Raw genomic sequence first — 63,370 nt, 5'->3', positions numbered from 1 at the left:
GCTCTGAGTCTTCATTGCTGCTCATGGGCTTTCTCTAGTTGCAGCAAGAGGGGGCTACTCTCTAGTTGCAGCAAGCATGGGCTTTCCATTGCAGTGGCTTCTCTTGTTGTGGAGCTCAAACTTTGGGACATGCAGGCTTAGTTGCTCCTCGGTATGTGGAATCTTCCCAAACGAGGGATCGAACCCGTGTCCCCTGCATTGGCAGGCAGACTCCTAACCACTGGACCACCAGGAAAGTCCTCTGTATCTTCTTTTCTGTCTCTTTAAAAGGACACATTGCATTCAGGGCCCATTTAAATCCAGGATGATCTCATCTTGAGATCCTCAATTTATTTAATTACTTCTGCAAGACCCTGATGCCAAATAAGGTTATAGTCGCAGATTCAGGCACACAGGCATGTCTTCTAAGGGTCCACTATGCAACCTGTAGTGGGCAAAGTATGGTACTTCCCATCACCAGAGAGCTTGGAGAGAGGACGCATACGTGGCAGGTCCTGGGCATACCATCCAAGGTACAGGAACTTGTCAGGGCTCAGAGACAGGCCATTGGAGCAGCAGCCCCATGGATAAAGCTCCAAGGAAGACCAGGGGCATGCATAAAGCAGTTCTGAGCTGAAGAACATGAGGCCCTGGAGGCCTGGTGTGGGTGGAGCAGAGACAGCAGAAGAGAGTAACGTGGGGTGTGCCCAGGAATGAGACAGGCCCAGAGTCAGGGCCCTGCTGAGACAGGCCCACATGCCTGAGGCAGAAGAGAAGCCAGTTGAAAGAGTTTGAGTCAGGAGGGACATGACATGATCTGCTTTTACCCAGAAATTTGAGTTGAGGTCTGGGTGGTTTGTCTCAATGCGGGCCCAACTTTCCTTGGGAAAATAATGCTGGACATCAGTGTGGCTGGGCCTGACTCCAGATGAAATATTTCACTGAAGTATTTCAAGGGCACATGGCCTCTTGGTGTGGGGGTCATCAGCAGCGAAAGAATGGGAGCAGACTTGGGTGCTCACAGGTGCCCCCTGGCTGCCAGTGGGGGGAATAGATTGGGGCGGGGGGCGGGGGGCAGGGCGGCGGTAATCCAGGGTGGAGCTGGGAGATCAGGGAGAAATTGGTTGGGGCTGGACCAGGTGGGGGTCAAGGAAGAGATGGGTAGTGACTGAATATGTATTTTGAAAGGAGACCTGCTCATTGTCCCTCCAGAAAGTAGCCCTACTGTTTTAGGAGTTGTCGTTTATTTCTAAAATATTTATTTATTTATAAACCCATTGGAAGTTTGCCTTTGGGGATGGGAGGGGAGTAGAAGTATTCGTTTCAGGTATTTATTTTTAAAATTTCAAAGCTAGGGCTTCCCAGTGGTCTAGTGGTTAAGAATCTGCCTTGCAACGCAAGGGATGACACAGTTTGATCCCTGATCCAGGAAGATCCCAAATGCTGACGGGAAACTAAGCTCGTGGACCATAACTACTAAGCCTGCACTCTAGAGCCCTCGAGCCACAACTACTGAAGCCCACGTGCCCTACAGCCGATGCTCCGCAACAAGAGAGGCCACTGCAATGAGAAGCCTGTGCTGTGCTTATTCACTCAGTCGTGTCTGACTCTTTGCAACCCCATGGACTGAAGCCTGAGTATCACAAATAGAGTAGCCCCCACTTGCCACAACTAGAGAAAGCCCGTGCACAGCAACAAGACCCAGTGCAGCCAAAAATAAATATATATATATATATATATTTTTTTTTTTTTTTTAATTTCAAAGCTTAGAAAACTTACAGGAATAGTAAAGTGATACCCATATTCCACTCTCCTGGATTCAGCAGCAATTGTTATTATTTTGTTACATTTGTTTTCTCTATCTCCCTATATGTTCATAGGGATGTATACAATATTATAATATGGTATATAAAATGTTTTATACGTGTATAATTTTTTCTGAACCACGTGACAGTTGCGGGCATCGTGACTTTAACACTTAGTAATTCAGTGTTTGGACTTCCCAGGTGGTGCTAGCAGTACAAAATCTGCCTGCCGATGAAGGAGATGTAAGAGTCCCAGTTTCAATCCCTGGGTTGGGAAGATCCCCTGGAGGAGGGCACGGAAATTCACTCTACTATTCTTGCCTGGAGAATCCCATGGACAGAGCAGCCTGGCGGGCCACAGTTCATGGGGTTGCAAAGAGTTGGACACGACTGAAGCGACTTAGCACACAAGCAAATCAGTGTGTATGTCCTGAGTAAGAATATTCTCTTGTGTAACCCAGAGAAGGCAATGGGACCCCACTCCAGTACTCTTGCCTGGAAAATCCCATGGATGGAGGAGCCTGGTGGGCTGCAGTCCATGTGGTCACTAAGAGTCGGACATGACTGAGCAACTTCACTTTCACTTTTCACTTTCATGCATTGGAGAAGGAAATGGCAACCCACTCCAGTGTTCTTGCCTGGAGAATCCCAAGGATGGCGGAGCCTGGTGGGCTGCCGTCTATGGGGTCGCACAGAGTCGGACACAACTGACGCGACTTAGCAGCAGCAGCAGCTTGTGCAACCACAACACAACACTCACACTTAGGAAATTTAACGTGGATATGGTATTATTGTCTAATATTCAGGCAACATTCAAATATCCTGGATTATCCCAAGAATATCCATCATAACTCTTTTACCATTCTTTGAAATTCTTATCAAGGATCCAATCAAGAATCAAAGACTGATTTTTGTTGTCTTCTATCTTTTATCTCCTTCAATCTAGAACCATTTACCAGTCATTTATTCATTTAATTAATGGATTGATTTTGCCTTTCATGACATGAATCTGTTTGAAGAGTCCAGACCATTTTGTTTTTGTTTTTTAAAGAATGTCCCTCCATCAGGTTGTGTCTGTTGTTGTTGTTTTTTTCCCTAGTAATTAATTTGAGCAAACTCCGGGAGAAGGTGAAGGACAGGGAAGCCTGGCATGCTGCAATCCAGGGAGTTGCAAAGAGTCGGACACAACTGAGTGACTGAACAACAACAATCAGATTCAGGTTAAACACTTTGGGCAGGACCAAGTTCTTCGAAGGTGATGTGTCTTTCTGAGTAATACATCACAGCAGTAATAGTGAGACAGCCTATTCTATCAGAGGTCATATCTTTTTATCACTTGGTTACAGTGGTGACTGCCAGCTTTCTCCACTGCACCTTTTCCAAGGTAACTTTTTCACCACTGAAATTAACAAGTGATATGCGGGCTGGTTCTTTGACAGTGAATATCTACTGCCCCATTTAACAAAGAACTGTCTGAATCAATCATTCCTCTGGTAGATGAAAAATGGTGTTTTTCTAACCTGATCTTTCCTTCTGCATCTATTAGTTGGCATTCCAGAACTCCACCCCCAACTCCCCACACACAAGGGTAGAGGTAGCATTCAAATCTGAGCTCCTGACAAGGGCGTGGGGGACGAATTGAGAGAGAAACACGGAAACATTTACAGTATCATGTGTAAAACAGATGGCCAGTGGGAAGCAGCTATATAGTACAGGGAGCTCAGCTCAGTGCTCTGTGATGACCTCGATGGGTGGGATGGGGGTGGGTGGGAGGGAGGCTCAGAGGGGGATAATATATGTATACTTACAGCTGATTGTTGGACAGCAGAAACCAACACAACATTGTAAAGCAATTATCTTCCAATTTAAAAATAAATATTAAAAAAAAAAATCTGAGCTCCTCGCCAGCTGGGCCTCCCAACCTCTTGAGCTATAAAATCAAGAAGGAAGGAGATACCCAGTATTGCTCTGTGCCCTTGGGCAACCTGCTCACCCCTCCCTGGGCACTTCCTCATCAGTCAACAGGTGGCTTCAGGTGGATTCTGCTCAGGACTCTGTTATCCCCATGTCTCACATACCGTCTCTCCAGATGTGTAGAAGGAAGCAGCTCAGATGTCAGGCACAAGCAGCACAATGGAGACAGTCCCACAGAGGGCACTGGCCTAGCCAGAGGCAATTGATAGCTCAGTGGGGGTGGCAGAGGTCAGCAGAACAGGAAGAGAAGGACAATAGCTGTGCCCGCTGCCACAGCAGTTTCAGTATTTGCCAGCTGGGTGGGGCTGGCCAGGCAGCCCTCAGCAACAGCCCAGGGCCCACTCTCCCCTTCACTTTACCACTCTGCAGGCCCTAGCCCAGCTGGAATGTGCAGCAGCTCACCCAGGGAACTGCAAAGACTCATTCCATGAGGCTTGAACAGTTGAAGTCTCCAAGAACTACAACTCCCAGAACACACAGTGAATCCTTGATCTGGCCCCAGCTGTCCGAGTGGCTGTTGTTCCTAGAACAAGGAAATGTCATCTGTCCTGGGAACTGACAGTCCTGGCCTATTGTTGTTCAGTCACTAAATAGTAGCTGACTCCTTGCAACCCCATGAACTGCAGCACGCCAGGCTTCCCTGTCCTTCACTCTCTCCCAATAGTGAGATAATCAAAATCATGATTTGCTCAAAATCATGTCCACTGAGTTGGTGATGCCATCTAACCATCTCATGTTCTGTCGCTCCCTTCTCCTCATGCCCTCAGTCTTCCCCAGTGTCAGGGTCTTTTCCAGTGAATCGGCTGTTTGCATCAGGTGGCCAAAGGTGGAGCTTCAGTATCAGTCCTTGCAATGAGTACTCAGGGTTGATTTCCTTTAGAATTGACTGGTTCAATCTCCTTGCTGTCCAATGGACTTTCAAGAGTCTTCTCCAGGACCACAGTTCGAAAGCATCACTTATTCGGTGCTCAGCCTTCTTTATGGCCCAACTTTCACATCTCTACATGACAACTGGAAAAATCACAGCTTTGACTATACAGACCTTTGTTGGCAAAGTGATGTCCTTGCTTTTTTTAAATATGCTGTCTAGGTTTGTCCTGGCCTGGGAAGGGTGCATTTGTGTCTTTGTTTCTTGTACCTGCTTCTGCCTAAGAAATTCCAGTTACAAGCCAAACCTGGAGATGGTGAGATTACCTAGTTCTTTCATCCACGTATGTATACGGAAATCCCGCTCTGTGCCATTCTCAGGACTGGAGGGTGGGGGACGGAGGGCCAACAGAGATGAAGGAGACAGACTCGTGAATGTCAGCTCCCTGAGGGCTGAGACTTGGGTTGGCTGGCTATCCTTTGCAATCTAGCACAAAATATGTGCTCAATAAATATTCGCTGGTCAACCAGCAAGCGAACAGACCGTTTTGCCCTTGTCTTTCGTACCACTGCAACCTAAAGATGCTTTGGTAGCTGCTTTGCAAGCTCCTTCGCTATTGCCCTCTTCTAAAGTGTGCTGTATCTCTCTGTCCGCCCTCCAAGCCTTTGCATGCCCTGTTTCCTTTACCAAGAGCACATTCATTCAGCTTACTCGTAGACGTATCTGTTGAGATAGGACAGAGCCTGGCACGGAGCAGGAGCGCCTTAAATAGTTGATGAGTAAATGAATGAATGAATGAATGTCCTTGTCCATTGTCCATCCAGGACGCCGGACACGCGGGACCCTCCCTATTCATCTCAGTCCCCCGCCCTCCCGCCCAGAATGAATACATCTTTTTATCCGCCCTGAGGATGGCCGAGCTGGGGCATGGGCAGGCCGAGTGGAGGACTGGATTAGGGACAGCCCTTGGCTTCCTCCGGGTATCCGAAAGGGTTCCATTTTCTGGACTTTGGAAGTTTGTATCCTTACCCCCCCCCCCCCCCCCCGCCCACCCCCAAACTCAGTATCGGTCACCTGACTTCCACGACTGGTCCCCCGCCTCTTAGCACCCACAGCACCCTACACGGACACTTAGCCAAGAACACGTGGTCCGGGGCCCCCAGCTTCCCATTGGCCGCTGGCCTCCTTCCTCCCAGAGATTGGCTCGGGCTCGGCCTCAGCTCCCCCTTCCGCAGCCTCGCGGTGGTACAGCCCGCCGCGGCTTAGGAGGGGCGGGAAGGTCCAACGCTTCGCGGCGCGGGGGAGGTGTCATGAAGAATCGAGTGAAGCGCAGGGATCCCTCTGGAATGTTTCCTTCGGGTTCCACCCGAAGGGGGGCGGCGTGGAGTGGATTGGCCGCGAGCGCCGGGCGGCCGCTTCTGATTGGCCAGATGTGGGCGCCAGCCCCGCCCGCTGGCGGTGGCTGCGGGAGAGGCCCGGGCCAGAGTTTGCGGAGAGAAGAGCTGGGCGAGCTGGGCGGCGGCTAAGGAAGCTCAGGTGAGTATACCCTGCAAGGCGGCGGGGAGGAGAGTCCATCGCGGCCGCTCGCGGGGACCCCGGAGCAGACCCGCGAGATCGCGGACCCGCGGGGATTCGGCCTATCCTGCGGGGTGGGGCCGGCCCCATGGACGCAGCTGGAGGTCTAGGCTGAGTGGGGTGGAGGGGCGGGACGCGGGGAAACGTCCGAGTCCCATTCCGGGAGGGCCGCCTGCCTTCCCTCTAGGGTCAGGGGTGAACGCCTCCCGGCGCCGGGATGGCGTCTCCAGCCGCACCCCAGCCCCCTGCACCTCTGGAGAGTACCCGTCCCGGTGGGGACAGGCGCAGAGTCGGTATTTCGGGCAAGTCCCCGAAGCTGGCCTTGTCCCAGAAGCTGGCCTTGTCCCAGTCGTCCAGGGCCTGGGGAGGGGGTGGGGTGCGCCTTGGGAGGATCGAGGTCCCGATTGTAATAATGAAAAAAATCACCCGGGCTAGCATTCATTGAACACTTCCGTGTCAGGTATTTACCATGCGGATCATTGAATCACCCCTCATGGAAGTTGCTGTTACTTCTTTCAGAGGTGAAGCAGCAGACCCAGAGAGGTGGAGTGTCTTGCCTAAGGTCACACAGCGAGTAAGTGGCAGATCTGGGACTCAAACCCATGCCTCGGAGTCCAGAACTGGAATCTCCGCCACTAGACTAGGTATCCAGTGGCTTCAGGGCTCAGGTGTTTCTGACCAGCTCCTCCCACTCCATTCCCTCCAACCAGACAGCCATCTGGGGCACACCTGCTGGTCTTTGCTTTCACCAGCTGCTCAGACAGGAAGCTGCCCCCATGTCCCTTTTCCCCAAAGCTGGAAAAGCAAGACCAGAATACTGGGTCCTGAGAAGAGAGTGACATCTGTGGGAGAGATAGGTGGGTGGTGGGGACCCCTGGGGTCCTGTGGCTGCTGGGCCCCTGGGGAGGCCTGGGCCCCAGACAGTAGGCGTTCTCCCTGGAAACACCCATGAGCCGGTTTTTCAAGACTGATTCAGAGGCCTCCCGCCCTCCTCTTCCAAGCAATACACTGCCGAAAAGGGGAGCATGGGCGTGGTGTCCCCTTCCCTATCTTGCGTGAGCTCTCAGGAACCCCCTTCCCCATTTCCTGCTCCTCCCATTGCAACTCTGTGTGGCTGTAGGCTTGTTAAGTTCCAGGCCCTTCCCAGTGAAGAGAGGGTAGGGATGTGGGATTCCAGCCAACCTGCTCAGTGCCACTAGCTGACTTGAAGCTCATTTCCTCCATACCTATGTTCAAGTTTAAGAGGAGACTGGGAGTGTGGTAGGGAGGTGGCAGTTTGAAACTGTACAGTAGGCATGTTCTGAGGATAGGGGGGCTCGGAGAGTAGTCAGAATGAGGGCATAAGACACATTATTCATTCGTTCTGTACATATTTATTAAGTATCTACTATGTGCCAGGTGGGCTTCCCTGGTGGTTCAGTGGTAAAGAATCCTCCCGCCAGTTCAGGAGACACAGGTTTGATCCCTGGGTCGAGAAGATCCCCTGGAGAAGGAAATGGCAACCCACTCCAGTATTCTTGCCTGGAAATCCCATGGACAGAGGAGCCTGGTGGCCGTCGCAAGAGTTGGACACAACTTAGCAACTAAACCACCACCACCACCACCACAGGCCAGGTACTGTTCCTGGCATAGAGGGTACAGTAGTGACCACAAGAGAAATCCCTGCTCTTGGGCAGCTGCCATTCTATTGGGGGGTGAACAGGCAACAAACAAGTTGTTCAGTTCAGTTCAGTTCAGTCGCTCAGTCGTGTCCGACTCTTTCTGACCCCATGAATCGCAGCCCACCAGGCCTCCCTGTCCATCACAAACTCCTGGAGTTCACTCAGACTCAAGTCCATCGAGTCAGTGATGCCATCCAGCCATCTCATCCTCTGTCGTCCTCTTCTCCTCCTGCCCCCAATCCCTCCTAGCATCAGAGTCTTTTCCAATGAGTATGAGGTGGCCAAAGTACTGGAGTTTCAGCTTCAGCATCATTCCCTCCAAAGAAATCCCAGGGCTGATCTCCTTCAGAATGGACTGGTTGGATCTCCTTGCAGTCCAAGGGACTCTCAAGAGTCTTCTCCAGCACTGCAGTTCAAAAGCATCAATTCTTTGGCGCTCAGCCTTCTTCACAGTCCAACTCTCACATCCATACATGACCACAGGAAAAACCATAGCCTTGACTAGACGGACCTTTGTTGGCAAAGTAATGTCTCTGCTTTTGAATATGCTATCTAGGTTGGTCATAACTTTCCTTCCAAGGAGTAAGCGTCTTTTAATTTCATGGCTGCAGTCACCAACTGCAGTGATTTTGGAGCCCCAAAAAATAAAGTCTGACACTGTTTCCCCATCTATTTCCCATGAAGTGATGGGACCAGATGTCATGATCTTCGTTTTCTGAGTATTGAGCTTTAAGCCAACTTTTTCACTCTGCACTTTCACTTTCATCAAGAGGCTTTTTAGTTCCTCTTCACTTTCTGTCATAAGGGTGGTGTCATCTGCATATCTGAGGTTATTGATATTTCTCCCGGCAATCTTGATTCCAGCTTGTGTTTCTTCCAGTCCAGCATTTCTCATGATGTACTCTGCATAGAAGTTAAATAAGCAGGGTGACAATATACAGCCTTGACGTACTCCTTTTCCTATTTGGAGCTAGTCTGTTGCTCCATGTCCAGTTCTAACTGTTGCTTCCTGACCTGCATACAAATTTCTCAAGAGGCAGGTCAGGTGTTCTGGTATTCCCATCTCTTTCAGAATTTTCCACAGTTTATTGTGATCTACACAGTCAAAGGCTTTGGCATAGTCAATAAAGCAGAAATACATGTTTTTTTGGAACTCGCTTGCTTTTTCCAGGATCCAGCAGATGTTGGCAATTTGATCTCTGGTTCCTCTGCCTTTTCTAAAACCAGCTTGAACATCAGGAAGTTCACGGTTCACATATTGCTGAAGCCTGGCTTGAAGAATTTTGAGCATTACTTTACTAGCATGTGAGATGAGTGCAATTGTGCGGTAGTTTGAGCATTCTTTGGCATTGTTAATAACAAGTAAATAAAGAAAACACTTACAGAGGTTGATAAATGCTATGAATAAAATATGAGGGAGTGGCATGGTAGAATCTGTAAGAAGGGGGATCTCGGAAGAGGTAACTTTGGAGCCAAGATCTAAATGACAAAAAGAAGCCAGCTTTCTAAGGATCAGGTAGGGGGCACAGCCAAGGCAAAGGCTCTGAGGCTGGGCCAAGCTTGGCATGGTATGTCTGGGGCAGGAGAGAACCCAGAATGTGATTCTGTGGGGATCTGTGGGTCACATTAAGGAGTTTAGAGCTTTTCTTCTATCATGTGGGAAACCGATGTAAGACTTGAGGCTGGGGAGCAACACAATCTGGTTTATGTTTTAAAATAGAGACATGAATTTAAATAACAGCCTAAGACTGGAAGACAAGAATTCTGCCAGAACAGCATGTAATTAAGTCCATGGTCCTGAGTTGTCTGGACCACAGGGGTGGTTGTAACAGGCAGGGACAAGCGGAGGAGGCTGCTTGGAGGAGGTGGCCAGGAGTAAGCCTTGACAGGCAGAGAGGACTGGGATGTTCCTGGGCAGGGCAAGGGAAGAGGCAGTAATAACAGTGAGAGTAATAATTTTCTTAAATCAAATTTCAGGCAAAGTGCTAATTGAGTTACTTGCATAAACTCTTTGGATTCCCATAAGCACTCTGAGAGACAGTAATTCTGCCCATTTTTCAGATGAGGAAACTGAAGCCCCATCAAGTGAAGTGACTTGCCCACAGCCACTCAGCTGGTAAGTGACGGGTGGGATTTGAACCCAGGCCACTCTGCCTCTTCTGGCCTGGAAAACAAATTCATAAACCACCCACTTACCACCATTATTTCCCTGTCCTGGGTAAGACATGAAGCCAGCCTGAACCAGGGCATCAAGTGTAGGCAGAGTAAGGAAGTTGGGAGTTGGTGAGCAGGATGTAGGGGCCCTAGAAAAAGAGGGAGTTTGAATCTTGGCAGCTGACTAAAGATGATACAGACAGAAATAGTAGTAATTGTCACCAGCATTTGTGGAACTCTTACTGAGTCCCAGGAACTGTTCCAAACACATGTATGATTTCTTTGGAACTCAGAAAGGTTAAGACATTTGCTCAAGGTTGCACAACTAATAAGTGGCGAATCCAGGTTTAATATTTATGTTCTTTGCATTCTGCTAAGATGTACAGGGAGTGGTAGGAGGGGAGCCAGGGGAGGTGATGATGTGGGGGGTTTTGTTGTTTTTGGTAGCATCATTAAGGGAGTCAAGTGAAATAACTTGACAGAGCAGTACCAGTTTATTCATTCAGAATGTATTTTATTTCTAGTATCTAGAATATATAAAGAGTTCCCACAAATCAATAAGGAAAAAGACTAGGCATTGCAATTAAAAACAGACTATGCAGTTTTAGAGAATTCCCTGGTGGTTCAGTGATTAGGACTCTGCTCATTGACTGTTGAGGGCCAGGATTCAATCTCTGGTCAGGGAACTAAGATCCCATGAGCCACATGGCATAGCAAGAAAAAAAATTGTGGTTTTTAAAAATGGGCAAAGACTTAAGTAGTTTACAAAAGGGCAAATCCAAATGGTTTCAAATGTTTTAAAGGTTGTTTAGTATCACTGATTAGAAGGGGAGTAAAAAACAAAATCTCACTGTCTTCATGGTTAGATGAAGCACCTACTTTGTGTCCAGAATTATGCTGGGAAGCAAGGAATAAGGGACCCCAGAGGTAGGACTTATACTGTTGCTGGGGAGACAAGATCCTACTGAGGGCAGATGCTACGGCCTGTGCTTTTTTGTCTCCCCAGAACTGGGCATAGAGACCGGTGGGCTGGTGACTATTAGATTCATTAATCCATCCACTGATTAATTCCCCAAGTATTTAGTAAGCAGCTGCCCTGTGCCAGGCCCTGTGTTCTCTGAGCTAATAGAGGAATGAGTAAGACAGGCAAAGTTCCCTGCCCTTTTTGGAAAACAGACAATGAACAAGCTAAATGAATGAAGTATGGCTTCCACCTGAAAGAGGTAAGAGAGTGAGTTGGGTGGCTACCAGAGGGCACAGCCAGTGCAAAGGCCCTGAGGTTGAACTTCATCCAGTGTGTTGAAAGACCAGGGAGGAGGCCCTTGTGTCTGCAGGGAATGAGCAAGGGGGGACAGAGGCAGGGAGTGAGGGCATATGGCTGATGTGGGCTGGTCATTTGGGGCCCATAGGCCAAGGGGAGGACATTGACTTTTATTCCAAGTGAGGTAGAAGCCCTGGGAGGGGTTGGAGCGAGGACAAATGTGACCTGACTTATGTTTTACAGGATCACTCTGGCTGCTGTCTTGAGAGACCATTGAGGGCAAGGGCAGAAGCTGGGAGACTCAGAGAAGGCAGCTGCAGTGGTCTAGGTGAGTTGTTTTTGCTTTTAAGATTTATTTATTTATGGTTGCTCTGGGTCTTCGTTGCTGCACTGGGGCCTTCTCTAGTTGTAGTGTACAGGCTTCTCATCGCAATGTTTTCTGTTGTGGAGCATGGGCTCTAGGACATTTGGGCTTCGGTAGTTGTGACGCATGGGCTGAGTTGCTCCATGGCATGTGGGATCTTCTGAGCCCAGGGATCAAACCCATGTATCCTGCATTGGCAGGGGACTTCTTTACCACTGAGCCACCTGAGAAGCTCTAGGTGAGTGTTGATAGGACTGGACCAGGTGATGTTAGAGGAGGTGTTGGAGAACAGATGGATGAATGAAAATGGGTACAGCTCAGGGGCTCTACTGAATCCAGGAAAGCCCTAGGGAAGAGGTGATCTGAAAGGAGGGAGCAAGAAGTCCCCCTTACATAGAAAAATATAATTTGGCATAATCTGATCCTTACCACAACCTGGCCAGGTGGATGGAATGTCCCCATTTACAGGTGAGGCATCTGAGGCCCAGGGAGACTGAATCATCTAGGGGACAGCATCACTGTGATGAACTTGGGCTTGGGAGTCAGACCTGAGGGTTGGGGCCAGTTTCTGTGACTTTGGACTTAAACATGAACTCTTTGCTTGTCTATAAAGGCCTATACAGTTGACCTCCATTGCTTCTTCTTTTTTTTTTTTTCTTTTTTAATATTTATTCATTTGGCTGCACCAGGTCTTAGTTGGGCATGCAAACTCTTAGTTGCAGCCTGTGGGATCTATTTGCCTGACTGGGGATCGAACCTGGGCCCCCTGCATTGGGAGCGTGAAGTCTTAGCCACTGGACCACCAGGGAAGTCCCTCTTCATCACCTCTTTTACCTGCCCTCTTCGTGTTCTTCCATTGCTCACTCCACTCTAGCCACACTGGTCGCTCGCTTAATTGTGAATCTGCTCAGAATCTCCCATGACTGCCATTTCACTCAGATAAAAAGCCCAAGTTCAGCCTCTGGCCAACAGGGTCCTGCACAGTCTGCCTGTTACCTCTCTCAGTTCAGTTCAGTTCAGTCGCTCAGTTGTATCTGACTCTTTGCAACCCCATGGACTGCAGCATGCCAGGCTTCCCTGTCCATCACCAGCTCCCAGAGCTTACTGAAACGCATGTCCATCGAGTCAGTGATGCCATCTAACCATCTCATCCTCTGTCGTCCCCTTCTTCCCCTGCCTTCAGTCTTTCCCAGCAACAGGGTCTTTTCCAGTGAGTCATTTCTTTGCATCAGGTGGCCAAAGTATTGGAGTTTCAGCTTAAGCATCAGTCCTTCCAGTGAATATTCAGGACTGATTCCCTTTAGGATTGACCGGTTTGATCTCCTTGCAGTCCAACGGACTCTCAAGAGTCTTCACCAACACCACAGTTCAAAAGCATCAGTTTTTTGGTGCTCAGCTTTCTTTATGATCCAACTCTCACATCCGTACATGACTACTGGAAAAACCATAGCTTTGACTAGACGGACCTTTGTCAGCAAAGTAATGTCTTTTCTTTTTACATCTCTGCCCTCACCTTTTCCCACTGTCCCTCTTACTTGGGGATCCAACCACACAGGCCTCCTTGCTGATCCTCAAACATGTCAAGGAAATCCCCACCTCAGGGCCTTTGCGCTAGCTGTTCTCACTGCCTGATGTTCTTGCCTCATATCCTCCTATGGATATTTCCTGCTGTCTTTCAAGTCTCAGCTTCGCCTGCCCAGAGAGGCAGGTCCTCTGTGACCTTGTCTGTAAAACTTGTTTTATTGTCTTTATAGCACTCTTAGAAATTATATTGAATATTTACACATTTGCTTGCTCACTGTACAGCTTCTCTGAACTGTATGCTTCTGGACAGCATGGACGGAGCCCCAGCTAGCTCACCTCTGCAGCAACTAGGAGTGAATTCGAAAAATGCAACCCCGGGTCTGGTGCTTTGGCACAGTGAACAACCTGTGTAACTGCTCATGATGGCCCTAGTCAGGGACCTTACTGCTTGTCTTTTTTTTTTTTTTAAAGAATTGAAGTTATTTTAATATTTGCAGCATACATTTTGCTCAGTGGTTCAGTAATGTGCTTGAGTCATTCACAGAGATTTTCTCTTACCTTCACAGGTATACTGTTTAGCAAACTTTTATGAAATTATTAATTACAGCTTTGAATTATTAAATAAAGCATTTTTTTTTTGACTGCACCACATGCTTGTGGGATCTTAGTTACCCAACCAGGGATTGAACCCATGCTGGGTCTTAACCACTGGACTGCCAGGGAATTCCCTAACTAAAGCTTTTAAAAACATACACACACACACACACACACACATGCATGTATCCACTTAAACACATACACCCATGGTGTATACACACACACACACACATACATATGTGTGTGTATTTGTAAACTCTTAGAATTTACCCATATAAGATTGTTTTCTTCATCCATTAACCCTTCATCACAGGCTCCTTATTTACTCTGGGTCAGGAAATGTGGGACCTTGCTTATCTTATTGAAGGCAATATCTACAGTGGTGCATGGAATATAGTTAGTGCCCAAAACATATTTGTTTGAAGGGAGGGAGGGAGGAAGAGAGAGATAGAAAAATAGAGTGGAGGGAGAGGAAAGAAAAAACGTGTATCAGTCAGGATAAGTTTTGCTGCAGTAACAAGCATCCCCCAGAATCTTAGCAGTCATAATCTACAATGGTTTATTTTTTGTTCCTGCTACATGTCCAGTGCAGCTTAGCAGGGGGGTTTCATTCATTGTAGTCACTCAGAGCCTGGCCTGGTGGGGCTGCCACCACATCAAATGTGGCTGGTCACCCTACCGGGAAAATTAGATCTGTGGAGGTTCTTGCTCCAGTAATTAAATGCTTCAGCCCAGAAATGTCACGTGTCACTTCCTCTCACAACTCATTGTCCAGAACTGGTCGTATGCTTACCCAGTCATAAAGAGGCCAGGAATGCCATCTGCTTACATGCTTGGAAAGGGAAGAGTCAGAAATTTTTTTGTGCACAGCACTAATGATTGCAACCAATAGAAAAATAGAGAAACGTAGGCCGTGAGCCTCCATTTTCTCATCTATTAAATGGGCATAATCACATATTATGGTACATCATGTAATCACATCAGGACAATAATATGGTCCCCATGATTGATGTAGGGATAAAGTAAGATCACAGAGCAGTTAGCAGTTATGGTAGATATTAGCTGATATTATTTCTGTGCAGTTGTGTAAGTGCTAGGACCAGGTTTTTTGTGTTTTTTTTTTTAAGTGAAACAAAGTGTTTATTAGGAGGGAAAAGAGTGTGAATAGGCACACATGAGGGACTTAGAGTGTCATGCCCTCGTGGTAGTTTGAATCACTTATATGAGGCATTTTTCCCAGGTTCCCTTTGGCCAGTCATCTGGCTGGGTGATTGCCTGGCTCTGAGCTGGCACCCAATTTTGAACTGAGGCCAGCCTGTTCTCTGATTAATTTCATTGGGCCTGTAGGGGCAAGGCGGCGTGAGGCTTCAACGCAGGCCCTGAACACCTTTTCCTGTCCTGCAGATTTCCTGGGCGCGCCCCCTCCTCTCACTGCTCATGCCACTAGGACTGGGGCGGCGGAAAAAGGCGCCACCTCTGGTGGAAAATGAGGAGGCTGAGCCAGGCCGTGGTGGGCTGGGCGTGGGGGAGCCGGGGCCCCTGGGCGGAGGTGGGGCGGGGGGCCCCCAAATGGGCTTGCCCCCCCCTCCCCCCGCCCTGCGGCCCCGCCTCGTTTTCCACACCCAGCTGGCCCATGGCAGTCCCACTGGCCGCATCGAGGGATTCACCAACGTCAAGGAGTTGTATGGCAAGATTGCTGAAGCCTTCCGGCTGCCAGCTGCTGAGGTACCTACTGGGGAGCTGGGCACTGGGGTTCCCTGATGGTGAGCTAGAGAGAGGCCGGAATGTGCATCCTGTTTGTGAGCTGTGGCTTAGGTGCTGAAGCTGCAAATACTGAGGCTTTACCCCAGTGAATTATGGGGAACTGGAGGCAGGGCTGGATGCTGAGGTTCATCAGGCATTGGGAGGCCTGTGCCCCAGTGGATTATGGGGGCTGGTAGCCACAGCTGGATACTGAGTTCCAGTCAGGCATGCATTAGGAGACCTGCAGCCCAATGTATTGTGGGTAACTGGAGACCAGAACTGGGTGCTGAGTTCCCGTCAGCACTGGGAGGCCTCAGCCCCAGTGGATTGTGGGAATGGACAGCCAGGGGTGGATGCTACATTCCCATCTTACATTGAGGGGTTTGTAGCTCAGCGGATTGTGGGAGCTGGAGGTCAGATGCAAGATCACCCTGCTGTGATTCTTTGGGAGGTCCGACCCTAAGGATTTCAGGGGCCAAAGGAATGGAGGAAGCAAGGAAGGTGACAGTGAGATCTTGCAGGAAGTAGATGCAGGGGTCTCAGTAGGCAGGATGGGTATCTGTGCCCCTTCATTCATTCCAAAAGCATTTTCTGATCACCCACTGCATGCCAGGCTCTATGCCCTGGAACCAGTAGGGAGTTTTTTCTAGGACAGAAACCCAGCCCTAGCAGAGCTGACATCCTAGTGGGGACCTTGACTGAGCTCGGGGTGGTCAGGCACTGGGGGGATACCTCCAAGCCCTTCTCAGCACCCCTTCCTTCCCCCTCAGATAGCAGTTGGCAAAGGGCATGGGAGAAAGGTGAGGGTTTAACGTTTCCCACTCCTGCAGGTGATGTTCTGCACCCTCAACACCCACAAAGTGGACATGGACAAGCTCCTGGGGGGGCAGATCGGGCTGGAGGACTTCATCTTTGCCCACGTCAAGGGGCAGCGCAAGGAAGTGGAGGTGTTCAAGTCGGAGGAGGCCTTGGGGCTCACCATCACAGACAATGGGGCTGGCTATGCCTTCATCAAGGTACCTGGGGGTGGGGCACCCAGAGTCTGGAGGGTAAGGCCTAGCCTATGATGGTAGGACCCAAGGGTGGCGCCACAGGGGCTGACAGCTCCCTTCCCCACAGCGCATTAAGGAGGGCAGCGTGATCGACCACATCCAGCTCATCAGTGTGGGTGACATGATCGAGGCCATCAACGGACAGAGCCTGCTGGGCTGCCGGCACTACGAGGTGGCCCGGCTGCTCAAGGAGCTACCCCGAGGCCGCACCTTCACATTGAAGCTCACAGAGCCTCGAAAAGCCTTTGGTGAGGGGCTGCTGCCTACCCCCTTGCCAGCCGCCACCCCCAACCCCACGCCTGCTCCCGCATGCAGTACCAAAGGCCACCAGCAGGTGGTGCCCAAAGCCCAGCTAGGTGGTAACCGTGAGAAAGGGGGTGGGGCAGCCCCACCCTTTCTGCGGGGAGACAGGGAGAGGGTGTTGGCTTTCTGCCCAGCTCAGGAGGAGGATGGAGGCAAGGAGGAAGTTGCCCCCACACCCAGCTTCCAGGAGCCATTAGCCTAGCCAAGCGCCCCCAACCTGGCCAACCCCTTAGCCCCAAGAAGCCAGGCTTGGCTGCCCTATGCCTGCCCCTCTACTTTTCTGTCCAGCTTCATTAACTCTCAGGAATGGGCTCAAGGTCCCTGGCGTGGGGGTGGGGGACTCTAAAACACTTCCCCAGGCAGATGGGGTTGGTCTGCTGCCCAGCAGCTAAACCCCCTTGGCCTTGGGGAAAGTAGCTAGAGACGCAGGACCCATTCCCTTCCCGTCCCTCCGGCCCCGGGGACAGGAGTGGTCCCCTCCAGCCTCCCAGCCCTTTTCCATTCCTAGCTCCTAGCTGTGCCTCCTACACCCCGGCCAAGCCAGAGTCAGGAGACCTGCCTCCTGGGGTCACCTCAGTCCCCAGTGCCCCCAAAGCCTACAGAAGCTTGGAGAAGGTGGAGGGCGGTCTGAGGCCGGGATGTCTGGGTTTCTGCCCAGAACATGCTGGAACTGGGCTCCTCCAGTCCTCACCCCTTCCCCCTATCTCCCACAGACATGATCAGCGTGCGTTCAGGGGGTGGCCGCCCTGGCTCCGGTCCCCAGCTGGGCACCGGCCGAGGGACCCTCCGGCTCCGATCCCGGGGTCCAGCCACAGTAGAGGATCTGGTGAGTGTTCGAGCTGAGCCTGAGTCCCTCCCCACTCCCCCCCGCAACCACCACTTTCCTGTGAAATAGGTGGCAGCATCACTCTTAGCTGAGGGCCTCTGGGCACTGGATGTCCGTCCACCTCTGCCACCTCCCAGCTCTGGGACCTTTCTTGAGCAAGTGGACCTCAGTTTCCTAATCTGTGAAATGGGGCTAATTATACTGCCACTTTTGGGTTTGTCATGAGGAAGAACCATGGGTTTCTATACCAAAAGTGGTATTAAAAAAAAAAACTGCGCCCAGCGCTCAGTATAATTACAGGTATATTCACATTATCATAATGTCATCGTCCCTCTTCCCACCCCCAGCCTTCAGCCTTTGAGGAGAAGGCCATTGAGAAGGTGGATGACCTGTTGGAGAGTTACATGGGCATCAGGGACACAGAGTTGGGTAAGTGAGGAGGGGGTCATCAGGGTCTGGGGATGGGTGGGAGTGTGGGAGAAAGGGGCTTGTAGGTCCTGTGGGGCCGAGTCTGCCCTGAGCCCCTCTGTCATCTGTGCCTCCATTCTGCTCCCCCGTCCTTCCCCCTCCAGCGGCCACCATGGTGGAGCTTGGAAAGGACAAAAGGAACCCGGATGAGCTGGCTGAGGCCCTGGATGAACGGCTGGGTGACTTCGCCTTCCCGGATGAGTTTGTCTTTGACGTCTGGGGGGCCATCGGGGACGCCAAGGTTGGCCGCTACTAGGCCTTCCGCTGGACCTCAAGATGACTTGGGCCAGTGGGCCAGGCCCGGTGGGAGCCTCTGGGGCGGAGACACCATAGCCCGGACCCCAGCGTCTGGCTCGGGCCCAGCTCAGTAGCCCGGAGATGATGCGGAGCGGAGGTGGGGCCGGGCCTCTGCCTCTCCTCCAATCGGTACCACCCCTCGTCAGTTCCCAGCCTGGCTGGGGCGCCCAGCCCTCTGCCCCCGCCCTTCTCCCCACCTACCTCAGCCAGGGTCAGGCACAGCGGCGGAGAGGGACCAGCCAGATTGGGTGGCCACCCCCACCTCCCCGCCCCCAATACTTTCCGCCTCAGCTGCCAAACTGGTCCCTCCTATCTCCCTGGGGCCTCGGGTTCTGTTTGGGGGTCATGACCTCCCTAGTTTCCTGATGCAGGGAATGCAGGAGGGGGTGTGTCCCCCCTCAGCAAATGCAATAATACCCTCCTCTTCCACTCCCCACCCCCCACCCCCATCTCCCCAGAGGAGCCCCCTCACTGTGGAGTCTGTTACCTCCGCATTTGAAACACTAGTCTGCTGTGAAACCCCCCCAAACTCCCTCGCTCCCCAGCCCACCTCATGTCTCCCTCAGCTCAGCCCCAGACTGAAGGGGCAGGAGGGAGGGATGATGGTGGTGGGCTTTTGTACCTGAATTTGCTGTCTGGAACATAAAGAATCTATCTGCTGTTGGATCTGTGTGGTGGCTTCGGGGTGGGAGAGGAGGGTGGGTCGGGGCTGGGAAAGAATGTAGCAGCTGAAATCCATCTTCTTCGGGCTCCAAATTGAATTAAGAGCTGGCCCCAGCCACCCACCCCCTCCCACCCGTTCCGCCTGATGAGGCTCTTGGCTGCAAGCCACCAGGCTTCCAGGCAAGGCCGGAGCTTCTTCTCCTACTCAGGGTGCAAATCTTGCTCCCTTTTGAACAAAGCTTCCCGCCACCCTCTGGCCTGATGTAAACAGTGGGCAAGAGGCAGTGGGCCCTTGTCTGTTCCGACCCAGTGGCCTGGAGAGCCCCCAGGCCAGAAAGTGAAAGTGTTACTCGCTCAGTCCTGTCCGACTCATTGTGACCCCGTGGACTGTATAGCCCGCCAGACTCCTCTGTCCATGGAATTCCCCGGGCAGGAATACTGGAGTGGGTTGCCGACCCAGGGATCGAACCCCAGTCTTCTGCATTGCAGGCAGATTCTTTGCTGTGTGGGCCAGAAGGTATGGAGAAAGAAAGATGAGGTGGGCTTCAGATGGGGTCTCAGCCTGCCCCAGTCAGTGCTGATGGGGAGGAGCCCACCCCAAGGCTCGGCGTTGGGGGGTAGCAGTCACGATGCACCCTCACTCACCCCACGCCCCCTGCTCCGCCTAGGCTGACTGGATGTGTGGGGTCTGCCAGCGTCCAGGGCACACCATACTTCTGTGCTGGATGTAATAAACCTGGAGTGCTTGTTTTGACAACCCACTTCATCCTTGAGGATTGAGGGGGGACCAGGGCAGGGGTGGGTGGGACCCTCACCAGACCTGGAGGGAAGAGCAAGGATTGAAGCAAAGGGAACCCAGCCAGAGGTCCCCACAGGAATGTCTGGAGGCGAGCTGAGAGGCAAGGTGTGAGCCTGCCTGCTCCCCACTTCCAACATGCAGGCAATGGGTCCTGGGAGGGGGGCACGGGGACAGAGGTTACTCCAGGATTCCCCGGGCACCTGTGCGCACTTTGCATGTCTGTGTTAATTGCTCAGGTTGTGAAAGGGTGAGGCTCTGAGTCTGGGTGTTGAGAGGGGTAGGACTGTCTCTCGGTGGTGGTGGTTTGTACTGTGTTGAGGGAATAGGGTGTGACAGCTGTCTTTACGTTCCAGGGTGTTTGTAACTGGCAGGGCTTGTGTGTGGAGTGTGGCTTTGTGACTGCATCTTGGGGTGTCCAGTGCCGTAAGCAGGCTTCTCTGGGTGTTGCTGTTACTAGGGGTGTGACCGGCTAGATCTCGGAGTATCTAGGCGGTTACCATCCTTATGTCTCAGGCATATACAGTGTGTAACCTGTGGGGCCTGTCTTGGACTGTTAGGGGGCATCTCTGGATGATTTGGGGTGTGGCGGGGGGGCTCTGTCAGTGTTAGCGGTTGTGAGCACTGCTCAAGGTGCTGGGTCAGACTTGGACTTCCCAGGTGGCTCAGTAAAGAAACCACCTCCAATATAGGAGTCGGGGGTTTGATCCCTGGGTCCAGAAGATGCCATGGAGAAAGAAATGGCAACCCACTCTAGTATTCTTGCCTGGGAAATCCCATGGACAGAGGAGCCTGGAGGGCTACAGTCCATAGGGTTGCAAAAGAGTCAGACACAACTTAGTGACTCAGGAACAAGGGGTGTAATGGTCCCTTTCTCAGGGGCCTGTATTTCAGGCTGTTGGGAGTCTGTAACTATGGGTGTATCTGGTGTTGGGGGTGACACTGTCTCAGGGTGACAGAGGCTGACGCCAAGGGTCTGAGGAATGTGGCTGCTGCTGGGCTGGACACAGGCCATGATGGTGGCGGGGTCTTGGAATGTTAAGGGATACAATTGTGTATGTTTGAGTGTGAGACCATTGTGTGTGCGCGCGCGCATGCATGCACACACATGCCCCTGCAGGATGTGATTCTAATTCTTGGGGCAGGAGGTGAGGATGCAGCTGTGTGCCCACAGGTGTGGCTGTGTGTGACTTGGGACCACGTCCTAGAGCAGGATCTAGGAGACCGCCTACCAGTCACCACACCTCCTGGTCCCCCTGCCCCGCTTCGGCCTCCTCCTCCCTCTCCCTTCCTGGGGGATGACTGGCTGCACGCCTGGGCTTTAAGCCCCTGTGTAAATAATGGGCGGATCTCCTAGGCTGGCTGGACCTGATCCAAACTGGTCCACCCAAGGCTCTGCCCACCACCACCCACCCAGCATCCAGGAAGGCTCTGGCAGGGCAAGGGGCTGCCACTGGCCCCACTCAGGGCTCGCTCTCCCACCTCACAGCCCTGCTGGGGGTAGCGGCAGCCCCCCTAAGCCGCTCCCGCCTGCCCTGGGCGACACTCACATTTTCCAGTGTTTAGATTTTATCCGCTTTATTAATGAGGCAGGCAAGAGGCCCACGCCTGGGGGGCGGGGAAGGGGGCTGCTCCCATCCCACCAGGGGAAGAGGGTCACAGGGCAGGGAGGACAGGCCAACTTCCTGGAGGCCCCCACTTCCTCAGGAGGGGAGCTAAGGTCTGGGAGTGGTCCCTGACCATTGCCAGGAGTGCGGGGGGGGGGTGGTGGTCCCTGCCAACCCAGGTCCCCTGAAGGCATACACCGAGTGGAACGGCCCCTGGAGGCTGGAGTGGGTAGCGGGAGGAGGCAGGGAGCGGAGGAGCCGCCCCAGGAGGGAGGGAGGGGGGAGGGAGCGGCCTGCCGGAGAGCTCGGGCGCAGCAGGCTGGGGTGCAGCTGGGCAGCAGAGCAGCGGGGCAGCAGGGGCCAAACGGCAGGCGATGGGGACCCTGCGTCCGAGGCAGCACTGGGTAAGAAGGCTTGGGCCTGAGGACTGTTAGTGGGGGAGGCAGGCATGGAAGGATGGGGTACCCCCAGCCTGTGCTTCCTGTGTTCTTTGACTCTCAGCCCATCTGTCTGTCCCAGTTGATCTTATCCTCTGTCCGGCCTCTCTTTCCAGAAGACCTAGCAGTTCTGCCCTCTCAGCCCTCACCAGGGGGTATCAAGGAAGGGATGGTGATGGGTCAGCCTTGAGGCCTCTGGGGCAGGGGGTGGGGAGCCAGCAGGAGGAAACTGGGCAGCCAAGGGGTGGCAGCAGTGGTCAGAGGTAGGGCCTGGGTGGGAGACAGCAGGGGAGCTCAGAGGTGGGAGTGTGGGGCGCAGGGCTGGGGCTCTGAGGACAGGCCAGAGGTGCCGAAGGGGCAGGTCTGTGGGCACAGAGATGGGGCCTTGAGGACAGAGATGGAGCGATGAGGACAAAGATGGGGGCTGAAGGGACAGGGAATTGGCCCGGGGGGAAGTGTGGGGGGAAGTGATGTGCCCATGGTGGGAGAGGTGGGCTGTGAGCATGTAGGGTGGGGCCAGAGTAAAGGGTGATGGTCAGAGATGGGGCAGTGAGGTCAGGTGGGGCCCTGGGTTCAGAAATGGGTTAATGGTTACCAGAGAGGGCTGGGGTCCCAGGAATTTGTGGTGGTGTCAGAATGGAAGGTGGGTGTCAGGTGTGTGGGTAAGGCTCAGAAGTGGGGTTGGAGACAGGTGGATTGAAGCCAGGTGAGCCCTGATGATCAGAGAAGGGGTGCAGTGGGGGCCGACTGGGGCCGGGAGCGAGAGATCGGCCGATTCGGGGCAGCGGAGGAGAACTGGATCAGGCGTGGGGCAGCCAGAGTCATTTAGAGTTGCCATGGGTACAGGGTCCCTAAGAGAACTCTTATAAAGTCAAATGGGTCGGGATGATCTGGGAGGGGAAAACCAGCTGGTCCAGGCCAACGGCAGGACTTCACCTTCTTCTCCTCTCCTCTTCCCAGCCCCACCCCCAGCACCTGACATGAGCCCTTGCGGGCCCCTCAACCTGAGCCTGGCGGGCGAGGCGACCACGTGCACGGCACCCGGGGCCCCCAACACGTCCGCCGGACCACCGTTGGGCCTGGCGGGCGCATCGCCCGCGCTGCCCATCTTCTCCATGACGCTGGGCGCCGTGTCCAACGTGCTGGCGCTGGGGCTTCTGGCGCAGGCCGCGGGCCGTCTGCGGCGCCGCCGCTCAGCAGCCACCTTCCTGCTGTTCGTCGCCAGCCTGCTGGCCACCGACCTGGCGGGCCACGTGATCCCGGGTGCGCTGGTGCTGCGCCTGTACGCGGCGGGGCGCGCGCCTGCCGGCGGCGCCTGCCACTTCCTGGGCGGCTGCATGGTCTTCTTCGGCCTGTGCCCGCTGCTGCTGGGCTGCGGCATGGCCGTGGAGCGCTGCGTGGGCGTCACGCGGCCGCTGTTGCACGCAGCCCGCGTTTCGGTGGCCCGTGCGCGGCTGGCTCTGGCAGCGCTGGCCGCCGTGGCCTTGGCCGTGGCGCTGCTGCCGCTGGCGCGCGTAGGCCGCTATGAGCTGCAGTACCCCGGCACGTGGTGCTTCATCGGACTGGGCCCGGCGGGAGGCTGGCGCCAGGCGCTGCTCGCCGGCCTCTTCGCCGGCCTTGGCTTGGCTTCGTTGCTCGCCGCGCTCCTGTGCAACACGCTCAGCGGCCTGGCCCTGCTGCGCGCCCGTTGGCGGCGCCGCCGCTCTCGACGACACTTCCCAGCCGGAGGAGGCCCCGACAGCCGCCGTCACTGGGGAGGGCGTGGACCCCGCTCGGCCTCCGCTTCGTCCGCCTCGTCCGTCGCTTCGGCCTCCGCCGCCCCGGGCGGCTCTCCGAGCCGTGGCTCCTCACGCAAAGCCCGCGCCCACGACGTGGAAATGGTCGGCCAGCTCGTAGGCATCATGGTGGTGTCGTGTATCTGCTGGAGTCCCTTGCTGGTGAGGGGCGCACAGGTCCACTCCAACCCTGCTCCTTCCCACGCCCTCCGTGACCCCTCCCACCCTTTTCCATTCTGTGTCCTTTCTCCCTGACCCAGCCAGGGCTCTGCCCTTTTGCCCCCACCTGCCAGAGTCCACCCTTTGCTCTCTCCCTCTGACGTCCCACTCTTTCCAGGCCCCTTGTCTTTCTCCTTCCTGGGGTCTGTATAGGTCACCAGATCCAGGCAAGCCTCCCCTTCCAACCCCACCCTCCTAAGTGCCTTCATTCCCTAGCTCCCTTCTAGCATCACCACCTCTTTCCTTTTTTTCCCCTATTTTATTTTTGGCCGTGCTGGCTGTTAGCTGCTTCTCGGGCTTTTTCTCTCGTGGTGCGCGGGCTTCTCTTTTGCCCAGTGTCTTATTGCCTGGTGCGGGCTCTAGGATGCATGGGCTTCAGTAGAAGAGGCATGTGGGCTCAACAGTTGCAGCTTCCAGGCTCCAGAGCACAGGCTCAGGGGTTGTGGTGCTCTGGCTTAGCCTCCCAGCTGGCATGTGGGAAATCTTTCCAGACCAGGGATTGAACCCGTGTCTCCTGCATTGGCAAGCAGATTCTTTACCACTGAGGCACCAGGGAAGCCTTTTCTTCCATCCTCTGTCCTTTGGGGTATCTGGGACTTCTTTCTCGCCTGAGCGCACACCCAATGAAGGCCTTTGCTTCTGCCATGCTCTGTAAGGCCCTGCTTGCCCCCACCCCCGCTCTCCACAGCTCCTTCCCAATTCGACTCCCACTTACTTTTACATTGCGTCCCTCCTCACAGCCCCCTTACTTCCCAGGCACACTCCCACCCATCCCAACCCTACCCTTCCCCAGACCCCTTTTCTTACACCGCCCCACCGCTCACACCACCTTTTCCCGCAGGTGGTGGTGGTGCTGGCTGTCGCAGGCTGGGGCTCCAGCTCCCTGCAGCGGCCGCTGTTTTTGGCCGTGCGCCTCGCCTCGTGGAACCAGATTCTGGACCCCTGGGTGTACATCTTGCTGCGCCAAGCAGTGCTTCGCCAACTGCTTCGCCTGCTGCCTTCAAGGGCAGGCGCCAAGGGCAGCCATGGAGGGCTAGGCCTAAACAAGAGCACTTGGGAGGCCAGCTCGCTGCGCAGTTCTCGGCACAGTGGCCTCAGTTCTTTTTAGGCACACCCGGCGTCTAAGCCAGACCATCCGGGACCGGTCTCAGGTCCGCAGGGCAAAGACTTCGGGGAATGAAATCTTTTTGCCGACAAGCCCAGGGCGGTGGGTCCTGTCTGGGCTGCGGCACCCTGGTGGCCGCGCGGAGGCGGCAGAGGCGCTGTGTACGTCTCCGGGGTGTGCAGTTCTTGAACTTGCCACGCGGGGGCATAGAGATGCAGAGCGGGAGTCGCGGGAGCATGCGCGAAACGCCATGGTCGCAGTCCTGGGGGGAGCTCCGCTGGGAGCAGAGCAAGAGGGTCTGGGGACGCTAGTCGCCCCTGTCGCCATCAGGAATGACTCCCACAACCATTCGCTCATCGTAGCCCTGAGGTCCCCCAACACAACCCCAAGTCCCTAGCCACAAGCCACGCCCCATCACGGGACTCTCTACACAACTCTGAAGCTTCTCCCATCGCAGCCCACCTAGGCTCTCCACCAGTTACAGGCCTGAATCTCCACCATCCCTTGACCCCTCTTCATATGACCCCCCACCAGTGCATCTCCCCATCACTCCCTACACCGCCAGCCACCCACTGCTTCCCTTCCCAACTCTTCCCACCGCCAAGCATTCCTCCCCGCCCCCATCATCACTGTGCACAAAAAAAAAACAGGATGCATGGATGGGGCAAACCCCAAAGGCCTTTTTAAAAACTACTAACAGCTCGGTGCGGGCAGGGGTGGGGGAGGGGGCTAGCAGCTCCCAGCCACAAAGTCGAAGTCCCGGAAGGCCGCCTGTTCGGTGGCTGTGAGGGGCCGTGCGTCGCGGGGTGGGCTCAGCGTGGGGGCCTCCCCTGTGAATTCCTCGTCAAAGTTGCTGACATCAGTGCGGCCGGCCAGCGTGGGTACGAAAGGCGGCGGCAGGCGCCGGGCCAGCAGGGCATCCCAGCCCAGGGTCTGCGGGGCGAGGAGGGGGAAAGGTCACCAGGGGAGGCTCGGGGCAGACCACAGGAGGGTCTGCTCCTTGCGACCTAAGTCTGGGTCTTTGAGAATCAACATAGAGTCACACGACAGAGGTGGGAGCGGGGGGGCATGCTGGGAGCTCAGGAAGGGTTACAGCATGAGTGAATGGGGAGGGCCGGCAGCTGGGCTCCTACACAGCAGTGCTCCCAACAGGCCAGCCTGCAGTTAACTTGGGTGGGTGTAGGAAGGTCAGTGGAGGTAAATGGGAGGAAGCAAAGGCAGGTGGGTGTTGAGGGGAGGTAACAAGGCTGGAAGTGAAGCCACTAGGTCTTGGGCATGGGGGAATGGGTCCTGGGGGTGGGAGACTTCACCCTGAAGAAAGGCTGTTTTTTCACATCCTCAGCATCCCTCTCGCTGGATCCCAACCTCCGCTCTGGATTCCTCCGCAGGAGCTGGGTGGAGGGAGTTCCATGTCAGTGTTTCCCTTCCCAGCCCCAGGGTCACTTCCCCTGGCTCACCCCAAGTTGGGCGGGGGTCCTTACCCTGCGCATGATGCCAATGGCTTCAGCTGACAGGAAGCGGGGGTAGCGAACCTCATCGTTGACGATGCTGTCAAATACCTCCTCCTCATCATCCCCTGGGAATGGGGACTGGGACAAGGAGAGCTTGGATGAATTAGGCCCCTCTGACCATACCACACCTGGTTCCATTCACCCAGGGGTCCAGCTGTACTTTGACATGGCTCACTTGAGAGGGGAAGGACCCCAATTTACGGATGCAGAAACTGAGGCCAAGGAGGCAGAGCTACTTGTCCTCAATCAGCTAGCCCATAGTGGAGGGTGAATCTGACACCCTCCTCCTACTGGCCCCCCTGCTGGATCAGCAGCAAAGAACCCGCCTGCCAATGCAGGAGATGCAAGTTTTTGATCTCTAGGTCAGAAGATTCCCTGGAGAAGGAAATGGCAACCCACTCCGGTGTTCTTGCCTGGAAAATCCCATGGGCAGAGGAGCTTGGCAGGGTACAGTCCACAGTGTCACAGAGTTGGGCATGACTTAGTGATTAAACAACCCTCCCACCTCACCAGCACACACGCAGGTTACCAGGGACAGGCAGGGTGGAGCGCATGGGATCTCACCTCACCAACCAGCATTTCATAGAGCAACACGCCCAGTCCCCACCAGTCCACCGCACGAGTGTACGACGTGTCCGTCAGCACCTCAGGTGCCAGGAACTCTGGGGTCCCACAGAAAGTGCTGGTCCGGTCTCCATAGCCCATCCCTGGGGGGGTGGCAAGGCCACGTGAGGTTATGGGGGAGGTCACAGCTCTAGCCCAGCCCAGCATGGGGTGGTCTAGACAGCCAGCCCTAGGAACCCAGTAAGGTAAGCCAGGTGGGGCTGGGGGGCTCCATTACCTCCCCACTCTGTCTGAACCCCAGAAGTCAGCCCCGCAGATCCGAACCCCGCCCCTCACCCTCCTTGCAGAGGCCAAAGTCTGCAATCTTGACATAGCCCTCGGTGTCCAGAAGCAAATTGTCCAACTTCAGGTCCCTGTGAGAGGGGGTGGAAGAATGTAAAGAGGGATGAGTGGGGAAGTGGGTTCTGCCTGAAGCCTGAGAGCCCCCCAGTGGGCAAAGCGGGTATGTGCATGTATGCACAAGCCCACAGGCGTGAACCTGCACACGCACACACACCTGTAGACAATCTTGTGTTCGTGGAGAAACTGCAGCCCCAGCACCACACAGGCCGAATAAAAGCTGCAGAGAGAGGCTGGTATGAGGGAGCCAGGTCTCCAGGCAAGGTAGGAGGGTCACAGAAGGCTCCCACATCGTCAAAAGCCCCCCGCAGTCCCCCGTAACTCCAGGAGGTGTGGGGAGGCAGGGTGCCAGGCTCACACAGCACGGGGCTCCGAGAACACATCACTGTGGATGTGCAGCATCAGGTCCCCGCCAGCTGAGTACTCCATCACGAAGCACACATGCTCTGGTGTCTGGAAACAGCCAAACAGGTTCACCAGAAAGGGGTGTCCCGCATTGGTCACAGCTGCCAAGATCCGCTTCTCACACATGAGGCTGGGCAGGGCAGGGGGGAGGGGGATGGGGGTCAGAGAACACAGCAGCTCACTACCCCTGACTCCCGTCATTCCCTAGTCTTCAATCATCAGATGTTTGCTCAAGGGCCTTGAATGGCTGTGCACACTTGGGCAAGTTGCTTAATGCGTCTGAACCTGCTCAAGAGGCACCCAGAATCCATCCATTGTCCTAGTAACAGTCCCCTAACTTCCTTTTGGGAAACCACCAGGGGAACTGTTACTTCCCTTCAGAGCACCCCATCTCCCAGGCCAGGAATTGGTTCATGAACGGGCAAGCCAAGCCAATGGGTTCAAACTCAAGATTTCTGCTGGAATGAATAAGGGAGAAGAGCCAAAGCTGGCAGATGAGCCCTAAAGTGCTAAAGCAGGAGGTATCGCTGACCCTCTGAGGGGAGTACAAGCAAAGCCCACACAGATAAAAGCAGAAGTGAGAGACGTCAACTGAGCACCTGGATACAGCCATGCCTGAAGGTAGTCCACCCCTGGACTTTTCTGATCCAGAGCAATAAATTCCTCTATTTGCTTAAGCCTGTCTAAGTCGGATTCCTGGTTAATAAAGGGATGTCAAGAAGACTGGGACTATCTCAGTGCCTCTACTGGGCATTTACAGGGCGCAAGGCACTCTGCAGAATGATCTAGAGGCATCCTCCCATTCAATCCACCCAGCAACCCTGCAAGAAAGGATTACTCCCCTTTTATAGATGGGGAGGCTGAGGTTCAGAGGGTAAAGTGAACACTCTAAGGTTTCTATGCACATCTGTAGCAGAGGCAGGATTTGAGCTCAGGGTCCTGACCCCAAAGCAGAGTCAGTACATGGCACCATTAATAGCACAGGCTTCAGAACCCAAGTCCCTAAGTTCAAATCCCAGACCTACTGCTTACTGGCTATGTGACCTTGGGCAACTGGCTCAATTTCTCTGTGCCATCAGAACTGGGACCATAACAGTGTTGACCTCTTAGAGCTGTTGTGAGGAAGGAGTTACTGAATGTAAAGGACATGATGGGTGCTTGCTAAGAGTCATTAAATACTGGTGGCTCAGTCGGTAAAAGAATATGCCTGCAATGCAAGAGACTACCTGCAATGCAGGAGACCCGGGTTCGATCCCTGGGTCGGGAAGATCCCCTGGAGAAGGAAGTGGCAACCCACTCCAGTATTCTTGCCTGGGAAATCCCATGGACAGAGGAGCCTGGTGGGCTACACGGGGTTGCAAAAGAGTCAGATACAACTTAGCAACTCAATGACAACTAGCTTAGTAAGTAGGAATGATTGTTATGAATCATTCTCACAGAACTCCCAGGAAGGGAGTGCTCTGTCTCCCACTTCCCAGAAGAGAAGACTGACGTTCTCAGAGGGCATGAGCAGGCTCCCCACCTCTCCACCTCGTCTCGGGCCACAATGTCCCCTTTCTTCAAAGCCTTGATGGCGAACAGCTCCCCACTGGGCCGGAATTCAGAGAGCAGCACCTGAAACCACAGTGGTCACAGGGGTGGCCTTAGTGGCCAGTCTAAGGACCTGGGGTGTGGACCCCCAGCCCCCCAACTCCTTACCCCACCCCATACCTCACCTTCCCAAAGTGACCCCGGCCCAGCACTGCCAGGAACTTGAAATCCTCGAGGGTCAGGGGTGACTTCCTCAGAGGGCTGCAGAAAGACGGGACTGGTGGGGAAGGGACAGTGGGCAGGGGTGGTGGGTGGTGGCCAAGGGAGGGGTGTCACCTGCACAGCGTGGGGCCTGGTGTCTCCTGGGTCTCCGAAGGCAGCTCGGGAGTGGTAGTAGTTGCCTGGATCGGAGAACTCTGTGACAGAGAGAGGAGGTCAGAGTACAATAACCCATAACCACAATGGATATGACCCATCTCCAGTCTGACCTCTCATCTCCGTAAAGTCAAAGCTATGTGTTTTCCAAGAGTCATGTACAGATGTGAGAGCTGGACCATAAGGAAGGCTGAGCGCTGAATAACTGATGCCTTTGAATTGTGGTGCTAGAAAAGACTCTTGAGAGTCCCTTGGACAGCAAGGAGATCAAACCAGTCAATCCTAAAGGAAACCAACCCTGAACAGTCATTGGGAGGACTGTTGCTGAAGCTCTAATACTTCTAACCTATTGCCTTTATTGGTAACAGCCTTATGGAACAACCTAATTCTTTACATCATATGAATATATAATGAAGAATCAAAATTAAAAATTTAAGTTGGAGAAAATTTACTTACTAGTCCATCATTCCCACTATAGAGATAGTTTTAAAAGCTCAACCAGTGCAAACAGGTAAACAATAGGAAATACAGTTTTTCCTGCCCCAGCTGCTCTCCCCAGAGCCAGCTGCTGTTAATGATATCGTGAGTACCTTTCTAGATGTATTTTATACTCATTCAAGCATTTTTGTGTGCATGTGTGTGCACGGCCATCACAGATGTCCAGGAGTGGAACATCTAGGTCAAGATAACACCCATTTTTATCTCAACCAGCTTGCCCTCCCAAGAAGATGTAGTGATTCACATGCCTCCCACTGGCTGCCTGCCTGTTCTCCCGCATCCTCTCCAGCATTCAGTGTTATTCAACTTCTGGATTTTTTTCTTTTTTTTTTTTTTTTGCCAAATTCATCTATTTAATGATCTCATTTAATGCCATGAAGCATATAATATTATTGCTGCCATTTTTTAGAAAATAAGGTATAAAATGCATTCAGTGGGGTGGGTAATGGGACCAGCTCTTACATATGTGTCTACCCAGATGCCTGTAAGCTATACCAGGGGTTGGTAAACTCCGTATTTTGTACAGTCTGTAAGCTAAGAATCATTTTTATGTTTTTAAAGGATTGAGGAGAAAACTCAAAAGAAGAAAAATAGTTTATGATTCCTGAAAGGGATGTGACACTCAGTAAGGCTTTCCCAGTGCACAGCCACACCCCTTCGTGTCTGTATCACATTTTGCTGCTTTCTATGAGAGTGGTATTGACGAGACATCACTGTGACCCGTCTGACCCACAAAGCTGAAGATACTGACGATATGGTCCTTTCCAGAAAAAGTGTACTTGCCCTCTGACCTAGATCAAGCTTCAGAACATTTTCATCATGCTGGCAGGCTCTCCTGAGTCCGCCCTCCTGTCAATAAACTGCCTGGAGGAAACCACTAACTTGACTCCTGTCATCGACATGAGTTTTAAACTTGATCATTTTACAGGGTGGTGTGCTAACCGCCAAGAGGTGAAGCAGCTTGGCATGGGTCACACAGATAGGCAACAGAGCAGGAGTGGGGCCCAAGTGGCCTGGCTCCCGAGCTCATGTGTTTGTCTGGGATAGAAAATGAGACCCCAGCTCTGGCAGAGATGAGCTGTGTGACCAAGGAAGTTCCTGGTGAGAGCTTGGAACTTGAGCTGGGCCAAGGTGGGGTGCTCACCAGACTGGATGGGCTGGAAGGAGGACCCAGAGGGCTCTTCTGGGGTGAGCTGTCTGTCTCAGTCCCAAGGTTCAGCTTCTCCACAGATATGTCACTGCGGCACAAGGAAGGAGGGCGCATCTAAGACCTGGCACCCGGGAAAGCAGCCAGGGGCAGCGGGCCTCCCAGGGCCCTGCCCCCCGCTTACCCTGTGGACCGAGCCTCAGGTCCTGGTGAAGCCCCCGGGCTGAAGGTACCAGTGGCTGTGGCGTTGGGGATGAGCCTGCGGAGCAGCCGTACCCAGGTGGCGACGTCGATGTTCATCTGCCTAGCGCGCTGAAATGCCTTCCCTGGGGAGGGGCGAGGGAGGGGGTGGACATTAGCCTCCATGACACGCGCGGCACCTCTGGTCTCTGCGCTGCCCCGGTTCACCTCCTCACCTTGCTGCTTGGAGAAGATCTTCTTCTGTCGTCGGAGCCGGGGGATCCTCTCAATGACAGGGTTGCGGAAGGTGACCTGAGGGGAGGGGCTGGCGTGAGGACCCTGGCCCTCCTCTAGCATCTTGCTGGGGGAAGCCTCAGGGTCATAGTGTGCACACCCGTACATTTCCAGGGTTCCAGTCACTGTGGCATCGCATCCAACCACAGAGTACCATGCAGCGTATTAAGGGGTCACAAAGCCAATCCATCCTTTGACAGGACCACCTCTTGAAAGCCACTCTGGAAAAGCAAGAAGCAGGCAGGCAAGCAGGCCCTCTTCTAGGGGTGGGGAGCAGCTCTGATCCAACAAGACCTACGGATGACTCCAACAAATGGGAACTACCCTTCCTCTGGTGTCCTGCCTCCCCACCTGTGCTCACAGACCAGCATCACCAGCATCACCTGGGAACCTGCTGGAAAGGGAGATTCTCAGCACCTCCACCCACCCCGGACCCACTAAATCAGAAACCCTGGGGGTGGAGCCCAGCAGTGTGTGTTCCAGCAAGCCTTCCAAGTGATGATGCTGGTATCCACTCATGTGGGGAAACCACTGGTTTCGTGGAATTCTCCCAACTGCATCACATCTTCTGGAAGGTGCTGAAGTCATAGAACTGTGTGACTTTATGGGTGTCCCCGATCTGGTCACCTCTAGCCACGTGTGGCTACTGAAATGAAGTAAAATGTAAGCTGACTGAAAACATCAGTCCCCCAGTCACACTAGCCAGACTTCAAGTGGCTAGCGGCTACTATATAGGAGGACGCAGACACGGAACAATTCCATCTACGATAGAACTCAACTATTGTAGGTTCATCGACAACAGAACTGCAGAAGGTTCTACAGGATGGTGCTTTGGGGAGAACAAAATAGAATGTTATAAGTAAACCCTGGGGGCTTCTCTGGTGGTAAAGAGTCCGCCTGCCAATGCCGGAGACACAGCTGATCCAGGCAGATCCCACATGCCGCCGAGCAGCTAAGCCCGTGAGCCACAACTTCTGAGCCTGTGCTCCAGAGCCCGTGCTCCATCACTAGAGAAGCCACAGCAATGAGAAGCCCGCCCACCACAACTAGAGAAGAGCCCCAGCAGCAACAAAGACTCAGCCAAGACAAAAATAAAAATAAGTAACATTTTTTTAAAAAGAAACAATCTTTATTAAAAAAAAATAGTAAGTAAATCTTGAAGACAAGCAGGACTGCCTCAGTACTCTCACCCCTGGCCACCCACCACTACTGTCCACTTGGGTTTTGGACAGTCTTCCTAACAGAAGAATAATTTCATGGCCCTGCCGTGTGAAGTCAGCTCTTCTCTGCTCCTTTCCTTCTGTGGATTACGAGATCATGTAAGAATTTTTACCCAGATAGTAAGATAGCCCTTGACTATTTCAAGAATTTTTCTAGATATTTTTAGGAATTAGTAAATTAGTTAGAAATTAGTGAAAAGTGACTAATGTTGTGAAATTCTGAAAGCATTTTCTAGTGAAAACTTAAGAGTAATATAGATTTTTGGTCTCTATAGGCTTCCCTGGTAGCTCAGCTGCTAAAGAATCCACCTGTCATGCAGGAGACCTTGGGTGGGGAAGAGTCACTGGAGAAGGGATAGGCTACCCACTCCAGTATTCTGGCCTGGAGAATTCCATGGACTGCATAGTCCATGGGGTCGCAGAGAGACACAAGTGAACAACTTTCACGGCCAAGGAAAAGCTTCTTTCAGGTTAATCTTTAAACTCACTTGAACCCAATGACTCTCTTGATATTTATCCCATTCCTGAAAGCAGAGTTAATTATACAGCTGTTTTTTTTTTAATACTGTGCACTGGGAATTTTTTATACTAGGGTTTCCCAGGTTGAGCTAGTGGTAAAGAACCCGTCTGCCAATGCCAGAGACATAAGAGATGCAGGTTTGATCCCTGGGTCAGGAAGATTCTCTGGAGGAGGGCATGGCAATACACTCCAATATTCTTGCCTGGAGAATCCAATGGACAGAGGAGTCTGGTGGGCTAGAGTCCATAGCATTGCAAAGAGTAGGATATGATTGAAGTGACTTAGCATGCATACACTGGGAATTCTGTTTCTTTTTCACATTTCTGATCTTTTTCACATGGTCTGATCTTTTTGCAAAGAAAACTGGTATTTAAAAATCTAAGCAAGTGGTGGGGACTTTCCTGGTGGTCCAGTGGATAAGACTCCACACTCTCAATGCAGGGGGCCCAGGTTTGAGCCCTGGTCAGGAAACAAAGATCCCACATACAGCAATCAAGTCTACAAATTACAACTGAACCCAAGCACTCTAGAGCCCAGGCGTCACAACTAGAGAAGCCCGAGAGCTGCAATGAAGACCCAGCACAGCCAAAATAAATAATAAATTAAAAAAAAAAAATCTAAGCAAGTAGCAAAATGAAAAAAAAGAATTTTCCCCTAGGGTTAAGGACATGGGGAGATATATCTACACATACATACATACATATATGTATACACACACACACATGTGAAATGAAAGTGTTAGTCACTCAGTCGTGTCTGACTCTTTGTGACCCATGGACTGTAACCCACAAGGCTCCTCTACCCATAGAACTCTCCAGGCAAGAATACTGGAATGGGTTGCCATTTTTTCCCCCAGGGGATCTTTCCAACCCAGGGATTGAACCCAGGTCTCCTGCATTGCAGGCGGATTCTTTACCATCAGAGCTACCAGGGAAGCAATTTATATACGTGTGTGTGTGTATGTGTATTGGATTGGCCAAAAAGTTTTTATGAGTTTCTATAAGATCTTATGACAAAACCCAAACGAACTTCCTGTTCAGCCCAATACATAAAACAGGGTACATTAGTATTTTAGGGGCAAATTTAAAGAATTTCTGAGAATAATTCTGGCTAAACGAGGGGGCCAGTGACTTTCTCTGTGTCTCAGTTTCCTCCTCTGTCAAACGTAACTAGTAACGGTCCCTCTTGCATGGGTTCTTGTGAGGATTTATAAGTCAGTGCCAGCAGAGCACTTTGGACAGGGCTTGGCCATGCAACAAGGGGTCAGCTAGGAATGTCATTTAGACTATGGGCTCTCAATCAGGGGCCTGGCCATGTCTGGAGGCATTTTTAGTTGTCATAACTTGTGCGGGGTTGCTACTGGCATCCCGTGGGTGGGGGCCAGGGATGTGACTCAGCACCCTACAGTACATAGGAGAGTCCTGCAACCAAGACTTGCCCAGCCCAAATGTCCATAGTGCCGAGGGTCGTGGGTGGGCTCCCCTGATGAGGACCCTCACCCGACAGCACTGGGGAAGGAATCTCTCTGCTCAACTGTGGCTCTCATAGCAATCCCCATAATACGTTGCTTGGTTTTGCTTTTCTTTTCTGGCTTGACAACATTTTGCTATTTCTTCTTCTTTTTTTAATATCTTGTTTTAGAATGAAACCAATCCCAACTTTAGTCATACATCATGGGACTAATTAAATGTACTTTCCTATCAAGGTTCAGAGACTAAGGGGAAAACACATCTTCCCCTTCTAGAAAACCAGGAGAAAGAGACACAAAAAGCATTTTTCTGGGCTTTCCTGGTGGCTTGGCGGTGAAGAATCCGCCTGCCAAGGCAGGAGACAGGTGTTTGATCCCTGGTCCGGGAAGATCCCACGTGCTGCAGAGCAACTAAGCCCATGTGCCACAACTGCTAAGCCTGAGCTCTGGAGCCCAGGAGCTATAACTATTGAGCCCATATCCTGCAATTACTGAAGCCCATGCACCCTAGAACCCGTGTTCCACAAGAAAAGCCAACGCAATTAGAAATCCACACGTGCCGCAACGCAAGACTAGCCTGAGCAGCAACGAAGACCGGGCACATCCAAAAAAAAAAAAAAGCATTTTCTCAGGGTGGGGGTCAGGCTGTATGTACCTCAGCCACCAGGCAGCCCTGAGGTTCCATGTCCAGCTGCACCTCATGCCTCTCGTTGTCCAAGAAATCCTCCAACTTCAGGAATTTGAGGGCACACAGGCCCCGATGGTCCCGCCAGAACACAGCCAACTCCAATTCCCGTGCCTCAGGGAAGAAGAGGGCTGTCACTTGGGATGCCTGAGGCCCCAGGCCCCTCCTCCTCCCAGCCCTCTCACTCGCCCACCTAACTCACCCTCTCCAGTTCCAGGGTAAAGCTCTGGTCCCAGGCGTTGGGGCCACACGGCTTCCAGGATGTCTGTCCCACCACTGTGTTATCCAGCTTGAGCACAGTGCTCACCTCATCTGAAACAGGGGTGGAGGGAGGGTGTCAGGAGATTCTGGGGAGGAGGGTAATCTCTTATATCTTATTAATAAAGAAATCCTCTCTTCCCCTATAATATTCTGCTATGCTATCTGACCAAGCTCTACAGTCCTGCCTTTCACATTAAGCCCTTCAATCCATCTCCAGTTGATTTTGGTGTGTGGTGTGAGGCAGGGATCCAAATTCACTTTTATTCTATATATATATAAATTCTAGCAATATATTCCTAAGTATTCAATCTAAAAAAATGCCAGAAAGTATACATTGGGAGATGCATAAATATAATGCTTACGTAACAGCTCGAAACTAGAAACATCTGCCTATGAATTAACATATACATGGTAATATAGGGTTATTAGCTAAACCATGAAATCTCTTACAGTCAACTATTTTTATCTAAAAAAAAAAAAAAAAAGACAGCAATTTGATATGGCTCAATCTAAGACAATTAAACCGGGCTAAAAATGAATGAAGTATAATTTCATGCAACGGTATGAATAAATCTCCCACACAATGTTGAAGAAAAGAAGCCATTACCATGGAATACATTCTGTATGATTCCACATATATGCAGTTCAAACACAGGCAAATTAAACTGCATTGCTTTGAGATGGTACATGGGCGCTAAAACTACAAAGAAAAGCGAGGAAATGACAGCGGTAAGAGTGAGGAGAGTAGCTACCTCTAGGACAGAGGAAGGGGCTGGAATTGAGGAGGGGGCATGAGAGGGCTTCCAGAGAATTCTATTTCTTGACCTGGGTGGTGGTAACATAGGCGGTTACTCTATTGTCATATTCTTGTATCCATACTTTTATATGTGTGCATTCGTTTCTTTTCACATTGTGGCAAAATTCACATAAAATTTACCATCATTATAATTTTCAAGTATACAGCTCAGTGGTACCAAGTACGTTGATACTGTTGTGTAATCATCACCACCGTCATCTCCAGAACTCTTCATCTTTCCCAACTGAAACTCTGTCCCCCCAGGTAAACAATAACTCTCCATTTCCATCCGCCCCCCCAACCACTAGCAACCACTATTCTTTCCATCTCTATGAATGTAACCAACGTAGATACTTCGTATAAGTAGAATCCTATACTACTTGTTGGCTTCCCAGGTGGCTCAGTGGTAAAGGATTTGCCGGCCAATGCAGGAGGCGCAGGCACATGGGTTGAACACAGGGATTCAATCCCTGGGTGGGGAAGATCCCTCGGAGAAGGAAATAGCAACTCGATCCAGTTTTCTTGCCTGGGAAATCCCACGGACCGAGGAGTCTGGAGGGTTACAGTTCATGGGGTCACAAAAGAGTCGGACACAACTTAGTGACTAAACAACAAAAAGACAAGAAGTACCCCTCATGTTCAGCTGCTAAGTCATATCTGACTCTTTTGTGACCCCATGGACTGTAGCCCACCAGGCTTCTCTGTCCATGGGATTTCCCAGCCAAGGATACTGGAGTGGGTTGTCATTTTCTTCTCAGGGGAATCTTTCCGACTCCGGGATCAAACTCGTGTCTCCTGCACTGGCAGGTGGATTCTCTACCACTGAGCCACCAGGGAAGCCCACCTGTCATTTTACAACTGGTTTATTTCACTCATGTACTCAAGTTCATCCATGTTGTAGCATGTTTCAGAATGTCCTTTTTTAAGGCTGAAAAATCCAGAGAATTCTATTTCTTGACCTTGGTGGTGATAACATAGGCAGTTACTTTAGTGTTATTCTTCTTCTACTCATACTTTTAAACGTGTGTATTCGCTTCTTTTCACATTGTGGTAAAACTCGTAACATAAAATTTACCCTCGTTATAGATGTATTTGTACAGAATAGAATCCATTTCTACAGAATAGACTTCTCTGGAATCCACTGTGTGGATGGACCACAATTTTTTAATCCGTTCATCCATCACCAGACACTGGGCTGCTTCTGCCTTTTGACCACTGTGAATAACGCTGCTATGAACATGGGTGTATACCAAAATTTCTTTGAGATCCGGCTTCCAACTCTTTTGAGTATTCATCCAGAAGCAGGACACTGGATCTATGGTAGTTCTATGTTTCATTATTTGAGGACCTGCCATGCTGCTTTCCATGGTGGCCACACAATTTTACATTCCCACCAACGGTGTAGAAGCCTTCCAGCTTCTCCATATCCTCCCTAACACCTGTTAGTTTATCTTGTTCTATTTTACAGTATCCATCCTAATGAGTGTGATGAACGACTTTTTCAGAATGTTACCAATGTGGGAAATCAGGGACCACCCCCAGCCTACCCCACCTCATTCCTCCCGGACATTAGTGCCACTCACTGGTGTTCTCAGCTTCCGCTTTGAGGCTGCTCCTGCCACTGAGGCTTCCGGTTCGGCTGTAAAGACCTCGGGCTGGGCGGCTCAGGAAGGGGGTGCGGCTGTCAGGGGTCCCAGGTCCCCCCACCGAAGGTGAAGGGTTCCAAGGGATGGTCTCTGGAAGGTCTCTGCAGCCCACCACACGCACCTCCAGGGTCCCTGAGAGAGGGTCAGGCTCATGGGGTGGGTTACATCTGGGGCAGGACAAGGGCTGCAGGTGAAGTGGGCATGTGCAGAAGTGGCCAGCGTGCAAATGGGAGTTGGTGAGGGACAATCGGGGTGAGGCAGGGGGTCTGCTGCAGAGATGGCTGTGCCCAGAAGAGAGAAACAGGGGACAAGGTGGAAGGGTGGGGCAGTCTGGGGAAGGGCTCTAGATGCTGAGGTTCAGTGACAGAAGAGCAGTTCAGAGTGCAGGCCGGAGGTCCAGGCGGGGGTGAGCCAGGTAGGACTGGGGGGGTCCAGGGTAGGATTCGGTAGGCTAGTCTGAGGTCTGACACTGGAGCTGCGGTCTATGGTAGGACTGGTCTGGGGAGGTAGTGGCTGACGGATCTAAGAAGGGAGGGGCTGGCTAGTCTAGGGGTGGGGGGTCAGAGGTTCAGGACTGAGGATTCTGAGAGTGAGGGACTATGAGACTGAAATCGGGGACTCTGGCTGGAGAGAGAAGACAGGGCCCTTCAGGGAGGGGTGGGGAAAGTGAGGATGGGACTGTTGTTGCTGCTGTTGTTTAGTCTCTCAGTTGTGTCTGACTCTTTTGCGACCTCATGGACTACAGACTACCAGGCTCCTCTGTCCATGGAATTTCCCAGGCAAGAATACTAGAGTGGGTTGCCATTTCCATCTCCAGGGAATCTTCCCCACCCAGGGATCAAGGATGGGGAGTTGAGGGCACGAGTCTCTGGGAGGGCAAGGTGGGGTTGGAAGTCTAGGGTCCATGGGTCTGTCTGGCGTGGGGAAATGGGGCGCAGGGCTACAGGGTTGGGGTGAATGGAAAAGGGAGAGGACAGTGGGATGGGAGTCCAGGACTGGGGAGAATGAAGATCCCAGTTGCAGGTTTGGGGCTTGGGGGCTCAGAGGGGCAGGAGTCTAGAGCCAGGAGGGTGGGGTCCTGATTTGGGGCGGAAGCAGGGGAGGACAGGGGAGGTGTCGGGACCCACCTGTGAGTGGTGCAGGCTTGCTCAGGGTGCTGTAGTGCGTGGCGGGGAACGGCCCGGCCAGGCGGGCGCTAAAGGCTGCGGACGAAGCCGCGGCGAGCTCTTCGCGCAGCAGCCGCCCCTTCGGGTGGTCAGCGGGGAGCTCCCCAAGCCGCCGCTCCAGCGCCTCCCGAAGCAGCCCCAGCTTCTGGTTGGACTCGGTCAGCTTTTCCTGGGCCTGAGGTGGGAGAAGCCTGGCCGGGCTGGGGGCGGGATCCGGCACGCCCCTCCCCCAGGCTGGCTAAGTCCCACCTGGAGCTCCTCCCCAGAAGCCCGAGCCCTCAAATCATCTGGGTCCGACTTGACACACGAGTCCCCATCCCATGCTGAAGCCCCACCTCTCCGGGTCGATGCCCCGCCCCTCACCTCGCTGACGGCTTTGCGGTCTGGAGCCTTAGCGGCGCTGAGCAGGCGCAGCACATTCTTGGCGCCCTCGGCCACCGCGTGCTCCACTCGGAAGTGGTGACGCAGCTCCTCGATGCGCAGCTCCACTGCCCCCAAGTCCGGACTCCCTGTGGGCGTGAGACACGAGGCAGTGAGGCCAGCTTGAGCCCCGGCTCCAACCATCCTGGTTCTAGAGACATGCACCCATCTGTAGGAAACAGGCACTGGCCAGGGACAGATAGCCGTCAACAAGCATCACTCCCTCCCAAGGTAGGGGGTCATGGGGACAGTCACACTGTCACCCACGGGCAGACAGCCGCACATGGACCCGGATACTGTCACTCTTTCATCCAGACACCATCACCCACAGAGCCAGTCCCAGGGATGTAGTTAAGCTGCCACCCAGAGGCAGACTTATATACAAACACACAATTAACACATACTTAGGGAACTTCCCTGGTGGCCCAGCAGTTAAGAATCTGCCTTCCACTGCAGTGGATGAAGGTTCGATCCCTGGTGAGGGAACTAAGATCCCACATGCTCCGGAGCAACTAAGCCCACGTCCCTGCAACTACCAAGCCTGCGCACCACAACTGGAGAGTCTGTGCACCGCAAGGAAAGATCCCGCATGATGCAATGAAGATCCTGGGTGCCACAACTAAGACTCGATGCAGCCAAATAAATAAAAATAAAACACACACTTAAGAACAGATACGTTGCTGATGGGAACACAACTTGCTTTCCAATGGAGGCAGTTTGGCGATTTCTGTCAGAATTATAAATGTATCTACCTTTTGATTTAGCAATCCCAGTTCAGGTACTTTATCCCATAGAAACAACTTTGCACTTGATATATGTTGTTTTTGTTTTTGTTTGGCCATACCATGCAGCATGTGGGATCTTAGCTCCCTGACTAGGAATTGAATTGCACCCTCTCTCCCCTGCAGTGGAAGTACAGCATCCTAACCACTGGACTGCCAGGAAATTTCCCTTGATACATGTATTATACGTGGTTATTCATAGCCTTTTTTTTTAAGAGCAAAAGATTGGAAGATACCTAATTTCCTCTAGTAGGGGTCTGAGTAAATGAATGGTGACCACCCACACCGTGAAATATAACGTAGTTGGAGGAACAGGAATGGTGTCAGATAGATGTCATCAGACTGTCACTCAGAGGGTGACAATGGCATTGTCACTTTGTCACTAGTGTAGGCCTAAGCACACACATACCCACACACTCTAACAAAGATGCCATCACACTGCCACACATGGGTAAGACCGATATTACAGACACAGATATACACCTTGTCTGTGCTGTGCTACGTGCTACCATTTCAGTCGTGTCTGACTCTTTGCAACCCCATGGACTGTAGCCCACCAGGTTCCTCTGTCCATGGGATTCTCCAGGCAAGAATACTAGAGTGGGGTGCCATTCCCTTCTCCAGGGGATCTTCCCAACCTAGGAATCGAACCTGTAGTTTTTATGTCTCCCGCATTGGCAGGTGGGTTCTTTACCACTAGCGCCACCTGGGAAGCCCTATGCTGCTGCTGCTGCTGCTAAGTCGCTTCAGTTGTGTCCAACTCTGTGAGACCCCATAGACAACAGCCAGACTCCCCCGTCCCTGGGATTCTCCAGGCAAGAACACTTGAGTGGGTTGCCATTTCCTTCTCCAATGCATGAAAGTGAAAAGTGAAGTCACTCAGTCGTGTCCGACTCTTAGTGACCCCATGGACTGCAGCCTACCAGGCTCCTCCATCCATGGGATTTTTCAGCCAACAGTACTGGAGTGGGGTGCCCCTGCCTTCTCCGGGAAGCCCTATACACCTTGTCAACTCCCAGCAAAAGGACAGTGTCACAGGGACAGAGGAAAAGTCACAAAACATAAACACCCTAATGGGACAGAATCAGTCAGTTCAGTCACTCAGTTGTGTCCGACTCTTTGCGACCTCATGAACCGCAGCGTGCCAGGCCTCCCTGTCCATCACCAACTCCTGGAGTTCACCCAAACTCATGTCCACTGAGTCGGGACAGAGTCACACAATGGCAAAACTCCCAGGGCTCTAACTCCAGCCCAGGGAGGATCACGGCAATACAGGCACACTGCCACACAGATAAGGCACAGGGACAGGCAAAGAAATGCCAGCACGGGACTTGTCTGGCAGTCCAGTGGTTAGGACTTCGCCTTCCGGTGCAGGCAGTACAGATTTGATCCCTGGTTGGGGGGTGAAGTTCCCACATGCCTCACAGCCGGGGAATCAAGGCATGGAATGGAGGCAGTGTGGTAGCAAATTCAGTGAGGACTTGTGGACACAGTGGGGGAAGGAAAGGGTGGGACGGATAGAGAGAGTAGCACTGACATATATACACCAGCACGTGTAGCACAGACAGCCAGTGGGAATTTGCTGTATGGCGCAGGCAGCTCAAACCAGTGCTCTATGACAACCTAGAGGGGTGGGATGGGGTAGGAGAGAAGGTTCAAGAGGGAGAAGACATATGTATATACTTATGGCTGATTCATGCTGATGTATGGCAGAAACCAACACAATATTGTAAAGCAAGTATCCTCCAATTAAAAATATTTTTTTTTTGAAGAACAAAAAAAATGGTCCACATTGAAAACAAATCTTTAAAAGAAATGCTGTCATGATGTCATACAGTCAGGGCAGCATGAGCAATAATCATAGACACACAGACCCAATGTCACAGGGAAACAGGCTGGCTTCACACTCAGAATGAAGTCCCAGGGATGCAGCCACAGCCCAACAGAGGACACAGCCACAGTCGCCCAATGGAACAGGGAGTAGGCGCAAGGACACACTGTCACCTAGGTGCAGGAAACCTGTCACCCACGGGCACAAGGTCACAGTCATGCTTATCCACGGCTGCAGATTTCAAGGACAGTCTTGCGGTCCCACATGATGACCTAGACTCACACTCAAGCATTCCTACAGTCACACTCGCCCACAGCTGTACGGCACCCACCAAGACTTTTGTCACATGTGCCCAGGTGGTTGTCAAGACTTTTACACTTACAGGGGCAAGATTAGGCTGTCACCAAAAGTTACAATGCGAGGACACAGTAAGGAGGTAGCCATCTATGAATCTGGAAGAGGGCTCTCACCAGACGCTGTATCCGCCAGCGCCTTGATCTTGGACTTTCAGCCCCCAGCACAGTGAGAGATAAATGTCTGTTGTTTACATGCCCCCTCATCCCCAGTCCGTGGTACTGTGGTGGAGCAGCCCGAACACACTAACACCCACCAACAGCTGACACACTCTCATGGTGATACAGGAACTCTCATAGTTATGGGGCATGTGTACAAACTCTGGTCCCCAGGGCAAATACCACCTTAACACTGGTGAACGTCACTAGTGCAGTCACCCCTGCAGGTGAAACCTGGAGAGCTGATGCCTACAGTACAGTCCGTCTCAAATTCAGGATGACAATTGGGTTGAGACGGCCTCAGGCATTCAGACACTGAGATACATAGGAAACACACACACACGCTGTGGACACCCACAGTTTCATATTACAGGGGCCAACACAGCAAGGCAACTGCCGAGCCCAGGGGTCCACACATTTTCTCCATCAAGAGCCAAAGGGTAGGACCTCCCTGGTGGTCTAGTGGTTAAGAGGCTGCCTGCCAATACAGGGGACGTGGATTCAACCCTGGTCCAGGGAGAATCCATATGCCGCAGGGCAAACTACACGCCTGCTGCACAACTACTGAGCCTGCGACCCAGAGCCCGTGAGCTGCAGCTACCGAAGCCCAAGAGCCCATGCTCGACAATAAAAGGAGCCACTGCAATGAGAGGCCTTCACACAACAACGAAGACCCAGCACAGCCAAAACTGAATTAACTACTTTTTTAAAGAGCCAAAGGGTAAATATTTTTGTCTTTGTGGACCACAAGCTCTGTTGCCACTACTTGGCCCCACTGTCACAGTGCACAAGCAGTCGTAGGCGACAGTAAACGAACAGGCATGGCTGGGTCTTCAGTATTTCCAAAACAAACAAAAAGAGGCAGTAGCAGATTTGGTCCAAGAGCTGTAGTTTGCCAATAACTGATCACGTGCAAATCTCGAGCGGGACAGAATGGGAAACTGGGGCCCAGAGAGGGTCAGGAACGCATTCTAGCATGGTGAGTCACAGCACCCACCTCCCTGCCTTAGAAAGGGACCCCTTGTGGGGCTGGGAGCTGAACTCTGCAAGGTGGAATGCAGGGCAGGCTGTCTCAGGGTGATGGACTCACCTTGAGCCTCGTCTGGGGCCGCCTGGCTCTCCAGCTGGCAGGCCTGCAGTGCCCGGTGCAGTTGCATGCGGATGATATCTATCTTGGTCTTACTGTCTTGCAGCATCTGCTGGGCTGTCAGCAGCAGCTTCCGGTCCTGATGGCAGAGACAGGCCGTGAGAGGAAAACTGGGCAGGTGGGGGCCTGACCACCCGTCCTGGTGTCTACCCCAGGCAGGCTCTGGGTGACAGAGCATTCATGTGTGGGTGTGAAAGACTGTGTTCCTGGGTGTTGAAGGGAGACGGAGCCTTGGCATGTGAATCCTGACAGCTGCCACCTAACAGCTGTGTGACTTTGGACAAGCTGCTCAACCGCTCTGGGTCTGTCTGCTCATCTGCGGGAAGGGGAGTGTACTAACAGCACCAACCACCACTGGGCTGAGGATTAAAGGAGGTAATCTGTGTGTAGGGCTCACAACTGTACCTGGCACCAGCAGGCACTCTATTTGTGTCAGCTGTTAGAATGGCGTATGTGTGTGTGTTCCCCATGGTGGGCATAGCCTTGCCTGTAGCCACATGGGTGAGTCCAGGGGTGACTGGGTGTGAGACAGTTGTAGACAGTTGCAGGATCCTGATGGTGGTGTGTGCAATTCAAGCTACAGGGTTGACTGGACCTAGCCAAGGACCCTATGTGGGTACAAGCGCCAGGAACTGGTAGTGGATTTTTCCATTGACTTGGTGCTATGTTCAAAACCAGGCACTGACAGACTTCCCTAGTGGTCCAGTGGTTAAGAATCCACCTGCCAATGCAAGGGACACAGGTTCGATCCCTGGTCCGGGAAGATTCCACGTGCAGCAGGGCAACTAAGCCCATGTGCCACAACTACTGAGCATGCGCACCCTAGAGCCTGTGCTCCATGACAAGAGAAGCCCATGCCCTGCAACTAGAGAGTGGCCCCCTACGCTCCACAACTACAGAAAGCCTGAGCACAGCAATGAAATCCCAGAGCAGCCAAAAATAAAAATAAATAAAATAAATTTTTAAAAAGCCAGGCACTGCCAATCTGTGATGAAAGAAGACTGGGTATTGACTGAAGGGGGCAGGAGGGCACTTCTGGGTGACAGGAAAGGTTCAGTAAGGGCGGTGGGTACCTAGATAAAGATTCACTGGCTGTACACTTAGGTTTTCTGCACTTGACGTCCATCTGTTACACCTCAATAAAAGGTTAAGAAAAATGCTGCACGGTCTGTGTCCTCCTGTGCAATATTCACGTTTGTGTGTGCACTCACAGGCATGGATGCTCTCTGGGTCTCTAGCTGTAGGTCTAACTCTGCCCGTGGGTGTAACTGTCTCTGGGTGTTACTGTGTACTTGATGTTGGTACAGCGGGGGGTATGTCTGTGTGACAACTCTGATCTCTGGGTGTGAAAAACTGATGATGTGTGTGTCTGTGCGTCTAGGTGTCCTGTTGGCCTGAGCTGTGTGTCCTGGGTGTTCTATGATGGTATGTGTCTCTGTGTGTCTAGAGGTGACTGTTGTGTTTTTGTCCACGTGCTTCTGAGAGTTGTTACTGCTGTGAATCTAGATGTTATGACGGTATATGTGTGTGTCACAGTGGTGATATGCCACTGTGTGTCTCTAGATGCTGTTATGACCATGGGTGTGTCTCTAGATATTATGATGATACTATATACATCTGGGCTTCTCTGGTGGCTCAGTGGTAAAGAACCTGCCTATCAATGCAGGAGACATGAGTTCAATCCCTGGGTTGGGAAGATCCCCTGGAGGAGGAAATGACAACCCACTCCAGTATTCTTGCCTAAAAAACCCTATGGACAGAGGAGCCTGGTGGGCTACAGTCCACAGGGGTGCAAAGAGTCGGACACGACTGAGCCACTAAACAGTCACGTGTGCATCTAGGCGTTGATCTGTGTGTACATGGCAGAGATGCCACCAGGAGTGAGAGGCTGCATGTTGCCCCGTCTCTGGGGGTAACTGAGTATGGGGGGGAGTCTCTGCCGTGTGTCGACCTGACATCACCCACAGTCATCCAGTTTCCTCTCTGCCCCCACCCAAGCTGCCCACACTCCAATCCTGCTGCAGAGTCACTCAACAGCCCTCTGTCCCCAACCCAGAGCACCCCAGCCTCCTGGGAGGCAGATGGAGGTACCACCCTGGCCCCACCGCAGGCTCCAGCCTGTGATGCGCCCACAGGTGTACATGCACACGGGGGGGTGTGCACACACGCTGCTCCCACCTTGGTGCTGCCGTTGCTGTATGTCTGGATCATGTTCTCTGCCCCCTGCTTCACCTTCAGCTCGATGGCCAGCTGCTTCTCCAGACCGGCCACGCGGCTCAGGTTGGTGGCTGAGCAGGCAGAGTCGCCTGTGCCAGGGGACTGGGGGGCATCTGGAGGGGTAGATGGGGCACAGTCACCACAGCCCTCCTCTCCAACTGCCCAGGTGCTTTTGCGCCAGCTGAGAGGATCCACCCCTGGGCCTGGGAGGAGGAAGAGCTGGGGGCCAGGGGCCACAGGGCCCACTCCCCACCAGCCCTCATAGGGAAACCCTTTCAGGGCTGGGGCGGGACCAGTGTGAATGAACACAGGTGTATGTGAGTCCTTGGTATGACCGTATATACCTTTGTAGAGAAGGTATATACACCCCAACGATGTACACGGTTGTGTAGGCGTCAGCAGGTGTGGCTGTGGTTAAGTCTGTGACCTTCAGGGTGTTGGCATAACTGAGTGTGTGTCTCCCCAGGTGCTAGTTTAACTGCGAGATGTGAGGTGTTAGAATGACTTTGTGAGATTCTGGGTGATGGGGATGACTCTGTGCACATGTTTGCGACTGTCAGCACAACTGTGCAATCAGATCTCCTGGCACTGGTGTGACAGCGTCCGAGTGTTGGAACAGCTGGACATGTGTGTCTCTGGAGGTTGGCACAGCTCTGTGTGAATCTCCAGAGAGTGGTATGACCATCAGAGGGACTCTAGGTACAGCTGTGACGGGACGAGGTTTTTGAGCATTGGCTGAACTCTTTTTCATCATCTGCAAGTGTTGATCTGATAGTGTTGCTGCTGCTGCTGCTGCTGCTAAGTCACTTCAGTCGTGTCCGACTCTGTGCGACCCCACAGATGGCAGCCCACCAGGCTTCCCCGTCCCTGGGATTCTCCAGGCAAGAACACTGGAGTGGGTTGCCATTTCCTTCTCCAATGCATGAAAGTAGAAAGTGAAAAGTGAAAAGTGAAGTCGTGTCCAACTCTTCGAGACCCCATGGACTGCAGCCCACCAGGCTCCTCCGTCCATGGGATTTTCCAGGCAAGAGTACTGAAGTGGGGTGCCATTGCCTTCTCCGTCTGTTAGCCTCCAGCTATTGACGCAACAAAGAGGTGTGTGGGTGTTGGGCTAAGTGGTGCTGAGTCTCAGGTCTTGTCCAGTTGTGTGTGTAAGTCTCAGGCTGTTTACGGGTTGGTAAACACCTGTGACAGCAGCTCTGTGTGTCTGAATATCTGGGGGTTGGTGTGAGCATGTGCAAGTCCTTAGGTTTTGTGTATGTGTTGGTGTGATGGAATGTGCATTTAACTGGGTCCTGGTTGGCAGCATGGAAGTCTCTGGGTATTCACAGAATAATGCTGCTATTTAGTCACTCAGTCATGTCTGACTCTTTAGCAACCCATGGAGTGTAGACGGCCAAGGCTCCTCTGTCCATGAGATTTCCCAGGCCAAGAATACTGGAGTGGGTTGCCATTCCCTTCTCCAGGGGATCTTCTCGACTCAGGGATCGAACCCACATCTCCTGCACTGCAGGCAGATTCTTTACCGCTGAGCCACAGGGTAGGCCCTTAGAGTTGTCTGGGTGCTGGCGCAACTGTGTGTGAGGGTCTCTGGCTACTGATGTGATGTGTGTTACATCTTTGTTTTTAGTTGTAAGATGAAAAGTTCTGCAGATTCCTTGCACAAAAATGTGAAAATACTCAATACCACTGAGCTGTATGCTCAAAAATGATAAGTTTTCTGTAACATGTTTTTTTCCAAAACATTTTATTTTATATTGGAATATAGGTGATTAAGGGACTTCCCTGATGGCTCAGTGGTAAAGAATATGCCTCTTAAGCAGGAGATGCAGGTTCAATCCCTGGGTTGGGAAGATACACTGGAGAAAGAAATGGCAACCTATTCCACTATTCTTGCTGAAAAATCCCTTGGACAGAGGGGCCTAGCAGGCTGCAGTCCATGGGGTCACAAACATGGGGTCTAAACAGAAGCAATAACAATAGCCAGCTAACAACACTGTTATACTTTCAGGTGCTGTTATGTGTTTTTTAATCACAATTAAACATTTTTTTAAATCAGCTGGAGCCTTTAGGTGTTGTCCAGGTGTGGGTGTGACTGTGAGTCTGGATATTTGTGTGATACCATGTAAGCCCTTTGGTGTTGTCTGGGTGTGGGTGTGACTGTGAGTCTGGATATTTGTGTGATACCATGTAAGCCCTTTGGTGTTGTCCGGGTGTGGGTGTGAGTATGTGTACCCTTCTCTGGGTGTTGGTTTTGGCCTTTGGTCTGCCTGTATTTGGGCCTCCCAGGTGGCACCACTGTAAAGAATCCGCCTGCCAATGCAGCAGACGCAAGAGATGCAGGTTCAATCCCTGGGTCGTGAAGATCCCCTGGAGAAGGAAATGGCAATCCACTCCAGTATTCTTGCCTGGGGAATTCCACTGGACAGAGGAGCCTGGCCGGCTACAGTCCATGGGGTCACACAGAGTTGGACACAACTGAGCACTTGCAGCAGTAATAGCAGCCGCCTGCATTTTCAGGTTGGAAGCTGCCGTGACCGAGTGTGTCTCCCTGAGGGTCAGTGGCAATGGGCTGGCTGGCCTCACTCTGGGACACAGTGGGTGAGCCCTGGGCAGTGGAGGCCCCCAATCCCGCATCCCCCACCCCCTACCCCAGGGAAGCCTGGCTTACCGTGCATGCCCACCGCAGGGTCGGGCAGCACCACGTGGGCATGCAGCTCCTGCAGCTGCTGGTGCAGCAGGGCAAGCCTGCGTGAGGAGCCTCGCAGCACCAGCTCCACAGGGCCCAGGTTACGGCCCAGGTCGGTGGTGGCTCGCCGCAGGTTCTCTGCACCCTCTTTCAGCTTCAGCTCCTTGCGGATCTCCCGCCGCAGACGCTCCCGCTCCAGCTCCAGCTGCTGCTGTACCCCAGGGGCTGCCAGGTCGGCACCCGCCAGGCCCAGCTGCTCCAGCAGGGACCAGCTGCGCGGCTCACTCTGCGGGGGACGAAGCAGGGTCAGTGGGGCCAGGGCGGCTCTGGGGGTGCAGATCACGTTCAGCCGGCCTGGCCCGGCCTCCTCCTGGGGGGCACTCCTGACACAGGGCCTGGTCCATGGCCTCCGACGGTCCCCCAAAACTGGGAGGTGAGACAAGGCCCTGTGCCTGCTTCCTGACACCTCCAAACTGTGAGGTCTCAAGGGCAGGGCCTTCTCCTTGCCGTCCCCTCAGACAAGAAGACCATAGGTACAGTTCAGTCTCGCCCCCTGTCCTCATGCAGTGGGATCCTGCAGGGCAGATTGCACTGCCCCATCACTGGGTCCCCACCGCTCGGGGTCCCCAAGGTCAGGCCCTATCTCTCCTTCCACTGTCCTCCCAAATTAGGGGGGCCCAAGAACAGGCTTTGTCTCCCTTTGTTGCCCGCAAATGACCAGGTCCTGAGGGGAGACCCCCTCTCCCCTCTGCTGCCCCCCTAAACTAGGAGGTCCCAAAGGCACGCCCCATCTCTGCTCCCTTATGCCCCACATTAGGAGGGCCTGAGGGCAGCTTTCCTTCTGCTGCTCCCCAAATGAGGAAGTATCAAGGGCAGGCCTGTGATGCCCCCCAAACCACAAGGTTGGGGTTCCAAGAGCAGGTTCCTTCTCCTCATGGCTGTACCCTTGAACCAGGAGGACCCAGGGACAGGCCTTGTCTATTTCCTGCTGCACCCTCAAACTAGGAGGACCCAGCGACAGGCCTCATCTATTCCCTGCTGTACCCCAAAAGTAGGAGGGTGTGGAGAAAAGCTTTGTCTATTCCCTGCTGTACCTCCAAACTAAGAAGACCCAGAGACAGGTCTCATCTATTCCCTACTGTAACCCCAAACTAGGAGGATCCAGGGACAGGCCTCGTCTATTCCCTGCTGTAACCCCAAACTAGGAGGGCCTGGAGACAGGTTTTGTCTATTCCCTGCTATACCCCCAAACTTGGAGATCCTGGAGCCAAGCGCCATCTCCCCTCCTTTTGTTGTCTACAACTGGGACCCTAAAGAAAAGAGTACTGTTCCCTTCCTCCTCTATTTCCCCAATCTGGAAGCCCAAAGGGCCCCAAACAGTTTCATCTTTCAAACAGAAAACTCCAAAGCCAGCACCCCACCTCCTCCCCTCAGTCCAAAACCGAGAGGTCCCAAGGGCAGGGCCCCTCTGTCCTGTGCCACTTGGGGTCCTCTTCTGCTGCCCCTCCCCCACAAGGACCCCAGCCCCCACCTCCAGCTCCCGGTCCAAAGGGGGATCAGCCTCCGCCATCCTGGGTCCCGGCTGAGGGCCCCGCCCTCTTCCTGAACCTCAGCCCTGCCAGGGCCTCTCGCCTGCTACTTCCTCTTTCCTGCTGGCTCCCAGCAACCCCTGCGAAGGCCAGCTCTGGGGCTCTGGGGCATCAAGAGGACCTTCCTCTCAGCCCCGACTCGAGGGCTGAGCCTGCTTCTCTGGGGTCATCCCAGGGGTGGCCCCTCTGCTCCCTGTCCTGAGGATGCCCAAGGTGTACACAGCAGGCACACACACACGGGCCCGCTAGTGTGGACATGAAGAGCACCCTTCCCCACATATACAGCTTCCCTACAACACACTCTTATACACCTACAGGCATGTGCAGGTATCACAGGCTGGCCAGTGTGTGCCCACCCCCCACCCCCTGTATATACTTATAAACACCAACACCCACAAGTGCTTACATGGGCGGCCCAGCCCCCTTCCTGTCCCAACTTCCGGCTTCTTCTCAGCTCCGTTACCTGCTGCTGCTGACCACAGCTTGGAGGCCTGGGGGCCCGGCCGGCCCTGCGGTACCTCCCTGAGGCCTACATCATGAGGAGACAGCTCTGCAGGGCTGGGGTGCGAGTGTCTCCACTCAAGCTCAAATATGATTATTAAGAACCATGGTGGTTACTACAAGCTGCATGCCAGGTCAACTAATGCCATTCCAGGAGGTGCTGTTATCACTCCGTTTCCCAGATGAGGAAACCGAGACCTGGGGCGGTGACCCAACTTGCCCAAAGTCCCACAGCCAACAGGAGACAGAACTGAGATTTCCTACAAGAGTGCCCAGAATCGGAGCTAGTTGTCAGCCAGGCAGGAAGAGCCCCACGTATATTATTTGCCGCCACGGTGAGACCCGATTTTAGAGATGAGGAAAGTCAGGGTTTGCTCTCGATCAACTTCAAGGGCAGCTGCCCCCAGGGAAGATTTACTTCAGGCCTAAAGTATCACTCCCATGATCCTACTGACCCCTCAATTTTATCCTGAGCAGCTGCCATATTTCCCCTCCCACTTTACAGGTGAGGAGACTGAGGCTCAGAGGGATGGCAGCAGCAGTTCTCGACGGCAGAGGGGACTGCCAACACTCCCACCTCACTTCTAGGGGCAGTTGGCAATATCCAGAGCCATTCTGGGTTGGTTGTCATAACTGGGGCTGCTACTAGGCTCTATGGGGTTGAGTTCATGGAAACTGCTTGACATTCCACTGTAAACACGAGAGTCTCCACCTCCAAGAACGATTCAGCCCCAAATGTCAATAGTGCTGAGCTTTAGAAACCCTGGATTAAAGGACACAGACTCACACCCTGAACTGCTGACCATGACCACTGGTAAGGATTTCACAGCAGCCCCACCTGCAAGGGGCTGACCTGGTCTACATCCTTCCTCACCGTGAAAACCCTCTGAGCTACATTTTTTTTTTCAATTTTGACGGCAAAAACCAAGGCTCAAAGAAGGAATGGCGCTGGGCCTAGGACACACCGTGAGGAAGTGACAGCTCTGGAATTTACACCCAGGGTCACCTCCTACCACCTGCTATCAACCAGGTCCCACCAGCCACCCAGCCCCACCCTGTCCCCAGCAGGCAGAGCATTGGTGCAGCCAGGAGCAGGGCCAGCTCGAATGAGGGGAGTCCGGGTGGGGGGGAGGAGCAGGATCCCTCAGCCCCACCTCCTCCAGCAGCTGAGGGCTGAGAATATGCAGAGGGAGAGAGGGAGGCTGGGCCTCCCTGGTTCTCCTTCCTTGGGTGACTCACTCTTATCCAGGGCAGAGGTCACCTGAGGGCCAACAAGATGAACCCATGAATCAGGAGCCTGGCCTGGCCTTGGGGAATCCCCAACACCCTCCAAGAAGCAGAAAACGCCTCCCCCGCCCCAGGTCCAGAGGGTCCACTTCCCAGAAATTCCCTCTTCCTAGAGTGACCAGGGATCTAGACCCCATGTCCGGAGATTTCAATGCGTTGGGCGTTTCTGGAATCCGGACAGGACATCCGTTTGCCGGACACAGAACAGACAGGCACACACACTGGGACAGACAGAGGGACAGGGGTAGCAGATCCAAGCAGCCACGAGAGAGGAATGACCAGGACAGGGTGGGGGTGGGGGTGGGGTAGGGAGAAGAGAGCAGGCAGAAGACGGGAAAGGGGACCAGGGCGCAGGTCCAGCCTCGTTCCAGGAATCACAGTCTCCGTCCGGGCCATGTCTGCTACATGCCAAACGCATGCATGTGCCAGGGGAGTCCTACACTGTCCTCCCAGGGCTGATGGGGTAGAGGCAGGGACCCAGGCCCTCCCCAGCCCCCAAGGTCTGACCTTATGTGATCGGCAACACCAGATACGCCCAGCTCCTCGGCAAGGCTGGCAGGCCATCAGCAGGACTGGGGCGGGGGACAGGGGGTCACCGGGGAGACACAAAGGGGATGTGGGGGCAGGTGCAGAAGGAGATGAGAACCCAGTTACACAGCAACCACAGGACGACGGAGAGCTGATGAGGCACTGTGGGGGCACCGGAGGTACAGGACATGTCTCAGATTTGGGTCACTGACCCAAAGAGGTTTCAGCAGTCACTCCGGCCCTGCTCACCACAGGCAGGGAAGGTGAGTTCCAGGCTGTGATGTCCACAAGATGGCACAAGGAGAACCTGGGTGGGTGGCACTTCGGTGTCAGTCACCTGTGCCTCTGTGTGTGTTGATGTGTGGGTTGATGGGTGACCCGGTCCAGGCAGGATTCCAGGTAAAAGAGAATCCCCAGTTCATTGACATGGACACTCCCCATCTGGAATCCTGGGATAAGGTTCCACCTGGCAGCCGAGTGGCTGGCTGTGTGGGTCCCTGGTCCCCAGACCTAAAGAGGTGACTCTGGCACTTCCGCCAACAGGTGCCAATCTGCAGCGTCGCGACCATCGTAAAGCTCAGTCCGGAGGTGGGGGTGCCGCCGGAGCTTTGTTGTGCGTGGGGGAGGGTGGGGGAAACGGGGCGAGTGGCCTGCGCCCTTCCTGGGGCATCGCGCCAGGCACCTGCTCAGGTGGAGCGGCACCTGCCGGAGAACCGAACGCTGAGGAGAGGGAGCGAGCGGCAGGGTCGACTGGCACCGGGATGCCCAGCTAGCCACAGACACCCGAAGTCGAGCCTTCGCTGAGCCCTCTCTAATTCTCAGAGAAGGGCGGAGCTGGGAATGCTGTAGGACCCTCCTCGCTCCCACACCCTCCCCCGCGCGTACCTCCACCTGCCGAGGAGACTGCGCTGGCTCCACAGTGCCGGCCCAGGGAGGGGGCGCCTAGCGCTCGGGGGAGGTGGGGACCCGCCCTGGCCGCCCCGATCCCGGGAGCTCCGGCGGTGCGCGGGAGGGGGTCCCCAGCGCCGGCTGGCCGCTGGGCGGCTGCAAACGCAGGTGCGCCTACCTGCACAGCGTCGCTGGCCATGTCCACACGCAGCCCGCCAGGGGTCCCCGCGCGGAGGGAGGGGCGCTGAGAGGAGCGCGCGTGCGCCCCGCACGGGGCGGGGCGGGGGGCGGGCGCGGCGCGACGCCCCCTACAAGGCGCAGGGCCGGCTCCGGCCTGCTCGGCTCGGGCCGCGCCTGGCCTGGCCGCCGAGTCCGCGCGCCGCGCCCTCCGGCCCCAGCGGCCGCCGGGCCCGGTCACGTGACCACCGAGGTCGGCGCCCGGGGAGGGGGCGGGGCCGAGGGGCGGGGCTCCCGACGGCCCCCGGGGCTGCGGGGTCCTGGCCGCCGTGCGCCCCGCTCCGGAGCGGAAGCTGCCGGGTCTGTTTCGCTCGCCTTTCCTTCTTTCGGATTTCTCCCTTTTCCCACGGGTCACCCGATTGAGCGCGCGGGAATCCAAAGGAAAAGAGGGAGCCACGTTAAAGCGGAGAGCTGTGGAGGCCTTTGGACCTCCCGGGACCTCCTCTCAAAAAACAAAAACAACTCATTTTCTCCCTGTGTTTGCAAGTTCAGGCTTTCTTGGAACAGTCTGTCATTCAAGGGCACCTTGAGACAAGCTCTGAGCAGACTTGTGTTCAAATTCCAGCACCCTATGCCTTGGGGGAGTCCCCCAAACCTAACAGCCCCTTATTTGTAAAAAAAAAAGAAAAGAAAAAGAAGAAGAAGGATTGACCTACCCACCCTTGGAGGTGTTGACAAATGAAATGAGACAATGCATGCCAAGTGCAGTGAACGCAGTAAGCGCTGGACAAAGGTTAGCTGCTGTGATTTTTAGTGTTTTTGCCGTTATGTAAAGAGATTTGACCCCTAAATCCGTCACGGACTCGCTGTGGGCCCTGTAGCGTCTAATCCTCAGTTTTCGCCTCTGTAAGATGGGGACACGCCTCTTCTTCGGGGCTGCTGCGTGCAGGTGGCGCTCCACGGTGCAGACTCGTGCTGGGTCGGAGGCAGAAGGTGGAGACATCTGAGGAGCTTCTCCAGGGTCTCCGGAGTCCCTGGAGCATGCAGCCTGGCTCGTGGCAGACCGGGCACTACTTTTCAAACCCAGTGACTGAACCAAGCTGCGGTCCCTTGGGCGCGGGGCAGAGAGCGCTCCTCCGCCTTGGCGCCCTCCTGGGACCCTCCAGAGCGCGGGAGGCTACCTTGGTTACCCGCAGCTTTGCATGGTATACACGGTCCCAGAGATCGGGGCGGGGTGTTTTCTCTTTCCCTTTGGGCGACTCTTTGGGGCTGGGTAGTGGTGGTGGTGGTGGTGAACAGAGAAAGAGGAAGAGGAAGAAGAGAAATTACACCAATCTACAATCTGCCCACTTCTCCCTCCCCTCCACTGTCTCCACCAAGTCCATCTTCATCATCGTTCACCTGGACCAGTGCAATCGCCTCCTGTCAGGTCCCTGGGTTCCTCCCTTGACCCCATAGTCTCTTTTCCCCACAACAACCCAGGGATGCCTAGGAATGTCTAAGTCAGGTAATGTCCCACCTCTGCCTAGATCCCTCTTTGACTCCCAACTTCCCCAGAGGAAAAGACAAAGTCCTACCAGAAACCCACAAGGCCCTTCACCTTCCTTCTCTCCTCTTCTCCCACCTCTTCACCTTGCTCACTCTTTGCAGCCACACCTGTTTCCTGGTGGTTCCTCAAATATTTATCCATTGAATTAAAGAAACCTTTGAGCCAGCTCTTTTGCTTTTAATTTAAATATGAGGAAACTCAGGCCCCTCACCCTCAATGAGCTTCCCAGGTGGTGCTAGTGGGAAAGAACCCGACTGTCAATGCAGGAGACTCAAGAGACGCAGGCTCCATGCCTGGGTCGGAAAGATCCCCTGGAGGAGGGCATGGCCACCCATTCCGGTATCCTTGCCTGGAGAATCCCAGGGACAGAGGAGTTGGGAGAGGGGACTACAGTCCACAAGGTCATGAAGAATCAGACATGACTGAAGCGACTTAGCACCAATTATAAAGTCAAGATTTATGGTCCTTGCTGCGTCTTCCTCTAATTCTCCAGCCCACCCATTTTACAGATGGGGATGATGGGGCCAAGCAAGGCTGAGAGCCAGTCTACCATCTTATCCAGGGAAGGGCCCTCTGCTGCCTGACAGGTCTCCAGGCTGCTTCCCTGGATAGAGCTGGGGAACCCTGCCAAAGTCTCACTCCAACCTCCTGGCATTCATTTACTCAGTGAATATTTATCGGCACCCACTGGGGACTTCGGTAGCACTGGAAACAAAATTTCACTCTGGGCTTGAAACACCAAGGACTTATTGTATAAACTCAGCCAAATATGATAACTGCACCAACACCTCCCTGTGCCTCCTCTGGCCTCTTTCCAGTCCTCTCCAGGGCCTTAGAAGCCCGAAATCACCCCCAACATAACCCACCACTGCCTGCTGGAAAACCTGTTTCTGGCAGTCTGGAGCTCTTAGGAAAAACACCACTCCTCGCCTGGCCTGCAAGGTAGTCCAGTCCAGCCTCTGCCCACCCATCCAGCCACAGCCCCCTCCACTTCCCTCACCCCCATCTAACAAAACTGGCCTTCTCTCCGTTCCTCAGATATTCTCACCTTACTTCCAACCACAGGGCCTTTGCACTGGCTGTCCCCAGTCTGTAATGCCCTTCCCTCACATCTCCCCAAGGCTGGCCTCTTCTGATCATTTAGGTCTCTGTTCGTATGTCATCTCCTCTGAGAAATCTTCCCAGAGCACCTCCATATCCTGTCATCTCTGGCCCATGGCTCTGCTTTTTTTTTTTTTTTTTAAGATTTTTTTTTTTTTAATGTGGACCATTTTTAAAGTCTTTGTTGAATTTGTTACAATACTGCTTCCATTTTATGTTTTGTTTTTTGGCCACCAGGCATATGGGATGTTAGCTGCCGGATCATACCCACAACCTGCTGTGTTGGAAGATGAAGTCTTAACTGCTGAACCGCCAGGGAAGCCTGTTTTCTTTCTTTTAAATATCACTTGTCTCTGAAATTTCCCAGTAACTGGCCTAAGCTCACTCAGTCTTTGTGGAAGGAGTAAATGCACTGAGTGTGAGCTGTCAGGAGAAAGGTAACCCAGCCAGTGAATGCCTTGGGAGGACAGCTGCCCAAGAGGAGGCAGAAGGGCTGGCACTAAGGGACAAATTAGGAAATTGCCAAATAGATAGAGAAGAAAAGGGTGTGTGGTGGAAGGAACAGCAGAAGCAAAAAGGCCCAGAGGTGGGTGAGGTAGAACCTGGTATATCCTTCTTCCTCTGCCCTCGTCTCCCACCCACATCCCGTCACTCATTCCACTCTGGCTGCATAGCCTCCTCACCCATGCTGATTCTTACCTCAGGGCCTTTGCACTAGCTGTTCTCACTGCCTGCAATGCTTTTCCTTCTCATCTTGGCATTCTCTCTTTCTCACTTCATGCCCATTTTTGTCTAAATGTCACCTTCTTAAGGAAGTCTTCCCTGACTGCATCTCCACCCAGAACAAGGCCCACCCCATCACTACCAAACTCCAACCCTCACGTACTTTTTTTATCCTTGAAAAATTTTAATAAATTTGACGACTATATTCTTTCTTGTCAGACTTTACCAGAAAGATGTCAGTTCCCAGAGGGCAGGAGGGGCTTCCCTAGTGGCTCAGTGATAAAGAATCCACCTGCCAAGCAGGAGACATGGGTTCGATCCCTGGGTCGGGAAGATCCTCTGGAAGAGGAAATGGCAACCGACTCCAGTATTCTTGACTTGAGAATCCCATGAACAGGGGAGCCTGGCAGCTGCAGTCCACGGAGTCACAAAGAGTTGGACACAACCTAGAGACTAAACAACGACAAAATAGGATAGGGATTTTTGTCCTGTTCACTGCTGGGTCTCTGGCTCCTTGTTGTTGTTCAGTCCCTAAGTGGTGACTGACTCTTTGTGACCCCATGCACTGCAGCACCTCAGGCTTCCTTGTCCTTCATCATCTCCTGGAGTTTGTTTAAACTCATGTCCATTGAGTTACTGATGCCATCCAATCATTTCATTCTCTGTTGTCCCCTTCTCCTCCTGCCTTCCATCTTTCCCAGCATCAGGATCTTTTCCAGTGAGACGGCTCTTCCCATCAGGTGGCCAAAGTATTGGAGCTTCAGCTTCAGCATCAGTCCTTCCAATGAATATCAGGGTTGATTTCCTTTAGGATTGACTGGTTTGATCTCCTTGCTGTCCAAGGGACTTTCAAGAGTCTTCTCCAGCACCACGATTCAAAAGCATCAATTCTTTGGCGCTCAGCCTTCTTTATGGTCCAACTTTCACATCTGTACGTGACTACTCTTGCTCCTAGAACAGGGATTAGCACACAGAAGGTACTCAAAAAACAGCTGCTGGATGAAAAGATGAACAAACCAGGTATCATGAAAACATGGCTGGAGTTGGTTCTTTTTTTTTTTTTGCTGATGAACCTGGAGTAGAGAAAACACTCCAGATGTTGCCCAGAGTGGGAGTGGAATTCAGACCTGACCCTGAGGACTGTGGGAACCACTGGTAGATTCTTAGCAGGGGAAGAACTGAATAAGGATTATTTCTCAAAAGATAAGGCTCTTTGCAAAGCAGGTCTTCACCAGCGGGGGAGTGTATGGGGCCTGAGAAAAGAAATGGGAGTAGATTCATTTGCCACCAGAAGAACTACATGTATCAACAAGGCTAAACTCAAAAACATCATGTGGAAGGAGGGGATAAAGAAGCAAGGTTAAAAAATGATAGTTTGCTATTATTTATATAAATTACAAAAAAATCCAGAAAGGGATATTATGTATCAAGTTTGTGGAGCAGTTCAGAGTAGTGGGCAGTATGCCTGGCATCCTGGCTGAGGTTTGCCAGGCTGCATGCGTGCTAAGCTGCTTCAGTTGCATCCGAGTTTTTGTGACCCTGTGGACTGTAGCCCGCCAGGCTCCTCTGTCCATGGGATTCTCCAGGCCAGAATACTGGAGTGGGTTGCTATTCACTTCTCCAGGGGATCTTCCCTACCCAAGGACGAACTCACATCTCTCATGTCTCCTGCACTGGCAGGCATATTCTTTAGCACTGGTGCCACCTGGGAAGCCATCTGGGTCCAAATTCTGGCACCACTGCACAGGGACGGTGAGACCCTGGGCAAGTTTCTTTCTTTTTTTTTTTTAAATTATTTTTATTTATTGAATGAATTTATTTGGCTGTACCAGGTCTTAGTTGTGGCATATGGGATCTTAGTTCCCTGACCAGGGATCGAGCCCAGGCACCCGGCATTGGGAGCATGGAGTCCTAGCCACTCAGCCACCAGGGAAGTCCCTGGGAAAGTTTCTTCACTGCTCTGTGCCTCAGTTTTTTCATCTGTAAAAAGGGATGATCATAGTGCCATCTCCCTCATAGGGTTGCTGGGAAGTTTAAATGAATTAATTCTCATAAAGCTTAGCATGTGTGTGCATGCTCAGCTGCTGAGTCGTGTCCAACTCTTGGCATCTCCATGGACTGTGGTCCACCAGGCTTCCCTGTTCATGGGGTTTTTCAGGCAAGAATACTGGAGTGGGTTGTCATTTCCTACTCCAAAAGCAAGGAATAGGGCTGCAGTCATTGTTCACTTATTTTTACTGAGGCTGTTTCTGTAGTGGGGGAGGGGAATGGAGTTGGGGGTGTAAATAGAAATGACTTTCACTTTAACAATAATGTTATGTCTTTTACTTTAAATTATTGATTATTTTGATTGAGGTGCAACTTACATATGGTAAAGTACACAGATCTTTTGGCGTGTAGCAACATGAATGTGTATATATGCACCTACCCCTGTGGCCCCCACTCCCCTGTTGCATAAGTTTTACTTGTGCTCTTTCCCTGGCAAGCTCCTCATGTAGATTCTATGTAAATTAACTTTACCTGTTCTTGAGCTTCATACTTCATGGAATCATTTTATGATTTTTTTAAATGGCTAGAGTTCTTTTCTCTTTAAGTTTTTTTTTTTTTAAATACAGACTATTTTTAAAGTCTTTATTGAATTTGTTACAATATTGTTTCTGTTTTATGTTTTGGCTTTTTGGCCACAAGCATGTGGGATCTTAGCTCCCAAAGCAGGGATTGAACCCACACTCCCTGCATTGGAAGGTGAAGTCTTAACCACTGGGTCACCAGGGGAGTCCCCAAATGTCTGGATTCTTTCCCTTAATATGTATTTTGTTTTCTATTAATGTAAAATTCACCCTTTTAAAGTGTACAATCCAACATACACTAGATTGTACACTGTACAGTGTATGTTTGCAAAGAACATGATGTTTTTAATATTTATCCGTCATGTTGTGGATAGCAATCATTCATTCCTTTTTATTTCTAGGGGTATTCCATGGTGTGAATGGACCACAGTTTCTTTCTTCATTCATTTGTTGATGGACATTTGGTTGTTTCCAGTCTGGATCTGTTATGTATAAAGATAACTTTTTGACCACACCGTGGAGCGTGTGGGAACTTAGTTCCTGGACCAGGGATCAAGCCCACACCCCTGCATTGGAAGCATGGAGTCTTACCCACTGAACCACTAGGGAAAGTGAAAGAGTAAAAGTGAAGTCGTTCAGTCATGTCCAACTCTTTGGGACCCCATGGACTATAACCTACCAGGCTCCTCAGTCCGTGGGATTTTCCAGGCCAGAATATTGGAGTGGGGTGCCATTTCCTTCTCCAGGGGATCTTCCTGACTCAGGGATCAAACCCGGGTCTCTGGCATTGTAGGCAGACGCTTTACCATCTGAGCTACCAGGGATTGCGCTGAACCACCGGGGAAGTCCCGTTCATATCTTTTTGTGGACACAAAAAAAGTTTCCTTGGACTTCTCTGGTGGTGCAATGGATAAGAATTCACTTGCCAATGCAGGGGACACGGGTTCAACCTCTGGTCTGGGAAGATTCCACATGTCAAGCAGCAACTGTGTCTGTGCGCCTTAACTACTGAGCCCATGCTCTAGAGCCCACGAGCCACAGTTACTGAAACCTGCACGCTCTAAGACCCGCAAGACACAACTAATGATCTACTAATCAGTCGCTCCTGTGCTGCAGCTACTGAAGCCTGAACACCTAGAGCCTGTGCTCGGAAACAAGAGAAACCACCGCAATGAGAAGCCTGCACACAGCAACTAGAGAGTAGCCCCCACTTGCCGCAACTAGAGAAAGTCTGCGTGCAGCAATGAAGATCCTGTGCAGCCAAAAATTGAAAAAATAATAAGTGTGTATATGTCAAAAAAATTTTTTTAATGTTTCATTGATTGGTATGAGGACAGCTTAGTCATGACATAGGTGCCTGTTCAATGCAATGGGTCTGATTGGAAATGATTTTTTCTGTCTTCGGTGGGTGGGGGTGGACATTAGCAATGTCTGGAGGCATTTCTGGTTTGGAGACATTGAGGCATGGGTGTTACTGGCATCGAGAGGCCAAGAATGCTCCTAAACATCCTACAAGGCACGGGATGGCTCCCACTGCAAAGAAGGATCTGGCTCAGATGTCAAGAGTGTTGGGCTTGAGGTTCCCTAGTTAACCTTATTACAAACTGCCAAATCATTTTCCAAAGTGGTCTTCTCATTTCTGGTTCCTCCACAGCCCCTCCTCCAACCTCGGTACTGTAAGTCTTTTCCTTTTTAGCTATTTGGGTGGGTGTTTAAAAATCTTTCCTATCTTAAAATAATTCTGAACTGAATCAGGCCAATATGACAAATGTGAACATTTTTTCATCTTGGGTGGTGGATATACTTTAGCTGGCTCTAATCTTTTCCGGATTTAAAGTTTGTGGGATTTTTGTTTGTTTCTTGTGGCTTTCTTGTTGCTTGTTTTGAATAGTAGAAGCTCCCCCTGGCTGCATAGATGGTGAATGCCGTTTTTTTCTTTTCTTCCCCCTTGTTTTCCAAGACTTCTTTACTGGACTCAACTGGCTCCAGTCTCCTCCTTCTCCGGCATCATCTCAGATAATCTAATTCCTCCAAGGTCACCTTTCACCTGCTTTCCTGGAGCTCCTCTTCTTTCCCCAGGAACTGGTTTTCTCCAGCTTTCCAACTTACCTGGCTTTGGCCTCTATCTCAACCTATAGACGTTCTGTTGTTCCATTGCTAAGGTGTGCCCAACTCTTTGTGAGATAGAGGTTTTGGCTAATAAAGAGAGCTGGCTTTGTCTTGAATTCCTGCCAGCAGTGTGACTTTGGGACCGAGATTAACTCTCTCTGGAGCTCAGGTCAACCACCTGACAATAGATATGAACGATGGATGTGCTAATACACACAGCTCATCTATTCCAGGTGAGAGTTAATCTGTTGCTATATTTAGATTTCTCAGAACAAGGCTGAGCACCAGGACAATGGGGTGAAAAGTAGGGGAGGCACTTGCCTCCAACACAGCATTTAAGGGGGTGCCCCCAAATTAAATATAAACATGTTTTATGTGTTTTTTATGTGCAATTTTCGGAGAAGGCAATGGCACCCCACTCCAGTACTCTTGCCTGGAAAATCCCATGGACAGAAGAGCCTGGTAGGCTGCAGTCCATGGGGTCGCTAGAGTCGGACACGACTGAGTGACTTCCCTTTCACTTTTCACTTTCATGCATTGGAGAAGGAAATGGCAACCCACTCCAGTGTTTTTGCCTGGAGAATCCCAGGGGCAGGGGAGCCTGGTGGGCTGCTGTCTCTGGGGTCGCACAGAGTGGGACACGACTGAAGTGACTTAGCAGCAGCAGCAGCATGTGCAATTTTTAAAAAATCAAAAGTAATGCAAAAACAAAAATCCAAATAAAGACAGGATCAGGGCTTCCCTGCTGGCTCAGTGGTAAAGTATCCACCTTTCATTGCAGGAGACACAGGTTCAATCCCTAATCTGCAAAGATCCCGCATACCTCAGAGCAACTAAGCCTGAGTGCCATGACTGTTGAGCCTGTGCTCTGGAGCCCCAGAGCCACAACTACTGAGCCTACATGCTGCAACTACTGAAGCCCGCAAGCCCCAGCGCCTGTGCTCTGCAGCAAGAGAATCCAACGAAATGAGAAGCCCTCTCATCACTACTAGAGAGCAGTCCCCGCTTGCCACGACTACGTTGCCCACACAG

General features: G+C 52.6%; 3 protein-coding genes across 10 annotated transcripts; 2 read left to right on the top strand and 1 right to left on the bottom strand.

The window, feature by feature from the left end:
• Nucleotides 1-6,056: 6,056 nt before the first annotated feature.
• Nucleotides 6,057-19,117, top strand: GIPC1 (GIPC PDZ domain containing family member 1). 6 transcript variants are annotated; one of them, XM_027548007.1, is made up of 10 exons: nucleotides 6,057-6,162; nucleotides 6,721-6,775; nucleotides 9,924-9,978; nucleotides 11,521-11,605; nucleotides 15,167-15,487; nucleotides 16,336-16,521; nucleotides 16,625-16,805; nucleotides 17,574-17,686; nucleotides 18,034-18,115; nucleotides 18,259-19,117. In XM_027548007.1, the coding sequence occupies exons 5-10, from the start codon at nucleotides 15,200-15,202 to the stop codon at nucleotides 18,408-18,410; spliced, it is 1,002 nt and encodes a 333-aa protein (XP_027403808.1). In that variant the 5' UTR covers nucleotides 6,057-6,162; nucleotides 6,721-6,775; nucleotides 9,924-9,978; nucleotides 11,521-11,605; nucleotides 15,167-15,199; the 3' UTR covers nucleotides 18,411-19,117. The 6 variants fall into 6 exon arrangements, with proteins under 6 accessions (XP_027403808.1, XP_027403809.1, XP_027403812.1 ...); XM_027548008.1 differs by having other exon boundaries at nucleotides 6,721-6,845; XM_027548009.1 differs by having other exon boundaries at nucleotides 6,089-6,162; nucleotides 6,662-6,775.
• A 1,618-nt stretch (nucleotides 19,118-20,735) lies between these two features.
• Nucleotides 20,736-28,619, top strand: PTGER1 (prostaglandin E receptor 1). Its single transcript, XM_027548005.1, has 3 exons — nucleotides 20,736-21,921; nucleotides 22,915-23,891; nucleotides 24,790-28,619. The coding sequence occupies exons 2-3, from the start codon at nucleotides 22,935-22,937 to the stop codon at nucleotides 25,054-25,056; spliced, it is 1,224 nt and encodes a 407-aa protein (XP_027403806.1). The 5' UTR covers nucleotides 20,736-21,921; nucleotides 22,915-22,934; the 3' UTR covers nucleotides 25,057-28,619.
• Nucleotides 25,706-54,524, bottom strand: PKN1 (protein kinase N1). Of its 3 annotated transcripts, none has more exons than XM_027548004.1 (22): nucleotides 54,288-54,524; nucleotides 49,299-49,602; nucleotides 46,589-46,740; nucleotides 44,354-44,489; nucleotides 40,082-40,227; nucleotides 39,680-39,893; nucleotides 38,490-38,684; nucleotides 36,052-36,161; nucleotides 35,820-35,963; nucleotides 31,899-31,974; nucleotides 31,667-31,808; nucleotides 31,480-31,573; nucleotides 29,799-29,878; nucleotides 29,648-29,723; nucleotides 29,455-29,546; nucleotides 27,886-28,062; nucleotides 27,685-27,747; nucleotides 27,465-27,541; nucleotides 27,129-27,271; nucleotides 26,535-26,642; nucleotides 26,364-26,444; nucleotides 25,706-25,986 (listed from the first exon to the last, which is right to left on the bottom strand). In XM_027548004.1, exons 1-22 carry the CDS (start codon nucleotides 54,306-54,308, stop codon nucleotides 25,783-25,785), a joined length of 2,835 nt encoding a protein of 944 aa, XP_027403805.1. In that variant the 5' UTR covers nucleotides 54,309-54,524; the 3' UTR covers nucleotides 25,706-25,782. The 3 variants fall into 3 exon arrangements, with proteins under 3 accessions (XP_027403805.1, XP_027403803.1, XP_027403804.1); XM_027548002.1 differs by lacking the exon at nucleotides 54,288-54,524 and adding an exon at nucleotides 53,201-53,272; XM_027548003.1 differs by lacking the exon at nucleotides 54,288-54,524 and adding an exon at nucleotides 50,848-50,901.
• Between the last annotated feature and the right edge of the window lie 8,846 nt (nucleotides 54,525-63,370).

This window comes from Bos indicus x Bos taurus, chromosome 7 (assembly GCF_003369695.1).
Source record: "Bos indicus x Bos taurus breed Angus x Brahman F1 hybrid chromosome 7, Bos_hybrid_MaternalHap_v2.0, whole genome shotgun sequence".
Taxonomy (NCBI): domain Eukaryota; kingdom Metazoa; phylum Chordata; class Mammalia; order Artiodactyla; family Bovidae; genus Bos; species Bos indicus x Bos taurus.
This window is presented reverse-complemented; position numbering and strand designations above follow the sequence as displayed.

Excerpts from the sequence above, each read along its gene's own strand:
- PTGER1 (XM_027548005.1), top strand. The coding sequence starts at position 22,935 with ATGAGCCCTTGCGGGCCCCTCAACCTGAGCCTGGCGGGCGAGGCGACC. Across the intron at positions 23,892-24,789 it reads TCTGCTGGAGTCCCTTGCTG|GTGGTGGTGGTGCTGGCTGT; the intron begins GTGAGGGGCGCA and ends CTTTTCCCGCAG.
- GIPC1 (XM_027548006.1), top strand. The coding sequence starts at position 6,671 with ATGCGGATCATTGAATCACCCCTCATGGAAGTTGCTGTTACTTCTTTC. Across the intron at positions 6,776-15,166 it reads TGCCTAAGGTCACACAGCGA|ATTTCCTGGGCGCGCCCCCT; the intron begins GTAAGTGGCAGA and ends CCTGTCCTGCAG. Across the intron at positions 17,687-18,033 it reads CAGCCACAGTAGAGGATCTG|CCTTCAGCCTTTGAGGAGAA; the intron begins GTGAGTGTTCGA and ends TCCCACCCCCAG.
- PKN1 (XM_027548002.1), bottom strand. The coding sequence starts at position 53,257 with ATGGCCTGCCAGCCTTGCCGAGGAGCTGGGCGTATCTGGTGTTGCCGA. Across the intron at positions 39,894-40,081 it reads ACCGCAAAGCCGTCAGCGAG|GCCCAGGAAAAGCTGACCGA; the intron begins GTGAGGGGCGGG and ends CTCCCACCTCAG. Across the intron at positions 38,685-39,679 it reads CAAGCCTGCACCACTCACAG|GGACCCTGGAGGTGCGTGTG; the intron begins GTGGGTCCCGAC and ends ACCCTCTCTCAG.